The sequence below is a fragment of the Cyanistes caeruleus genome, chromosome 3 (genome assembly GCF_971803275.1).
Source record: "Cyanistes caeruleus chromosome 3, bCyaCae1.hap1.1, whole genome shotgun sequence".
Classification (NCBI taxonomy): domain Eukaryota; kingdom Metazoa; phylum Chordata; class Aves; order Passeriformes; family Paridae; genus Cyanistes; species Cyanistes caeruleus.
The window spans coordinates 64,706,047-64,778,135 of record NC_141703.1 but is presented as its reverse complement, the minus strand read 5'-3'; the positions used below and the strand labels follow the sequence as shown (position 1 = coordinate 64,778,135).

General features: G+C 37.7%; 1 long non-coding RNA gene across 1 annotated transcript; it reads left to right on the top strand.

The window, feature by feature from the left end:
- Positions 1 to 41,990: 41,990 nt before the first annotated feature.
- On the top strand, positions 41,991 to 69,724 carry LOC147654201 (uncharacterized). Its single transcript, XR_015284688.1, has 4 exons — positions 41,991 to 42,318; positions 51,584 to 51,660; positions 53,749 to 53,956; positions 67,309 to 69,724. It is a non-coding gene; the product is annotated as an uncharacterized LOC147654201 (long non-coding RNA).
- The last annotated feature ends 2,365 nt before the right edge of the window (positions 69,725 to 72,089 follow it).

The window sequence follows — 72,089 nt, the reverse complement described above, 5'->3', positions numbered from 1 at the left end:
GATGTCAGCAGCCATGGTTCAGCCCAGCCTGTGCCCCACAGCCTCCATCCCTGCCTGGGAGCCGCTGGAGTCCAGCCCGGCCTCCCCCAGGCCACACAGGCCGTGAGGGAGCAGGGCCAGCCCCACCAGAGCTCTGGTACCTTCTGAGGCTGGAAGCCAAGGCTTGTGGTTTTTAAAATCTGGATCTCACAGAGGCAGATCTAATTTCTAAATGGTTCAAAACGTTGTCAGCTTTCAGAACTAGCCAGCTATTGGCCTTTCCCAGGAACAGAGGAAGCTCCCAGCAGCTTCTCTCAGAGAAATCACTTCTGTGGGTGGTTTCTTAGTTCTTCCCCAAATGCCAATCAATGTAAAACCAGCGCAGATGGTTAGAAATTAGGGTATTCAATTTTTCATAAAATGGATTCTTTCTAGTGACAGAAGACAGAGAAGCCAATGAATTAAGATTCACTTGCAACAAAAATCATCTCCAAATGTGCTCATCTGAGTTTCTGAAGGAAAAGTAGGGTCATGTTCAAGGGAAAAAAGACAGCTCCCACATGCAGCATCAAAATAATGCAATAACTGGAATTCCACCCTCCTCTTTCCAGCACTAATAATACCAATGGAAAACATATATGAACTGGTGGAAATTGTTTCTCATCCAAGGTCTTGAGAACTTCAGTAGTCATTAATAGAGTTGTGTGACAGTCAAGTGGCTTCTTGAACTTCATGTAAGATTTTTCTTTTGCTCCTCAGACTCACTCTGGGAGTTTTTGCCTTCATCAAACTCTTTACACTCAAAGGAGAACATAGGGTAATATTTTATGTTCCCATGTAAAACTACAGAGCTTTGTAAGGTTTGCAGCGGAAACTACAATACCTCCCTGGCATATCCTCCCATGGTATCAGCAGGTGTCATGTTTTGTGGATTATTTAAATCGCATTGGAAGGTTATAGTTAGGAGCCAGCATGAGCACAGAGAAAAGGAACAAAAGAGTTTCAATAACTTATCAAAACTGTTATTTCAACTTATACACAGAAAAGAAAGAAAAAAAAATAAACCACCTCCTGAAGTCTCTCAATAACTATTGGCAAGTCAATGCACTTTAATAGAGATCAACAAAGCACACCTTGTTATATCCTGTCACTTACTGACAGAGAAGTTCTTACTATGCTGGTAATAATTATTATGACTTCATCTTACTGACTGTGGTGGATAACATTAAATATTCTATTCCTAAATTTGCAGTCAAACGAGAGGAACGGATACTTGAATTGGTGATAAAAGAATATCACAATATCACAGATAATGACTTAGAAATCTAATTCTTTCCTAAGAGTCATTATTGAAAAAAAACCCTACAAAACAAAACAATCACTCAGGACTTCTCTGTCATTCAGTCTTGATTTTATTTGGTCTGTGCAAGGCTGAAGTGGCAGATTTTTCCCTGCTCCTATGTTCCCATCTGCTGTTGACAAAACAGCAGGGGAGGAAAAGACTAATGAAAGAAGAAATTCTAAATCATTGCAATCGTTATTTTATTTCATATTATGAAATTAGGTGTGGTCCTCATTTCATTCTGAGTACTGTGAATAAAGAATACAAATGTTCCCCAAATCTCCAAGATGAATGTTTACCTGCTAGGAGACAGACAGAATAAATAATCATAATACTGAGAAGTGTCTATATTTTGCATTTAATTAGTATCAAACACAAGTCAAAATTATGTTCTTTTCCTTGCCCATGTTATGGCTTATGAGGAGCAACACCAGTTATCTAGCTGATTACATTAGCATGAATCACTGTAAGTAATTTGACATTTAGGTCATTGTTTTGTAGCTGGGAAAAATAGTTTGATGTTGACTATAGCAATAAAAATGGAGGACTAGGGATGTCTGTAAGAGGCACTGCAATTCATTTTAGATTGTAAGAGAGAATTAAGTATATACTACCATGATGTTCTTCAAAATATTTGCTTAATTAGTTCTTGAAAACACAGTTTTATTTGAATTTGCTGACTTTGTGATGAAGTTTGCTTAAGTGCTTTAGCTAGCCTCAAATCAGAGAGATTTTTTACTCATTTTACTAATATTTCTTCTAAATCAGATTTTCTGCAAAGTAAGTTGGTACAGCTCATCCCGACCATAAGGAACACAACAGATGGAATAACCCATCATCATTTTCTCTTCAAAGACATGTTCATGTCTTCTGGTTGTTTTTCCAAGTCACACAAAATTACAACCCATCCATGCTTTGTTCAGGTATCTTGCTTTCCTAGCTATTATACATTTCTCTTTCTGTCTCTTGTTTACCTCCCTTACCAAAAGACCTATGCCTTTCCCAATGTATTTTTGTTCACCTTTTAATTTTATATGATTCTTTGTATACTTCATTATGTATTTATTTTTCCCTCGATTTTCTCACAACAGGCTTTTCTGTGCAGCCTTAGGACTCTTTCAGTAGACTGACACCAAACTTGACAAAACTGGTAGTACATCAACAAAGAGTGGGGATGCTGCTGGTGTGTGACCCTGAATAGATTTAGTCAAACCACCCTGGGATTCATTGGGCTGTTTAGTGGGGTCCCCATAACAGGGCACTGGTTGAGTGAAATGGTCTTGACTTCCCTGGGGGCACCAATAGATTGATCAAATATAAAGAGTTCAAGGAAACTCCTGCCTTTCACATGACACTTCTCTTCAAAATCTGCTTACTCACCTGAACCATGTTGTCCTTTGGAACACCATCTCAGGAGCTCTCACATATTTCTTGAGCTTTTGGAAAATTGCTATTAGGTTGTTTCTTTCTCTTTGTTTACAATCACAAACAGTTCTGTTGGAACTTCTTTCATACAAATTGCTTTACATCTTCATATTCTTAATCACTTCCTCAGAATTAGATCTAAACCAGCAAAAGCCTGATCCATTTTTCCAGTTTCTGTGTGAAGTGTCTTGTCCAACCCTTTCAATAAGGTTTTGGCTCATTCTGTTGCAAGCGTTGATGGTCATAAGTATTTCAGCCCCCCTCATGTTCGGATACAATCAAATACAATCCTATCCTAAAATAAAAATAATGTATTTTCAAAAATGCTGAGTACAAGAGTTTCATTAAAAGAATCTTTTTTTTTTTTTTTTTTCTATTACTTTAGTGCTAGGAAAACCTACAATACCATACCTTCTGTAGAGTCTGATATAAAGACCACAGGGAATAACAGACTTTTTTACTGGCACAAATGTTCTTGAAGTATATCCAGGACTACACCACAGAATAGCTTTTGCACTATCCTGTAAAAATGCTTATATTTTACTAACTAATAAAAAACCCCAATGCATTAACAGTCAGAGGAATAAGCAACAGTGGTAAGAGCAGAAAAGCAGGAGAATAATACTTTTTGTGAACTCATCACTTGAATAAGTGTGAATTCCATAATACTGGCTTATAACTAGCAATCTGATATTTCCAAATTAATGAAAAAAACAGTGTGAAAATATGTTTCTAATTGTTTCCTTAAATCAATACAACAATGAAAATCTTACCGAGTCTAAAAATTCCTTAAATTGATTCAAAGTTCATTTTATAATGTGGTTTTTTTTGTTGTTGTTCTTAGGGGTTTTTTTGTTTGTTTCGTTTCTCTTTTTGTGGAAGTAGAAAGCATTGATATGGAATATCTCTTGCAGGTCTTTTGAAATAAGTCTTGAGTTTTTTTAAATTCTGATTTCTTTAAAGTTATGACCATAACTTTAACATAAAAAAACTGCAAGGTCCTATCTCTCTTAGGACAGTGAAGAAGCTAAAGAAGAGATTTCATGCCCTGTAGAATTTGTAGAAGCACAGCTGAGGATGTCAAATGTATTTGAGATAAGTTGCCATGGAAAGGGGGTTCAGGTAAGTGTGAAAAGGAGTGGTTTATGCTTGTTCTGCCTGTGCAAAATTATTCTGTAGAGTTCCGCAGATTTCAAAGCAATTCTGCCCCGTTTTCTCTTTGAATTCTACATCTACATTTTGTAGCTGAGAAACAAACCTGAACAACCAAACCCAACATCTTCCTAGTGGAAACTAAGTTTTGATTAAGTATATTATTTTTAAAACCAGACACTATTCCATGAAAAGCTTTAATTAAAAAAACTGGAGTTATACACATAGGAATCTCATCTAGACTCACTGAAAATGTGTATTTCCATTTAGAAATGCTTCTGCCCTAGAAGTTAGGGTGTGATTTCCTGCTATCACTACTTTCTCCTTCTGGTTGCATTCCCCAGTCAGATTCAGTCTTCAATGATTCACTAAAGATAGAAGTCCCAGGATCAGGAGGCAATAGTGCATTACAGAAAAATGTATTCTAGCCAGGGAATCTGTCATATGGAGGATGGAAGTAACAGAAAGTATTTGAACTGCTTTTACTATCAGTCTGGGGTAAAAGCTGTCACAGTCTTTCTGTATAAAAAAGTCTGTTTTCAAATTTTTAAGTATTTTCATGACTTGATTTTCCAATTAAATGTAAACAGTTGTTATGAGGGGGAACAACAGCTGTTATCAATATCTGCTGAAACAAAATATCTGTGTTTGAATGTTTTATCCATGCAGAAATGAATGAAGCCCAAATATACAGCAGCTATGGTAAGCTAGCTCTAATTATACCTTTTAGAAGGCATGAGAATAATTTTTAGATAGCACGTCATTGTCATCTAAGTTGAAATCCAGGCAGTACAAAGTAGAATGTAGAAGTAGACATTTCTGTAGGTAGCTGAGAGGTGATTTTTCCATTTGAATTAGTTCTTCATATTGATAGCCATGAGATTTAGAAGTCAGGAGGAGAAGTGTAATTTACTTTTGAAACTGTGTAACAGCTCCTATAAACCAAAATTAGAGCCAAAGAGCCAATGCCAAGAGCTTTTTAATGACCCTATGAAGCCAGTATGTTTTCCTATTTATAATAACACTGTGAAATGCACACCTCAAATGTGTCTGATTAAATTGGGTTGAAAACACAGTAAAATTTCATTAGAGCATATCTGTGAACATACTCTAACTGAGGAGCTTTGTCTAAGCCTGATTTTAGAAACCATTTTGTTTCTTTATAAAGAACAGGCCATAGCAAAATTATTGGTAGAAAATGATTTGTGGAAAAGGATAGCCAAGATAGAAAGTTCTCACTGGACTTAGAATGTGAAATAGGAGTGTCATGGTCTGGATTTCCTTACTTTGATGGGGAATACCCTATGTTTCTAGTACATTAAGTATCACTTTAGCACTCCAGTTAGAAACCAAATATCTGTTTTATTTGTCAGCCTCTACAAAATAGAGTAATAATGGTGAAGAACATCTCCCAACAAATAAAGAGCCTTATAGTTTAAAACTAGTGGCACAGGATAATTAACTACATGTCTGCAAAGCATAAGCAGCAAGGAAGCAGAAAAATGACAGATATGTCTATATCTGCATTGCTTTTTTTAGGTCTGCAAACTGTGCAATTTGCATGCTGTCTGGGCCATTGTTAGAACAGCAGTAAAACAAATAATGTGTTTTATTTCCAATACTGCTTAAACAGATGCCATTCCAGAAACTTCCCTGTCAGAGACAACTACAGGGGTTTCTGAAACTGCTGTCAGGAGACTAAATAAAAGCCTAATAAAATGAAAAGCTGTGTTGATAATTTCCCTCCAGTCTGACAGCACTATCCTGCTGACCTTGGAGTGTATTTTATATTATATTGTTACCTTTCTTGATTACTTGTTAGGTTGTGGTTTGAAATTTTAAACATCTTCATGTACTTCTTAGTAGTAGCAGTGACACTTGTAGTGGTATTGTGATTCCTGGAGGTCAAAACTAGATTCTCTGCTGATGTCTAAGGAATTGATTACCTCTGTCTTGAAGACTGACTCAAAGTGGCGTGAAACACACAATTATGATTCATTTGTTCCTAACAATGTGCACCTCAATACAACTAGCCCTCAAAACAATGGCAACAAAGATGTTCACTACTGATTTCAGCATGCACTAGCAGTTTAGGCATGTATCCAGGATTATTACTATGCTTCTAGAGATTTCACTGATATCTGTGCCATCATGCCTATATTAAAGTCAACTGAAGTATGGCTTCCTGAACACAGGTAGATAAATCAAATTAATATGGAGAATATGAGAATGAATAAACATTAACTCATCAGCATGATGAAAGGGATTTTTAGAAGATCTGTTAACTAGATTTTCTCATTTTGGCAGACATACTGGCAGAGAGTATTTCAGGGAGGGATCTAGCATGGATAATAAAGCAATGTGATTGCATGCAGCTGGATTTGTTATTCATCTGTCTTTTTTTGGACTGTGACGCTCTGTAGGAGCCCTGTATACAACAATACGTAACAAAAAAACCCAAAACTATAGAAAAGCTTAAATAATTGAGTATGGAAAAATCTTTAACAGTGATGTTTTAAACTACATCTAAAGCTAAATATGGGGTTTTTGCCTGTTATTGACACAAGGAGTTGGTCCCCTGGGTGAGACATTCACTCATGCAAGGAGAAAGCCAGGAAAACATACACAATGCTTTAAAATCTTCTTCTGGGTATACAATAGAAGTAAATGTACATTTCATTGGCAGAAGACAAATGTAATGATTCATTATCCCTTGCAGTTTCTGAGAAGTACAGATAAAAATCTGATCTCATCAGCTATGTCTCTGAATCAAACATATTGCTATAGCCTCTATATGATTTTTCTTTCTCTGCAGTTTCTTCTAAAGCAGATTTATGCTCTTTATTTCAACAATTCAATCAGGCTATATAGAAAGAAATCGCTCCTCAAAATGTTTACAAATTTAGACTGACCTTCAACAATAACCCATTGAACGAATTACTCTTTCCGTATCATGACACTGTGTTCTCCTAATATTGTTGCTTATCTGTGTTTTCCCCTTAAAACTGTTAAGCAGCCTATGGGAGATTTATCACATCTCCCATATGCAGTGAAAAATAAATTTGGTGCATGAAGTTGAGCCTCTCTTTTATTTGTAGCAGGTGTTGGCTCACTAGCACTTTTAAATTTAGTCCCTCCTGACTATGAGAACAAAATGTTTCAAACTGGCCTGGTTCTGACTTTAAAATCTCTGTTTACATCTGAGCTGGGAGATAAAACCAAAGGGGTTTACAACTTTAAAATTAAAGGAATGGCCTTAAAAAGATCCAGGAAGATATCTTCTAAGGCAATACTCATATGTCACTGGACCTGTGTTGGGCAAATTATTGAAAACAGACAGTTGCATTTCTCAGCCCATTAAAACTTTCAAGACTTCAAAAACATTCCCATTTCTCACCCAGTATAAATAAATAAATAAAATAAATTATGTCAAAGTTTTCCACAAAGAAGCAGATACAAACTGAGTCCTAAGCGGTCAAACCTCTGTGGTTGTGGAATTCTGCATTCCACGTAATTGCCTTTACCCTTAGATTTATTGGTCTTCAAGGCTTGGTTTTCCTACCTTCCTTTCTTCTGTCTCTTCTTCCCTTACAGCTTTAAGCTGTCACATGAAACCTGGTGGATACAACTTTTGTTCAATCACCGTTTTATTACCAGAAATCTCAGAACAGAAAACAGTGCAAGAAATTCCTGAGTTTATGTTCATCATAAAGCAAGCAGGGCCGGAGTGTGGGTTTGCAGATTGTCTATAGGTCACCTTACCAGAGCAGGAGTCAGCCTTCTCCCTGTTTTGACAACATCCCATACCAGCTGGCACTGTCTCAGTCTCAACTAATTTTTCCTGACAACCCTGGACAACAAAGATTTAGTCAGGGCAGTCTCCTGCTGACAGGGTTCACATAGGATCTAGCCATCAGTAAAGCTGAAAGATTTAGCAGAACAGGTTGAGGGAAATGTTGTAAGGAAATGTCATGTAAAAGCAGGACAGCTGCTCCACATGGATGCACTTGAACATTGACAGAGATTAGGTTAGGTCACACAGCCTGTCATAATATTTTCACAACATACAGGCTCATCTTTATCAGTGTCAACCCAGTTAAAAAGGTAACCAACCATGTCCCATTGCATTTAGTTCAGTTTCCTGGTTGCCTACCTATCTGTTAGCAGATGGGGAAGGAAGGGGAAGATTCAGTGATGCACTTACTCAGCACATGTGTATTGGCACCCACCTGTTTCAAGGAGAAGCCTTCGAAGAGAAACTCCTCTCAGAGAAGGGGGCTGAGAGCTTAGTAGTAAAGTGATGTCTCATTTCACCCTCTGGTTGGAAAACTTCCTAAGAAAGTTGACTAAATTAAGAAAATCTATTGAAAGAAGCAATTGGAGGATGAAATGGGTGCAGTACTAAGTACAACTACCACTAATAGTTAAAAGGAACGGGTTGAATTTGGGCCTTCCTCTCTCTGACTCTGCACATCCCCACTTCTTATCCACCAGCCACCATCTGGTAACGAAGGGCAGCCACTCTCCTACAAATGAGGAGAAATGTTTTACATAGATCTCAGAAGGGCAAAAGCTCAACAGCTGCTGTGTAGGCTGGAATGGTGCTTGTAAGAGACAAGCTGAGATGTGGGCAAAACACTCCTAGTCTTTTCTTCATTCTTTAGACCTTTTTTCAGAGCTTTAAAAAAATATATAGCTTTGTTGAGATCTATTCTCCAAACAGTGTGCTGTGCTGTCACAGTGCAATATACTATTACTATAATGCTGTTCTATACTGTGAACTACAGTATATAGCATGATAGCTCTGTATTCAGTAGTCCTAATTCTGAATTTCACTGATTCATATGCTTTCTTACCTGTGGGAAGGTGGTATCATCTAGATCCAATGCTGAATTTGTCATGAAAGCTGGTTTTATGTTAGAACATGAAGTTCTGCCACAAGGCAAAGGAGTATTTCCTGCTAGCCACATAGATTGCTCTTGTGCTTACTGACTGATGGATATGGCAACATACCCTGGAATTGTGGTCTGTGACAACAGTAAATAATGGGATGGCTCCACCTTGGAGACTGAGATATGAGATGTTATCAAAGCATAAACATCAAAACTAGGAAAGCCTTTCACTTCTATTGTACAGCCATGATTTAAAAATCCCCAGTATTAGCAATCTCTTGCATAGCTTGAACATAGCTTCTATCTGGATTTATCTGAATTTCCATTTGCACTTAATTTACTTTTCAGATAGATATAATGCTCTCGTTTTAAATGTTAATGCAAGTCATTGAAATGATGAATAAAAATATAATAAAGGGTACAAAATTTCAAAACCAAATATATGGATGGGAAAATGCATTGTTTCCATGTTAAAGAGCAATACAGACAAATACAAAATTAGATAATAATGTTCTGCAAAAATGTAAACTAATGTTTTCAGCCAGGCTGAAAGGTTCAGTCTTGGAAGAGTCCCTTATAATAAGTAGATTAACATTAGGAAGGTTAGAAGAATGGAACCCTTAATCAAATTAGACAACTAGACATAATAATGTTTAAAAAACCTTCTGAACACATGTGCTTTCTTCTCCTTTATAGACATTTGAAGGAACGCAGTATTTTAACACTATACATATAACTATATATATATATATATAGTTACACAGCGTGTAACTATTTTGTTTCCAAATGTAATTATTAACCCCTCAAGCTCATTTTCATGCATCCATAATATCATGCAATCTGATTTCAGAGACTGACTTATTTTTGTACCACAGTTAAGTTTAGTTAAAACATGATGATTTCTCACATTTTGCAATGCAGTTGCTTTAGAAATACTTTTTGTCTCAAAATGAGTCTTTTCAATAATTTTCTAGTGCTAAATTTTAATGAAAATCTCTTATGTTCAGGAATAAAAATGATCCATGTTTGTAAAAGGAATATAAATATTTCCTTTTCACTGTGCAAATAAATCAATTTCTCTAAGTTTAATAGTTTTCCAAACATTCAAATAATTTAAATTATTCATGGTTAGATCAGATTTATTTTCTCACTTCCTGGCAGAACACACAAAGCAGCAGAATATTTATTTATCATTGTGAATAAATTTAACATCAGAAGATTATTTATCAGATTTTTTGATCTTCAATTATAGATGAAGGATTAAAAAAAACCTGATTCAGAATACAGTTTATTCTTAAACAGTAAAAGTATAAAAATCAAAGATTGTAGTTTAGACATACGGAAGATTGTCCTCATGTTTGAAAATGAGTAATATGGGACAATTATTTTCTGGAAAATGATAATTCATATCAGATTCAGCTATTAATTAACATTTTTAATGCATTGCAGCTCTGAATATTTAAAGTTAGAGGTAAAAAATGGTGAATAGTACAATATCAGCTTAGCTCAGCCAATGTATTGATTATTTATTGAGTTGCATAAATGTAGTTTTGATGCATGTACCAGTAACCTTCAGTATTTATATCCACCAAATCTTTTGCAGAAGAGAATTTTTATTTATTAGACTAACCAATGCAGTGAGAAAAAAACCAACAAAATTTATTCGCACAAAGTTCTGCCTTAAAGTTTGAAATGAAGAAAACCAAAATCATAAAAAACAGAACAAATAAATGACAACAGCAACAAAAAAAGAAAAAAAACAGGAAACCAAGCCAAAAAAAGAACTAACTAAAAGAAACCATGCCAAACTCCTTAAATCAATGTAATTTTGTCTCTTCTTCAGAAAGAAGACATTGAGAAAGCCTTCATGTCTGTCACAGCTTCCTACTACATACAAAGTCTTTGAAGTTAGGCAAGGTGTTCTGTGAACTTTATTCACAGGGTAATGTTCACAATGGTACGTGATTTTCTACCATATTTATCAAAACCAAAAACATTTCTATCAATATGATACTACTCTTCTTTAGTATACAGCTGAAGATATATATATATATATAGCTTTTCTATATAATATTAATCCTGAAAAAGAAAAGGGGAAAACCAGAGGTTATTTACTTTCACCATAAAAAAACATCTTTCCTGATGCAGGAAAATGCATTTAATCTTTGATTTTCATCTCCTTCCAAAAATTTCATCTAGATGACAGAATAGATTTGTAGCAAAGCTAATCCATTATATTTAGGAATAGAAATCCTTTTCAGATTAAAAAGAAATCCTTTCTCACCTTTTAGTGAATTTATTTGGCTCCTGGAGAGTGAAGAAGAAGTATGATGCAATGAAAAGAAGATGACCACCTCCTATAAAATATGCCAAATTAGAGCTATAATAGGTCTTGAAATAGTCATGCATGCTAATGGCCATACATTCATCAGCTTAGCCAAACTGTGAGCAAAAGAATATGGAACAGCTTTTTTCAGTAGACCTGAAAAAGCAGGTTAGCTATTTAAGCAAAACACAATCTTCTTTAAAATTTTAAAGGCTCAGATGTTGAGGTTTATTTTGAGAATTATCAGTTGTAACATTCTCCTCAGTGCAAAAAAAGATGGCAGTTTCTTTCCAGCACCAGCCTTCAAGTGGACAGCCCTTCGTGTTTGCTTTCGGAAAGCTTTTCTTCCCTGAACTTAAGGAACAACAGGAAACAGAACAAATTATTACCTTTGCTTACATGTCCTCACATGTATTCTGACAAATAGGTTGCCAAAATGCCTAATCTTTCCCCTGCTTTTACTGAAGTAAGACCTACTTGAAAATCAAAGACTTAATCATTGGTTTTTACCTTTTTGTGAGAAAAGTTGCAATTACTCATAGGAACTTGTAGAATTTATGAGTATGGATTTGAATCCAGTGTGAAAATTGTATCTTCTGAGATTGGGTTTGTTTTTTCCTCATTGGAAGTGTGTCTGTCCTTTATACCTGTAAGATTTAGGTTTAACCAGAGGCAGAATAGCCAAAAAGAAATGGAGGTAAGAAAATTAAGCTTGTAAGGAACATCTTAAAAGGGGGAGCATAGTGAGGATCACTTGATCACTTCTGCAGCAGGAATTTTCAGTGCCACAATGGCATCGAAAGTTAAGGGTCCTGCAGTAAACCAGACCGAAAACACAAAGACTCAGAGAATCAGCAAATATAACTCATTTAGGGACAAGTTGTCCCTAATTTCTGGCGGTGTCTTATAGATCAAACAAATAAATGCTGCACACCAATTTTGACATCCACTGGTGTGCTATGTCCCTTGCAGACCTCCATTAACATTATGTAGCCTTTTTGTTTCTCCTTTGATAGTGACCAAAGAAAGAAACATTGACTTTTTTCCTTTTTTACTACTGTTTGCTGCTTAGGGCAGTATGATCACTTTTACACGGGAAATGCCAGTTTTTTTCTGCCATTAAAAACTGCAATTTGCCATTGGCTATAGTAGATGATGACTCTAAGGGGTAATGGATTATAGCCTGTAAACTTATTTTTTTTATATATATTTAACCATTTTATTTGAGTCTACACATATTCAAGAAACACTAGCATTTTAAATTATAGCCTTGTGGTTAACTTTAAGCCCTGAAAATTTTAAGAGTAGCGAAACTCATAATATAGAATATAGGTTCTGAAACTCTTCTCCATGAAAACAAATAACATTTAATCCAGGTAGGCATGGAAATCCAGGAATGAGCTGAATCCACTGTTCATATCTTGCAGATCTTTAAGCTAAGAGAGATCCTTTGATTTTTAGTGTCACCTGAGACTGTTTCAGCAGAAGGCAAAACAGCAGACAGCTTCATGCACAGCTCTATATAACCATATATTTTGCTCATTTTTTCTAGTTCTATCATTTTGCAGCAGGCAATATTCAAGAACAAAGTAAAAGTAAAATTTTTAGGGGTTCATGTAGTGGCCTGCCCCAGTATGAATATTACAAACAGTATTTGTTATTCTGACAAGCACCATGTCTTTTTGTTACAATGATATAATTTACTGGTATCATTAGCAAAAACATAGTAAGTACTTATTATTAATAGGTTAGTGGAATGAAGCTGGGTCAGTGGAGGTTTGGGTTGGGTGTCTGGAAAAGGTTCACCCAGAGGGTGTTTGGGCACTGAAACAGGCTCCCCAGGGAACTGGTCACAGCACCAAGCCTGAAATAATTCAGTTAGCATTGGACAATGCTCTCGGGCACATGATGTGACTCTTGGAGTATCCTGTACAGGGCTAGGAGTTGGACTCAATGCTTCTGATGGTTCCTTTCCAAGTCAGCATAATCTGTGATTCTGTGATTCTTCTTTTGTCACTTTATTGTTGTATAGACCCAGAATTACATGTTTGGTTTTTGGTTGCTTGTTTGTTTTTTGTTTTGTTTTGTTTTTTTTTTGTAAGAGGAAATACACCTTAAGTCAAAAGCTAATTGTTAGTATTTTAAAAATTATTACATTTTATTACAGTCAAATTCAAGAATAGTTGCTAATCCAGGAGTAATTGTTGCATAAATGAAAAGAATACACCTATGCAGAAAAAGTGCCAGTAACTATAATAATTCAGTTAAAGTCATTATGAAAATTATTTTCTTATTTTCTATGCCTTTTTCTAATTTTCTGCTCACTCTTCACCTGCTCCCCAGGGTTGTAAGCTTGCTGGTCTCATCCTAGTGTTGGCAGGGAAGATGTTGCAGGAAATTTTCAGCATCTAGAGTCCTTGATAGGAAGAAGAGGATGCCCATGTTGACACTTTCTACTTCCTCACTCTAGGATCCATACAGGGTCGTTTTTGTATGTTTGGTGATACACTTTTACACCATGAGTTTTCTTGTGTGGTCTGCAGCTCTGTCTCAACCTGAATTTATTAGTGACTACTTTGTTTTCTGTGTTCTCCCTTTGCTTGAAATCCAGTCCTATGTTTCTGTAAGTGACCACTGATGGGGTATTTATAGCCATAAGGCCTCCAGTGCTAGCCATGGCCCCATCTCTTACCATCCCATTCCATATTTCCCTGACACATCCTGCATCTCCAGTTCCCAAGTCCTCTGCTGTGGTATTGGGCCTGTATTTTTCTACACTGCAGGATAAAATTCCTGGGAAAACCCCAGATATTAATCACTACTGAAGCACTGCCAAGTTGCAACTTCACCATCAAATACCCACCTTGGAACAACACTGATGCAGTGCTCACCTGTGGTGACAAGAGACAGTGGCACTAGGTCCCCACAACTTTTGTATCCCCAGATGTTTCTTCTGTTAAAGGGAGGAGACGGGGAGGAGGGAGACTGTCATCAGAAATCAGAATTACAGGCAGCAACTGGGGCCACAAGTCAGGTGATGACCATGTTGGCAGAGCATGGAGCTGAGAACTGATCATCTGGGAGGAAGATGGCACAGAAACAGCAGGCTGCATTGGACTGAAATGTTGATGTTTCCATACCGTGGAATTCAGCAGAAATTACTCCTTGAAGATTAAAGAATAGGCAGGCATCCTAAAGGCTCTCAGTTTTGTGTGCCTTTATACCTTGGAGAGGACAGAAGAGATAAAGAAGCCATTATGGAGTGCTGAGAAATCAAAAAGCAAAAAGCCTCTTTTTCTGGAAGATTTTAGAGAGCCAGTTATTGTGTACAGAGGACACAATATGCTGTCAGCTACTGACAATCTTGTGATTTTTATCATGAAGCACTTATATTTCAAAGAATAAAAACCAGAGCACAGCAAGCAAGAACACAAATATCCAGAGTACTTCAGTGAAGAAACACTTTGCTAAGATTTATTACAGGCAGTTATGTAGGGGTGACAGATTACTAGGAAAACATCAGATTCATTTTGAGGGTATTTAGGAGGTTCATATAAATTGAGAATTTGAAAACACGTTTTTTCTTCATATTAGGTCATTCTGTAGAGGGTAAAGCAGCTTTGAGATGGGTGAACAACTCTGGTTCGTTCCACCAGGTATAGCAGCAAAAATAAATACTGTGTAATCTTCTGTAAAGAGTTGCTGGAAATTTCTGTTTATTGTCTGTCATTCCCTTTTGATCTTCTTTTCTCTGTCTTCTTTCTATCCTTTTTACCAAAAGATTTTCCTTCTCTGGCAGCAATTTGAAGAAGGCAACAATAACCTTGAATCACTGGATGGTGGGAGCTGAGCATTATGAAAGATTCAGAGTAGCGGTGTTTTTTAAAAAATTAATTTGAAGTGAGAAAGTTTAAAAAGGAATGGGGGAGGGGGAAGGGGAAGAGGGAGGGAATGCTATCATCCCAAAGTAGCAACTTTTATTTTTTCTATCAGAATTCTGTTTCGTAAAGCATGATGTTTTCTTTGCTCGTGTTCTAGTGTAAAGAAGGTAAAAAATAAAACCAACTGATCATTTCCCATGAGCCAGAAATACAGTTCTCTCCCACTTCTTCCTTAAGTTTAAATTATACTGGTCTAAAAACCAGCAAATCATCACCCTGAAAGAAGTAGCATTTTTCATTCAAGAGATCTTTTTAATTTTCAAGACACCTACAAATACGGTAGTTATTGTGCTTCTGACATTCTCATTCCTTTTGGATCCTTATTTGTATTGTATTGTGCTTCTGAGGAGTTTTTTTAGCTAATTAAATTTCTAGAACCATCTGAGCAAAACCAAAAAGATTGTATTGCAGCCTAACATTTTTTTTTTTGACTCCAGAGGAATGCTCTTTAAAAATATAATTTTATTTGAAATTCTATTATAAATGCTTCCATGATTCCTAAGCATTCTCAAACTTGTTGCTTTTCAAAGTTTGCTCTCTTCAATTTAAAACTGGTATCTTAGAAGTTACAATCCAGGCTGCTTCTACAGACTACAGGAGAGCTCTGCACAAAATATGTACTTTATTTTCAGAAATTCAAAATCCTCTCCTTTTCTCTATTTAGGTTGTCTGGTGGTGGAGAAATTCTAATGACAGTATATTTTTCATTATAATCTAGATGAATTCTCTATACTAAAACAACATAAAATTTGGGGAGAGGGTTTGAATATTATCTAAAAACAAATTTCAAATTTTAATGGCATTAAATCCATAAATATGTTTTACTTTTCAAATTTTTTTAGGAAGAATAATTTTCACTTTTTATAGTCACAGAATTTCAAATTCATATTTCAAAATGAGACATTATTTTAGAAAATTACTTTCATGCAGCTAGAAAATGCAAGGGAAAAGATCCTAAACCACATTTAGATGTTGAAAGTTCAAGGTTTGTTATTTTTCCACTGGAAAAAGCACTGTTTTGGTGAGGGATAAGGAAATCACGGCCAGTTGGTGTGTGTCTGTGCTTTCCACTCTGCTGATGGACAGAATACATAAGGTTTGCCTCCTTTGGCAGCATCTGCAGCTGTTCCAGTATGAAAAGCCTTGAAAACCTGCCTCCAAATTTGATCGTCACTCTGTGCATATTACCCTGCCCAGAGGGTCACTCTTCATTAGCTTGACAAATGTTGAAGCAAAATTCAACCATCATCCAGTGCACCAGGAACAGCAGGGTTCAAACTTAAAAGTCCTCCGAAACTCAGTTTTAAACAGTCAGAATTTATAAACTCTTTGTTAACTGGAATTTTAATTATAAATCAATGTTTCTTAAAGGACATACAATATCAAGACCAGAAAATGGTACTTTCTGTTTAGCAATAATTTAAGAAGAATTGAAGTCCCGAGCAAGTACCAATCTGGGGATGCACACATCAGAATAAAGTGTTTTCTATATTACTTATCTTCATTTTTCCTGATATTCCAGTCAATGTGACCTGTTGTCATGAAAGTCAGGGATAAGATCAGTGTACTAATGCATGTAAAAAAGTAACTAGGAAAAGAAAAACTTGCAGATATTGAGCCTAGGTTTTAGGATGTAATGTGGATACATTACCTGCTAAACTTTTCCAAATGTTCGAATTCGTAACACCTACTGTCCTGCTGGAAAATTCTTTTATACTCTCAGGCACAAAAACATTACAATTTTCTTTTTCAAGAAATGACTTATTTTGTACATGAGAACGATATGGAAAATATGCAAGTTTACTTTGATAATTTTAGCCTGTTCTGAGACATGAATGTATAAATTTTTGGCTTTTAAAAAATCTAGAGATTCCACTTTTCTAAGTTCATTTCTTAAACTTGTATTTTCACAGGGAATTGCATTAACCATTTAGGCAGTGTCAGGTGGGCTAGTTAAAAACTGTAACTAATAAATCTCTGCTGGATATACATTTCCAGACCAAATAGAAGAGCTGAAGAGCTGACATAAAAATGGTCACTGAGACATAGAAGGATGTAAGTCAGTGGAAAGGAAATCACCGCCAGGCAGAGCCTTTGTCATCTTAAAATAAAAAGAAAATCCAGGTCCTGATTGCATTACATTGCAATGGGTGATTGTACTGAAGCAAACGGCACTTTCAGAGTACTGTGAAAATAACCTGGGAATTAAAAATCTGCTCTGAGTACTGTAGTTGTTAAAATAATCTGGGAATAAAAACCTGGTCTTTAACAATGTAAAGACTGAGAAGAGATCCAGTGAGAATACGGAATCTAAATATGCCGGCAGAGAAGTGCAGTGCCCACCTGTGCTAAGACCACTCCAGGTCTGGCTTTTGAAGAGAGAGGGGCTGATGACAGTGGAGCAGCCAAACAGATTTGCTCCTCAGGTCCCCTTGCTGCCTTAACTATTGTTGGGGGTTAGGTTTCTTTTCTTTGGTTCCTTTTTATCTATAGATTTTTTCCCCATAAATTGCAAAGCAACCAACTACTGGGCACTTAAGAAAAACAAAATATGTGGCCAAGGTCAGGAGAGGAGTATAGCATCTGGCTACACTTCTTTCTTCTCTGGTAGTTTCTCTCTGGCGAAAGAGGTACCATGGATTTGGGCAGGTACAGGATGGGGCTGGGGCAGCTGTGGGCTCTCTTGTTCTCGCTTTCAGAGGAGGATGGTTCAAACTGCTGCTTAGGGAAAGGAATTCGCTGCCACTGGCCTGACCCAGCCCGGAACTGCTTCTTCTGCTGTGGGGGCGAGCCTCTGCTTGCAATAACAGCCACTGAACTGAGACCTTATTAACACCTACCTCACTGAAAGAGTGATCTATCACCATTTTCTTGGGTGCCTGAGATCCTGAGCCCAGCTCTCCCTGCCCTGCTGGCAGCTGAGCTCCCACTGCCCCAGCCCCACTGCTTTTTCAGCACTGCTCTGGTATTCTTTACGCTGTAGCCCCACACCCCCTGCCCTGTCAGCATGTCCCGCAGTTCCAGATACTGCTGAAGAGCTTCTCATCCACCACCCCAGGATTTTTGCTCATTCCTGTGGGCCCAGCTTGCTGTTTCCATAAGTCCTGAAGGGGCACTGGGACTGGCTGTCCCAGGGGGGTTTGTGAAGCAAATCCTTTCTCCCATTCCCTCCTGTCCCAGCCGAGCTGCCATTACGGTGTGTGGCCTCAGCCCACGCCACAGCGCCCCCTGCCGGTGTGGAGGAATCCCCGCCCCTGCCCTGTCCAGCCGGGAGCCACCAGCGCCCCCTGCCGGCCGTGCCAGGAACTGCAGCGAGGGGAGAGCACCCTCTGCCAGGAGGGGTCACTGGGGCTGATCTGTTTGGTGTGAGTGCCACAGCTGCTGTTGTCTGCTTTATTGTACACACCAGTAAAGAACTGACATTCCTACTCTCATATCTTTTCCTGAGAGCCCCTTTAATTTCAAAATTGTAATAATTCGGAGGGAGGGGGTTTATATTTTCCATTCAAAGGGAGGCTTTTGCCTTCCTTAGCAGACACCTGTCTTCCAAACTGAGACACCTATGCATATTGACCCTTGTGAAATGCCTCTTTAAATGCCACAGTGTGGAGGGGGTAGTTCAAAATTCATGCCGTTTCACTTTAAAAACGTACTGTAAAATTCCATGTCAGAGGAACAGTTTCAGTAACAATTTCTCTGTCTTCACTGGGGTGGCAGAAAGGTCGGGTTACAAACCTGGAGGAGGTCATCATTGCTGCTGTTTCAGAACTATTCACATGTATCTTATGAGTTAGGGACTTGTCATTTTGCATTGCTATTTTTATACACAGCACATGATATGGCTGACTCTCTTCTAATCTTCTGCAAGCACATTCAGGGCTTTAGATCATGTACAGTATACAGTAACATGAAAAATTGTGTTCATTAGGAGATCTGGCACACAGAGAGGCTGCTTTGAAGTCTGGTTCTGTAACAAATCTTGTATAAGCTCTGTTGTTCAGATGTTGAATATTTACTAGAGATCCTTTTGCTGTAATAGAGATCCATATTATTCCAGTTTGGATAATGTGTTACCCTAAGGAAGATATTTAAACCATAAATACTGTTAGCTGCATGTCACAGACTTCTCAGATGTAGCAGAAAAAAAACAAAACCAAACCAAACTTAAACAAAACAAAACAAAAAAAAAAAATCCCCACAACATTGCAAGGGAAACAGATGCAACTGACAAAAATACAAGGATCAAGGATTTTAAAAACTGCTAGAGCTTTATTGCCTCAGCTTTTCAAATCTCATTCCAAATATCTAGTTACAAGTTATATATTGTCCACCAAAACAGATATCCCAAGAAATTGATTGCCTTAGCTGACATAGCGGTGTTGTGAATTTATTCAATGTTTATGACTTAAAATTTTAGAGAGTAGGAAAAAAAGAATAAATCTGTTTTGACAGAAAATTCTAGGCCTTTGAGCCTGAAATGTTTACTTTCAAGCATGTCAATTTGGAAGTATTTTTATCTGGATCCTTAATGAACTGCCCTACAAAAAAACTTTGTGTTTTCAGTGTTTCTAGACTCTGTTAAGCAATTTGGCACATTTCCTTTGGAAATGAAACTAATTGCTTTAAAACTGTGGAATCAATATGTTCTTGAACCTATAATAGTCTGACAGACAGAGTTTTTACACTGGGATAACTACAAATTATTCCAGGCCTGGCAGTCTTAAAATACTGAAGCATGAAGTAAAAAATATCTGAGTGAGGGGCTAAGCCCCACCCCACCTAACATTGGAGTCTCCAAGTGCAAGAGATCCTGGAACTGCTTCAAACTTTGTTTCCCAGAGAAAATAACACTTTTTTTTTTTTTTTTTTTTTTCCCTAATGCTGTCAGTGCTGCTGTTCTCAGCTTTTAAAGGTGTACAGTGGATGTGGGCCCTGCAAGTAGCTGTGTGTTAGGACTGGATGCAAAGGTGCACACATTATACAATCATTCCATTATCCTATTTCTTATCTGGGAAAAGAAGACAATACTAAACCCCATCCCTGCCCCCCTTCCCCAAAACATCTTCCATGATAGCAATATTCAATCTCCTTCCCCAGTGCTACTTGTCAAGATAGAAATGTCTGTGAAAGGACAAATCAGCTACTATTTCACATAGCATGCTGTGCTTCCAAAGATAAAGAGGTCCTCTTGGGAAAACGAGGGGCTGTCACACTCTTGGGGTAATACAACTCACAGAATGTTAAAGGTGATGGTTCTGGATGCAAAGTCGCAGCCCCTGGTTGAACTGAAGTATTTTTGGAACATTTGAAAGCGTTACTTCGAATAATACACTTGAGAAGAAACATCATTGACAAGCAACATGGACTGATAGAAACTCTGTTGTGGGATGTTCACAATCAGTCTCCAGCACTGCAAACAATGGCCCCAGATCCCAAAGAGTTTTATATCTCTGTAATGCTTTTGCAATGTAATAGCTTAGATTGAAGATAAAATAAATGAGGCCAGTAGGTTTTGATTATGCTGTGCCAGATTGAAATACCAAAAAACAAGCCCTAAATTATGAAAGCCCTCCTGACCACAATAAAATATTTCTCAGTGGATTTGGTCTGGGATAGAGAAAAATAAGGACTTTTTTTTTTTTTTTTTTTTTTTTTTTTGCATATAACCCATCCTAATGATCCACATTTGTTTTGCAGTCTGGCTAACACAAGGATTCTCATGTCCCCAGCTTTCTTGTTAGGTAGCCTGTGGATGAATGGTTCTGGTTTGAACCCACTTTCATGGGGAAGGAAACACTCACACTAGCAAATATTTGGGATATTTTGAGGTAATGTTTTAAAGTGCTGAGCAATTACGTTTGTACCACATGAAGAAAGACACTGAGTAACCCTTTCTTGCTAAGTTACTACATACCTAACAGATTTCAGCCACCTACACCTTTGCCAGTACACCAGATGAGCATTTTATATATGCCTGAGAAACATGTTGCTGCCCTACTCTTCTCTTTTACCACTCTCTTTTCTTTCTTAACTGCCACTTGTTAGGAAGTTAGGAAACCCTCAACCCTGAACACCTAGAATAGATGACTTAAGTTTTCTTTCAAGTTTTCATTCAGGTTAAATTAGGAATAATGGTTCATTTTTAAACAAATGAAGAGTAAAGCTGAGGTAAAAAAAAAGTGCCAGAAAGATTCCGTGAAATGGATGATTGGGTCTAGGCAAATAGATAATTAGGGTGTATGAGACCTTATTTTTTGAGCATCTGAAGTGTAGGTGGACTTGAGGAAACAAAACATTAAAGCTCAATTTTACATTTATTGTCTTTGCACACTTGTCTCAGTTCCTGTGGTGCCAGCCATCTGTCCAAGCCCATATGTGTGATAGGGCATGTCATGGTATGCCACAAGGACCTTGGGTACCATCCTGTTTAGTCCAGATCTCAAACTCTAGGTTCTACATGCAATTCTCCTTTATTTTATATTTGTCATATGCCTGGGTGTGAGTCCAAGTCAAATATAAAACAAGAAGGCATGCTGTCCTTCGAGGAATGACAATCCCATATATTTAAAATAAAGAGATAGAGCCAAAAACATAGCTAAAAAAAATAAAAATAAACAAAGTATATGCAAAAGATAAAGAGTGCTACTTTGGGCCTGGCTTCATGGGCCATTTTGGAGACTGAGGTGTTGGCTGTTACTATGGCAGGGGAATTTTTGCATAACAAAATTTAAGTAGACTCTGTACTGCACAGAATAGGATAGCCTGCATGGCAAAATGTCTTAGCAAGTCTATAACAAAAATAAGAGCCATAAAGCATGCAAACTAAAGGTTTCAAAGTTAGGTGTAACTAATTACTTTTAAAGTAGTAACTTCCACAACTCCATCTCAATTGAATTAACCATATCATACGTAGCACCCAATGTAGATTGAAGCTTGTTTTATCAACTAAAAAGTGATTTGAGAATAAATCAGAAACAAAAACTTTTTAAAATTGCATTTGTATTTCTGTTGCTTATTTTCAAAATACATAATTTTCAGAATGGGGACACTGCTGAATTAGAATGATCCCCAAGTTGTGAGAAAAAGAGTATATTGAGAGCACTGCAGATCACAAGTTAGTCTCTGAATCCTCTTCACACATTCTGTATGACCTTGGGTAGGTGACTGAACTTTGGATGCTAAGATTTTAAAACATTTTTGAGAATAAATGTATCTGCATCCACTGTCCAACTTCATTGATTCCCTGCTGTTTTAAAAACTAAATTAAGAGTTTCTAGAATAAAAAACTGGCTTTGTATAACATTATCTGGGACATTTCACAAAATTTTTAGTTGACTTTCACTTTCAAAAATGAGTATCACATTCTAGTTTCAAGTGTTCGGTGAAGCTATTGTAAATTCTCCTCAGTGAGTAACTAGGCTGACAGCTACACCTTTATTTCATCCTTCATTTTTCTAATCCAGTTTTCAGTATGGTTTGGATGTAACTTTGGCATTGAAGTACCCATTATCCATACTTTACTCTCAGTATAGGTGTTTAAGGGAAGTCTTTATCACTCTAGGGTTTTTGATGTTCTAAATAGCTTCATCTTCCAGGATGTCATTACAAGGCATGACTTATGATTTCTCAGTTTCCAGATTGTCATACAGACCTCATTGATTGTGACCAGTATATATGGTATGATGACAGTCACAGCTCTGTCAGTACAAAGGAAATGTAGCCACAAAAATCCTGCTTGGTACTGTATATTGGTCTTACAGATATCCTGTAAGAGGTTCAACTGTTGCTCCTTCATCTCTCCAGAGCCCTCTCAAGGGACAATATTTCTCTTCACTGCCGACCAGCAGTTCTCCTATTCTCCCAATAACATCTATTTTCCAGATATTTGACTTCCACTGATGGAATAAAAAAACTTGTTTTCTGCTTTCACTCGTAAGATGAAGCAATCCAATCTTTTTATTGGGAACTTATCCTCTCCTTCATACTTTTTTTTTTCAAAAATATCTGCCATCAGCATACTTTATCAGTTTTCTTTAAGGATCAACTCCTGTGGATCCTTGTGGTCCCTAAGAAACGCACTGGCTGATCCTCATTAGTTTTGAGATATGCTACGTCTATTTTTAATACAATCTTGGTGCCTCTTATTAATACTATATCATTTTAGTTCTTAATCAAAATGTCAGCAATGTTGAGTCATGATCATTAAAGAAATGACGGTTTGTTGCACCACAATCCATTACCTTTATTAACCAAACTGGGATCATTAAGAGAACAAACTACTTGGAAAAGATCTAACGGGTTTTCCTGAAGCATTAATCATTTTCTTAATTGTTCATTAGCAGAGTGTCAGCGATTCCTGTATTTACTGATGCTGGTCAGATTAGTCTGTTTTTAATTGCTTTGTTTGAACAACACTGTGAGGGCACAATTTTCCCTTTTGTCCCCTCTCCACTTAAATAAGTGAACACCACGGTCTCTGATGGACTGATTGGCCAGCGTCAGGTCTGTCTGTGGACATGAAGGAAGTTTCTGGTAGCTTCTCCCAGAAGCCACCCATATGAAACCCCACATTACCAAAATCATGTCAGGCAAACCCAGTACTAACATGAATGAAATTATGAAATTGGAGTGCTACAAAGAATTGAGTCACATTGAGACACAGACTGGGGTTCTCATAGCATAACTTCAGTTATATGAAATTTAAACATATATCCTAAAATAGCCATTTATGCCCTGTTTATTATTACTCACATGAGATGATTGAAGTACAATTTATCCCACAGATGCTGAACAATTGAGGCTGGCTCAGCTGTCTTTTGTGGGTGCCCATCGGTCTCGAAGCAATCCAAGGAAATTACATTAAACTAGATGACTAACACTTACCAGGCTAAAGACAGTTGAAATAGACTCCATGCAACATGGCTGATCCAAGGAAGCCTACAGAACAAAATTAATTTTTCAACATTCCTCACATCCGTTGGAAAAATGCAATCATTACTCAATTATTTTCAATTGAGATCAGAGTTTTCTGAAATAGAATAAAAGTGTCAGTTTAAATATAACCTTCATTCCACATTTAGGTCTTTTTAATTGGCTTTTCATAGAAAGCAGCCCTTAGAGAAATGCCAATTATTGTACAGTGCTTCTCTCTAATAAGAACAAATATTTCCTCCTAAATAATATCAGTATATATTTATAATCAAGTATATATCTATAATCATTGTATGCTTATTTGATTGTATGAGTGTGTGTCAAAGCTTTTATTAAAAGGAAGGTAGTATGCATTTGAAATTATGAACTGAACATATTATTTTACATGTAAGTCTGTATGTGCTTAGTCAGAGATTGTCCCTCAGGAAAAAGGCCCCCCATACCTCAAAAGTAGTCTTGACTCTGGTTCTCCTTATTCTGTGAAAATGCAGTCCTGCTTCCCAAAAGAAAGCAAGTTCCCTTAGTTGTTTTAACTCCTCTCTCCCATCAAGCCAAGCACACTGTCCAGCACTCTGAGAGGGATCAAAACAGACTCTCAGAAAACTGAGACTGATCCCAATTCACTCCCAGTAAGGAGGAGAAGGGAGCTGACATACTTGATTAGTCATTGCCATCTCCCTGCTGCTATCAACACAATGCAGCACCTGTGGCAAGGAGCCAAGTACCCCTTTATGCTTCTCACTTGATGCACACATTCATTGCATTCACACATTCAGAATGTGATCTTTGATGATTAAGGAGTTATGTTCAGTAATGAGACATGTCCAGTAATGAGGAGTGAATTTTTCCTTAGCAAAATGTTATCTGCTTTAAAAAAAAAAAACAAAAAACCAAAAAAGCTTTCTGGCAGAGAAAAAATTGTAGATTTTTAAATATTCCAATGCTATTAAAAATCTTAGACCTTAGAAAATGATTGACAATATTTCAACAACAGGGAAGTGGTGACTGGGAACTTGTCTGTGAAAACAGATGGTGCTTGACACTTCTCTGGAAGAACCTGTCAGCCTTTTAGAACACCAGGTCATCTAGACTGAAGTATAAAAAGAGAATATTCTTGTCCTAAAATGCTTACTATGTAACTTTAAAAAAGCATTTGTGTATTAATTACCATGGGAAGACTCCAGACTTACAGAAGGGACGAGTGGTGCAGCTGTCTGGAGAGAGCCTTGCTCTGGACTCAGCTGGCACTTTTCTGTGTGTGTGCATATTTGTGTGCATGTCTACACAGGGAAACGTGTCAGCATAGGTACTACCCTGACTTGTCCTATAGTCATTTGGTGCTGGTTGGGATGTCCTCTTTGATTTAAGACACCTTGAAAATGCCAGGTACTTAAAAGCAGCTTGCAACTTTCTTCAGCTTCAGGTGGAAGTTGTCAGGCTCCCCTCACAGTGCTTAAATGACCATAGACACGTTTGTGTGCCTGAATCCTGCCCCACATACTATAGTGTGGAACATAAACTGTTATCTTCTGCTTTATGTATGCACCTTGTGGCATATGTCATGATGACCACAGATCAGAAAATCCAAGGGTTTATCTGCTCGGAACAGTTCCACTTCATTACTGAGATGGGTTTCTGTCTCATTAATTTCATCTGGTCAAAGTGTGGTTCAGTTTGCTGCTTTCACTAATGAGTCACCCTGTTTATACTGTGGCTTGCTCACTCACTGAAGTGTGGGAAGAGATGTGCTACATGCAATAAATTCAGCTGGCTTCATACACCAGCTTTGGTGTCCAAGACTGTGAATGAAGGAACTTCAAGTTTGTTTTTGCTTTTGCTTTGCACTTTTGCAAAGGGACGTGGTTGAAAATGGGAAGTGACTAACAAGTTCTTAATTAAAAACCACTGTAAAACCAGACATGACACCCCTAAGAGAAAGAAACCCTTAATCTATATAGAAAATATGTACACCTAACTAAAGAAACTCAAACTAACTGCCCAGTGACTGATTTTCTCCAACAATTCACTCTAAAGAGTCCTTGTAAGCAGGTTCTTTATCCATTGAAAACAAGATATTTTTATATTTGGGTCCATGTTATCACTTTGATTTGCAGAGGTGAGTATGCATTCTGTCCCTATGCATTTTTCTATTTTTATTTCATTTTTGGGGGGAAGGTGGGTGTTCTTTTTTTTTCCTTTTTTTTTTTGCCCCTCTATAATAGCACTGTTGACAAATTTGCCATGGGATTTTTTTTATAGGATCATATTATTAGTCTACATTTCCAGGAGTGACACTCTGTTTAGGAGTAACCCTGCCAGCCTACAGCTAAGCAATGAAAGAGTGGAGCACAGGAATGTTCCTAGAGTTCAGGGACAGGATTGATCCTTTCTGTGGCTTAAAATTTGGGATGAGAACCAGGTCTGTACTGTATGTTTTTTATGCCTGTTTTTCTGTAAGTTCTCAATTCTCACCATTTTTTTTGAAATTTATTTTGACCCACTTCAACAGCAGATTGAACTTTTGTCTTGATTGTACCTTGAGAGAAGCATTTCCACATTTATCCCTGTCAGAGTTCAATACTCTCTGACCAGAAGGAGGGTCCAGTCTTTATTTTCAAATCACCTCATTTGGTGTGTTTGTCATTTTGATTTAACAGAGTGCTGCAGCAATGTACTGGAATCATAAGAGAAAAATAATACAGCACTTGCATACTGGTTGAATCAGTGGCTGAACAAACCTGTTTCTCATTACCAGTCTCTGTGTGCTCACTGTCAGGATGCTGAGCATCTCCAGTCCCTAGGAAAGCATGCATGGATTAAAGCCAAATCGAGCTGTCTTCCAATTTTGTTCTAGTAGTTGACCAGATTTTATACTTTGTGTTGGGCTGAGGCATGTGCATGTCCTCACAGCCCTGGCACACTGGTCTGGTTAGCTCAGGAAGACATAATTGTTTGTTAATTATCTCAGGGAACCTGATGATTCAACGGTGCAGCTGTCTTATCTAAAAACATTACCCTTCATTCTCCTCATGCTGAGATAAGCTTAGCTTTCTTTATGATGCTTTTTTTGCCTGGGTTCATTGGGGTTTTTGCCTCATCTCTGAACATTTGTCCACTGTGGAGGTGTGCTGGTCAGTCACAGACATGCAACAGCTGCTTTCTCCCATGTTTAAATTTGAAATATATTTTCCAAAAAAAAGCATTGCATACAGTATAAGTATTACACCTCAGATTTTTCTTCCGAAATAACACCTTGCAAACTGCAGAAAACAGCAACTACTTTTACCTGCTGACCCCTTTTAATTATGACTATAGCGAATTGTTAGTCTTCTGCAAAATCTTTTGACAAGTTTGGGGTTGTTTTTTGGTGAGGGGAATATATTCTGATTTAAAGCAGAAAAATCTAATTATTGTGAAAAGGTAGGTACTTGAGAATCTATCATTAGCACTGGAGGAAGACAGGGAGTCAATACAGATAGTTGGCTTGGAAATCTCCTGCTGGAACTGATGCTTTTCTATAGCTGAGTCATATAGTACAGAAAATCATACAGAGAGGTCATTGCTCATGTGAATCAAGTGACTAAGAAATGAAAATTACAACTCCACCTCTCAGATAAGAATTTTTTCTCTTTCTTTTTCTTAAGCAGTGGGTGCAGTGTATATTGAAAGTGTTATTTTTCTAGTCCTTTTCTTCTTTAAAAAAATCCTTTCTGAAGAAAACATGCAGTAAGATGTTTTACATTTTTCAGGTTAGAACAGCATTGTTCTAAATTGGCCACTTTTTTTGTAAGCTATTCACATAATAATATATAGGTTGTAAAATGATTTATGAATTTATTTCAGTGATCACTATATTTTTCCAAAGTATACGTCCAGGCTTGCCTTTATGTAAAGGCACATGTATCAGGCAGCATCTCTGCAGTTTCTGAGTAAGACATTGACATCCAAAAAAAATGAAGTACAAAGAATGAAGGGACTCACCTAGATACAGCCAAAGGTTATTTCCACAGGAGTAAATGAAATATGCTTGAGAATATTTCAGTGCAAACCAGTATTTATTAAAGTTGATTCAGTCACAGATGGACAGTAGAGTTAGATGAATAACAGAGTTTTCTGTAGATGTTGGGTCTTATTCTGAAACTGTACATCATATTGCTAAGCCTCTGTTTTGACTCTAGGTGTAAACATGTTGACTGTCCACCTTCTCCAGCTCTTGGAATGACTTTACAAAAGTTTCCTCATGTATGAGTAAGGTGGTATCTTGCAAGTTTCTATCCTCCCTAATCTCTTTCCAAACACTTCTACAGGCCATTTTCAGGCAGTTCAGAGGAAATTAAGGATCATTTTATGGGATCAGAATCTGAACCATAAAACCATCCTCCACCTGCTCATTGTCTGCTGAATGACTGCTAGTGATGCTTAGCTTGGTTCTGGGTCATTACTGGTGAATCTTTTAAAACCATGAAACTGACCTTCTGTTGCCATCAGAAAGGCAAACAGAACTGGACTGATAAGAGTAATGAAGAACATTTTGTGAAGACTTTCCTTTTCTTAGCTGAAGAAATAGGGTTATTCATCACACTAGTTTAATTTATTCAAAATTCATGTTTCTATATTCATTTTCTTAATTTGCAGCCCAAAAAGGAGGCAGTGTTATGCTTGTATGTGAGAAATGACAATGATTGATACATCTTGGAAGGAGCTGTAATTTTTCAGTGATTCTCTGGTCTTTCCTTAATTTCCATAATTTACAAAACTGTAAGGAAAATCAGGTTTATTCTAGTTAGCTGGTCTCATTATGGTTTATTTTCTTCTTTTAATTTAGAGAATATGTTGAACTATTTCTTTGGTTAGATAACCTAAGTTTTTTGCCTCTCCTTTAATTTTAGATAACTAAAATCCCTTAAATTTATTTTTCAACAAGTCAAACTAGGGAGGTAGAGTCTTCTATGTATCTGATGGTTGATATAGAGATGTCTTCAGATAGTATTTTAGAGGTATATTTTATGGAACATGTCAACTTGGATTGTTTGGCTTCAGAGAAATACCTATAAATCCTATATCAGGCTGTGAGTATGATATACAATGTGTCAAACTGTGTTCTATTTCTCCTATTTTAATTGCAGAGTTCAACAAATGGGCCAATTCTCTCATCAATATCCCATACGTGAGATAATGGGCACTCCTTAGAAGTGATTCACCTGGCCTGTTTCAAATGCCAGCTTTAGGAAGAGGTTAATAATGCCCTGCTAGGGGTTACTTCTCTCTACTGCCAACATGACTGTATTACTTCAAAGACAGACCCCTGCATGGTAAAGATCATTATATCAGGCTTCTATTTCATTATTTCTTATCTGGAACTGTAGCATCCATAAGCGCTGTACAAGTCTGAGGCACCATTTGTCTCCAAATTTGTGCTGGGCTTGGGGATTTGTGCCCACGGCTTTGCACTGTGGCTGTGCCAGCAAAGAAGAGCAAGAATATGAGCAACTGAAAATAGTCCCAATTCCCAGATTGCATAGAGGCCTAGAGACTGCCTTGTGTCTATTTTGCAGCCTTTTGCCTTTGTTGCTACAGGCTCTCTTAAATACACTCTAAACTTGAATGTTTCTTAACTCCATATCCTCAGCTTCAAAGGGTCTAATTTATGAGCCTGGTGAGCTTTTGTGCAAAAAGAATGAGTTTACAAAGTGGGAATAGATATTCTTCAAGACAGCTAAAAGTTTTATTTGTAGTTTTTTTATTCAGAAACTATACCTCAAACGCGGGATAGCACAAGTTGCAGATCTGTTGCATTACGCAACACTTTATTTACAGATTTTTCTGACCGATGAATAAACAGTCTGAGACTGACTCTTTTTTAATGAACGGTTTGTTGCATTCTCATGTGCTGTGAGCTGAAGGCTGCATTATATTATCTTGGCTAAGTGTATATCATTAATGCCATAGTTATCTACACTATTTTTTAATCCAGATATTTATTTATTTTAAGATACAATCAAGACAGTGTAAATAAGAATTACAATAAGACAGAATTCCCTCTTTCTCTCAACTGCCCCAAAAATTGAAAGCTTTTTGCTATTAAAAGCTATAGATCAGGAGTTTAATACTTAAAACCAATTTCTTCGTGTCAGGATTTTCTAAATATGGATTTGATGAAGCAAACAACATAGCAGTTGTCTTTTTTAGAAATAAAAGAAGACAGAAAAACAAAATCAAGTTCAGTGTTCAATGAACAGTCACTTGAAAGTTCTGGATTAATGGTTGGGCTGGATGTTTTTAAATGTTTTTTTCCAGCCTAAAGGATTCTACGATGCTATAATATTTAATGTTCAATGCAACACCTTCATTTGTTTTTCTTTTCTTTTCCTTTCTTTTCTTTTTTTTTTTAAATGATCATTTCTGCTCCAAACCTTCTTTATTCCAAAGTCTTCTAATTATTCTCACTCACAGTTTTAGCAAAATTAGCTTCTATCAAAAATAGTAAGATTAAATACTTTATGAGAGAAGATCCTTTGAACCATGGTATTTTTCTTAGTGTCCAAATTATTTGAGTTTATGCAATATATTTTTATTCTGAGGAAAAGCAAGATATTTTTTGTGTTGAAAATAATAGTATGAGAGGTCAGAGTCATGGGAGAGGGCTATACCATAAACTTACACTCTTTGAACGGTAAATGTGGTCATCCTTAGAAAATTAGAGAGATGCATGAACATGTCTTATGAACCAAAAGGAAAACTTATAATTATATATAGCTTTCAGCATCATCTTTTTTAATATGATGGATTAGTGAAGAAGGAATAAACAGCATCCTGACACATCAAATGCATCATGGAAGAAATTTCTTCCTCTCCAGTACTACATGAAATGTATACCTGGAAATTTCATTTTCTTTTTGTTAAGAACCATTCAAGTTTCCACATGTATTTAAACAGTGAAGATGACTGGATGATGGACAGCAACCTCTTTCTTTTGTACATCAGGCTCCCTTGTGAGCACTGATAGGATGTGGGTGCTGAAATTTAATTAAAATGCCTATTAAAAAGAAATCTCTAGAAATATCTTGTCTTCAATAGGTAGATATTTAATTTATTTTTAAAATGTTGGTTTAGCTGTGCAAAGCAGAGCTTTCTTCTTTAGAAAGATGAATATGAATGAAATCCTCTTCTTTTGTTTTCTAGTGAAAGCATACTGCTGATAACCCCTTTCACTCAGATTTTATCATTAGCCTATTGCCATCATCAGATAAAAAGCACAGAAATTTCACAGCAACTTTTGAGTCAACAAGGTCAACCCTGTGTCACAGACAAACTGAACAGACTCCTATAAATGTATGATTTTCTGTTTAAAACAAGCTGCATTAATGTTTGCATTGCATTTGCAATGCTTTGCAATGCTTTGCATTACACTTGAGGAAAAGAAGGTTTAGAGCCTCACTTTTGGACTCCTAAAAAACTCCTTTTTCTAAATTCATATGTAAACTTACTAATGGTCCCCAGACAAGTTGCATATTTTAAAGCTACTCCTTACCTTGATTTACCTTGCCCCTGGATGTGCAGCAAGCACTGCTGAGACTGAATTGCACTTACGTGGCGAAGTTTTGGTGGGTGGTGCTGCAGGGGCGGCTCCTGTGAGAAGACACCAGAGGTTCCAGGAGGGACCAGCTGCTGGCCAGGGCCGAGTCTGTCAACGATGCTGGCACAGCCTTGCATGTGTATTTAAGAAGGGATGAAAAATTCTGGAAGAGAGGAGTTAGAAAAGGAGAAAAAACCAGCTCCACAGAAGGAGGACATGCATCAGGTGCCAGTGCAGAGACTCCCCTGCAGACCATAGTGAAGAACATGGTGAGGCAGCTGTGCCTCTGCAGTCTATGGAATATCTCTTACCAGTGCACGTAGATCTGTCCTAAAAGAAACTACAGCTTGTGAGAGCCTGCACTAGAGAAGGCTCCTGGCAGGACCTGTTGGCCAGTGGAGAAGGGGAGGCTATGATGAAGCAGCAGGACTGCACCCTATGGAAGGGACCCATGCTGGACCAGTTCATGAACTGGTGGGAAGCATCCTGTGGGAAGGACTCACACTAGATGAGTTCATAGGATTGTCTCCCATGAAATGAGGGGAAGAGTGGGAGGAGGAAAAAGAGAAGTCACAAGGCCTTATAAACTGACCACAATCCCCATTCTCTGTCCCCATGCACTTCTGCCATGGAGAGGGTAGAAGAGTTGGGAATGATGTTGAACCTGGGACAAAGCCAGAGGATGAGGGAAGATGTTTTACAATTATTCTTGCTTCTCATTATCCTGTTCTGTTTGATTTGCAATCAACTAAATTGATTTCTCTAAGCTGAGTCTGTTTTGCCCATGATGGTAATTACTGAGTGACCTCCCTGTCCCTATCCTGACCCATGAGTTTTTGGGTCTTATTTTCTCCACTTCCTTTTGATGGAAGGGGAGTGACAGATCAGCTTGTTGAGCTCTTGCGAAGGTCAACCCACCACAGCTCTTTGTGTTGCACAATAGGGAATTCTTTGGAATTGAATATAATAGTAATTGTGAAAGGTAATGGGCATAACATGGACTGAATGATGCAAGAGGGCAAAATCATTGCTAGGAATTTTATTTGCAGCTGTAGTGAAGGGATTAGGGGTAGAGTGTGTGTGAATTGTTTGTATTTGTCAGTGTTGAAATGGTGCTTTATTTTTTTTTTTTTAATTTTTAAGAAACTATGGTCTTTAAAGACTGTATGATTTCATCTAAATTTAATTAATTGTTAGCAGTGAACAGCCAGCAGGCAACAAGAGATGCAATACCTTTGCCAATCCATGAAGAAAGTTAAGCACTTCCAAAGTGCCCTTCTATTTTAGGCCATTTTTAAGCACCAGCCTTGTGTAATTTTTTTTGCAGGTCATTTGTTCCAATCCTTTTAGGCTTTTATTTACCTTTATGGCTCTTTTTGAGATACTGCCTTCTACAGGATCTGGGCTGCAACATATATATGTATTTTCCCTTTAAGTTCACAGGAGTCACTGTCTGCTGGAAGCAGCATAATAGAAGCTATATTGTTGTATGCAAGTTATCCCTTTGTTATAAATAAAAACTTGATTTTATACTTTAAAAAACATAATTTCTAGATCCACAGGTAACCACAGTGTTGATATTTATTATTGAATATCTATGGTTCTTTTTCTTGAGCCAGTTTTGGGGTTTTGACTGTGAAAAGAGATTTATTTTTTGACTAAATCTAATTTATTTAAATGTAAGAATTTAATTCCATCAGCTTCTGGTCAGCCCTAATAAATCATCACTTCAAATTGTAGCTCAAAGTGTAGGCCCAAAATTTAATTTAAAATGTAGTGTCCTCTTTGAAAAATCTTTTTCTTTTCTAAGATGTACCTGCATCCTGTTTTTATTTTAATCACTATTGTAAATGACTAGATTTATCAGCACCATAGTTTAACACTGTAAATATTTTTTCTTCAGCAAAAGCTGAAAGTTTGCACTACTAACTGCACTTGAAAGTATATTTGTAATTTCTCCAGCCCATCCTTCTCCATCCTATAGATTAGTGTTTAATTGAAGAGATAATTGGAAAACAGAGTACAATAAGAAAATTTGACCTGTAGTTCCTAATATACTAAAGTTCAAGACATGTTCTCTGCAATAGTGCATACATATTGCAGAACAATAAAATACTTCAAAAGCCCACAAAATATTTTCCCATGATCAAGTTAAAAGTGATTTTGGTTTTGTTATTTTCTTTAAAACAACAACAACAAAAAAATACTAGAGTTAGGCCATAACAAAAGTCCTGCTGGAACCATTTTTTCACAGGTACCTTTAGTGGGGTCTTTTTTGGTTTTTTAAAAAAAAATCCTTATTGGTAATAGCTTTCTATAATCTCTTTTCATCTCTCACTGTCATTTTGCTTTTACTCTCAGCTTTGTCCCAACACTCCCAATGCACCTGCAGTGCTAGTACTTTATTGTCATGCAGAATTACAGCTGAATTCCTGGAGTTCTGCATTGAAGCAAAGACCCATTTTTATGAAGCCCTCTCAGGTCTCCCAGAGAATATCTGGATATAGCCAAGAGTTAGAGTGGATGAGGAACATTTTCTAAGAAGCAGTTAAGTATATTTTTTAGTACTGGAACCCATTTTGACTATGTTTAATTTGTTGTGTACACATATTCTTAATATCTCATGGCATGGTTTCCACTTGTGAATTACCTGAAAGTCAAGTGCTGCACTGGAATCTGTAGTAATCCAGGGGCTTCATGAATGGTGTGACACAAATGCCATTGTTGCATTAGCACTGGGCAAGGGTGTGGGTGGGATTTCTGCTGACTGGGGGCTGCTGTCTTGTCTTGGCTGCTTGCTGTCTGCAATGTATTACCACTGATAGCTGCAGGTGACTTATCTTACAGAAACATTCACATCACAGCACTCGAGATACACAGGACAGAAATAGTTCAGCGCTTCTGGACCAGCAAGGTCCTTAGGTACTGAGATAAGCGGAGAGGAGGTGTTGTCTTCCTATTGCATAAGCAGCAGCAACAATAAAGAAAGCCTTCTTTTTCTCACAAACGTGTGAACCCAGTAAAGCAAAAAACCTTTCACATTACAGTACCTGAAGTAAAATCTTCATATTTATCCATGCTCCAGGTCATGTTCACCATCCTTGCTTTCTATTCCGTGTGTCTCCTAACAGCATCAGCTAGCGTTTAATTACCTCCTGCTGTCACTCGTTCCTGATCCCTCTTCTAGCTCTCCTGAGCAGAGGACCTCCCAACAGCCATCCTCTGCCTTGATTTCCCTGTAACATGATGTGGTAACTTCATCAGAATGCAAAATACGGCTTGTTTCTGTTGCCACTGGCCACAAAATAGGTTACATGAACACAGCTCGAGCTGTGCTGAAAGGAAGAGAGAACTTTAGTTCTTCTTTCAGCATTTATAGGTTTCTGACCACGTCCAGGGATTGGATGGTCAGGATAACACCTTCCCAACCACACTGGCCGTGAGAGATGTCCATCAAAAGATGTGTGTCAGAAAGAATGTACACATATCTATGTTTACAGTTACTGTCCTGGGAAAGTCTTTAGAAAACTATGTCAGCAAGCTCAGAAAACTGAGTTTTCAGGGGGACATGTTTCAACCAGCCTGTAGAGACCACCTTAGATGATGAAAAAGAACATCAGGAAGCTGTAAAAATCTTTATGAGGTTGTGACATATATGTAAAATGAGGCGAACAGGAATGAGAATAGAACCCCAAAGGAAAGGCAGTACTCTAGCTAACTGCATTGTATTTACAAAAACATTTTACTCACTGTGAGTGCAGAAAAGGTAAAAGGCTTTCCTTCTTAATATATTTAGAGAAATTACATTGTGATGATGATGATGAAAATCTAAACAAAGATAAATACAAATGTTTTATATCTACTTCCATTTCAGTGGTAATACTAGCCTGGCTATTACTGAATTTTTCAGCTGAAAGCTGAGGACACTGATTTTTTTAGCATACTGTGTTTTAGTGGATATCTGGCATTAGAAATAGAAAGGAAAATCTGTAAAAACATTTTCAGGGTCTAGTTGCAACTATTAGGAACATTACTTAGTTCTGTAACTATGATTTTACAGGTGAGATGTACTGCTTCTGTCTATTCACTTCCAACATAAATGCTGAGAGACTGTATAAGCAGGTGCCTGTCATTTCTCTGACAAGTTTATTCTTCATGGAAAGTGTCTTCCTAAATTTTGTGTAAATATGAACTGACACTAAAAGAAGAAAAACAAATTTCAGAAATGATTTTAAACAAAGACTTCAAAACAAAACTACTCAACTAAATATTACATTTTGAGTGAGGTTATTGTGTAAAATCTTGTTTTATTCATAACAAGACAATATCATCTTATTTTCATCATTTGACTTTAAAAAGTAGTGAGGTTCTAAATGCTGGGAATTGTGTTTTTAAGCACCTAAAGCAACTCATTAATTTTTAGGTTTTGCAGTCCTGAATGCACAAATGCATTCAGGAAGTTTTTAGAAAGAAGAAATGTTAAAAAAGAAATGAAGCTTGACATGCCCATCTTCTATTTCCATACTTGTAAGGTGTTGGTGGCAATGCTGTGGTAGCAGGTGGGGCAAATGCACATGCAAGGAATGGCCAGGGACTGCCACTTGATGGATTTGGCCAAGAGCAGGTGTCTTCTAAAAAGACCCCTCTTCAGGACACAGATGAACCTGTCAGCTAAGCTGGTGTTTCTGAAAAACTGTACTTTAGAAAGAGCAAAATGCCAGACAGCATTTATTTTGTAACAACGCTTCTGTTTCATTTTATGTCATGTATTGTCCTACCTAGCAGATTACTGATGCTGATATTGCAATGCAAATCTTTTTAAAAGGCTATAAAGCATCCAAAAAAGATTATGTTACATCCTAGGAGTGCTTTGGAAAGTGGTAGTATGAACTGGGGACACAGATGTCTTCCTTGCAATCTTCCCTTCCTTCAGAGACAGTAGCAGTTCCTTATTTAAACACTCCATTCAAGGGTGTGGAGAAAGGTCAGACTAAACCACACCGTTGTCACAGGCTGCCACTGTCCCAGAGATGAAAAAGCCTTTGAAGTAAACTGAGGTGTATATTTCACAGGTGTCACTTGTCTCACATTTGCAAGTGGTGCTGTGAGACTCACATCCAAAGTAACCCAGTTTCATAAAAGATTGTTGTGCAGAGATGAGCTTTTCTGCCTGTGTGACCCCTGATTCTGGGCTTGCACAACTCTTCCACAGCGGGACACCAGCAGAAACTGCCTTCTTTCGCTAGCCTGTTGCCACAAGACTGATATTCTTGGGAACATTTTCTGTTATTCTTGGTTGAAATATATTTCTCATTACTTTAAATTTAGATAGCCTTTGATTATAAAGGATCGATCTTCTTTCTGGAATAAAGGAGAATGTGAAACTTTGAATCATAGAATCCTCATCACAGAGAAAACCAGCTAGCTTTATAGCCACTGGAACTAACAGAGCTGGGGCTCTGGCAGATTTGTAACTCTGAGTTAAAATACCTTGTATCTGCTAAGGTGTGAACTAGATTAAAGCCTTCCCTGCAGCTGGAGTCATCATGACTTTTCTGTTTAAAGAATAACATTGAGGTTTTCACCCTGCTGCTCTTACAGTCCCACAGATAATATGTAAGAGAAAAAAATAAACTCTTCCTTCTGGTTCTAAGTCTTTCAAATTGAAGGTTTTTTTTATTTATTTCATAATGTAATGTCACTTGCCAATCTTCCATCACCTGCCTCCTTATCCAAACTGGATGATAAACAGGCAGAATTCTCACATTGTGACAGGCACGGGTTTTGATTGTCCTCTGTCAGCCAAGATTCTCATATCAAGTATATCATTTTTCATTGCTGAAACTGAGAACACTTCAAAAATATGGATGATGCAAGCAGTTCATGAAAAGATGCTGGACAAGTTCCTGAAATTATATGTAACCATCTAAAAGAATTTCATAAAGGTATTAATAAAATAACTATGTGTGCTAGATATGCTGTACAGTAGTAGAAGCAGAAGCTTCCAGTAGGATGCTTTTGACCCTGTGTGCACTCTCATGTTTTTGAAAATGGGGTGAGAAGGGAGGGATTAAGTCAGGTGACATGAAGAATGAACCTACCTTTAATAGCAGAGTGACTCTCACAGAGAATTTGGCTTATGTGGCAAGGTTTTGTTAGCTGGGGCTGTGCAGGGGTGGCCCCCTGTGGGAATAGACCAGGGCCCCTGTTGGTCACAGGCAGTGCCAGCCCACTCCATCTGACCCACCACAGGACACGGCTGAGCCCATCACTGAGGCTGGTGGCACTGCTGCAAGAACATATTTAAAGGGTAAAAACATATTTAAAAGAAGAGTAAAAACCCCACACAGCAGCAGTGAGAGAGAAGTGAGAAAAATATGAGAGAACCTTGCAGATGCCAAGGTCAGAGAAGAAGAAGGAGGAGGTGCTCCAGTCACCAAAGCAGAGATTATCTGGCAGCCTTTGGGGGAGGTAATCTCCACACTCCAGTCCATGGAGGGCCCTATGCTGTAGCAGGTGGATATGCCCTGGAAAATGGTGCATCCCATGAAGGGAGCATGCACAGGCATAGAGAGGAGCCCACAAATAAACACATTTTCTGTCATGATCTGTGGCCAATGGGGAACCCACAGTAGAGCTATTTGTGGTCCTCTCCAGTGGAAGGACCTCACATTGCAGCAAGGGAACAGTATGAGAAGAAAAAAACAGCAGGGAGGAGATGCTGGGACCACAACTCCCCTTCCTCATCCCACTGTGCCAGCCTGCATAGTGCATGGCAGAGTTAAGGGACAAAGGAGTGAATTTGAGCCTGGGAAAAAGTGGAAATTATGGGGAAGATTTTGAGTTTTGTATTTGCTTTTCACTATCCTACACTGCTTTTAATTGGCAATAAATTAGATTAATCTTGCTGAAACTGAGTCTGTTTCGGCCATGATGGCAATTATAAAGTGATCTCTGTCTCTATCTCAACCCACAATATTTTTTAATTATATTTTCTCCCTCCATCCTGTTGAGCGGGAAGAGGGATATAGTAACTGGATGAGTGTCTGGCAACAAGTCAAGGCCAAGCCCAGTACACAGAGACAATCATGAGTTAGTGAAACAAATAAGTTTTGATCACATCCTCCTCTCCAGGAAACATTGCCATAATTTGGTTGTCATCATCTCATTGTTCAGACGTGCATCTACAGAGACAGAGTGCAGCACACTTAGGAAATGCTGAGAGTTTCCAAAGAGAGAGGAAGTTTCCCAGCACTGTGATTCCCTTGAAATTAGGTGTCTAAACTGTGACCTCTCTCAGGGATGCTTGGATTGCTACTTAAGGACAACTTATAGTGATAGAGAAAATAGGGTAGCTGCAAAGTCATTATATCTGAATTGGTGGTTATATGCCAGTGGGAGGGAAGTCAAATCCTCCAAGTAAAACCAGCTGGGTGCTGTTTTGAAATGTGTTCTCAAACAGAAGTGCTGACATAAGGCAAATTTCACAAGTAGAACTAACTGTAGGACTAACTCTCACTCATGGCGGACGAAATCTCAAAGTAAAAAACTTAAAGAAATAGATACAAATGGAGATAAAATTCAAGACAACATATTGTCTTTTATTCTGTACCTCTTATCGTTATTCTCTTATCGTTATTATCCTTGAAGAGATGTGAGAAACCTTATATCTTACATGTGCAAACACTGATACACTTTCAGGAATCTTGACAGGAAGATATGTCTGCTCTTTTCTAAACATAACCAAAGCTGGTATTCTTAGCTTTTTCCTTCTTATCACCTAATTCCCAGCTGGTTTTTTCTACTGTCTGCTCTGACTGCTGAAATCCTTGCAGTTTCAGCACAAGAGTCTTACTTCCCTCTGCTTCATAAGCGTGGACAAAAGCTTGTCAACAGGCCATAAAAACTAAATAAAAATTAATCACAATTTTAAACTAACATTTCCACAGATTTTGTACACATTTAAGTGTTTCCAAAAGCAAAAATATTTGAGAATGAAAAAATCTGACTGAATATGCCTTGCTTAGGTTTTCTGTTGGTTTGCAGTGAAAATGAGTCCTTGCAGGAGAAAGGACATAATTGTTTTGATTCAAGGGTCTGCAAGTATCCCCAGGTCCTTCTCTGCAAAGCTGCTACTCTTCAGATGGACACCAGTCTACTTTGTTGCATGGAGTTATTACAAAAGGTACTTGAGCAGCAAAGCTTTGTCTTTTATTTTTTTATTGTGAGGTTGATCAAACGCTGGCACAGCTTACCCAGAGGTGTTTTGGAGTCTTCCCCTTGGAGATATTTAGAAACCATCTAGACATGGTCCTGTGTCAAGTGGCTCTGTTTGATCAGGTGGCTTGGACCAGATGACTTCCAGAGCCTTGTTCCAGCCTCATCCATTGCAAGATTTTGTGAACTGCTGAGATTTGATCTGCTGGATAGGAACTATTTCTGTATCGGTAGTGTGTGATTACTGAAAAAAAAAAATGCAAGCAACCTCATATTTGTGTAGCAAGATTATTCTTTGATAAGAGAGGGATCCTTGATCACTGGACTCTGAGATATGTGCTTCTATCTGTAACTTTGACTATGTAATGTGTGTTTCATCTACACCTTCAGGGCATTTTTCAAGATAAGTAAATTGATTTTTGTATAAAACCATGTGAATACTATTTAGCTCCCTGAAAATTCAAGTATTAAATTAATTGAAAATCTTGTGAAGAAAATCATCATGAGCTAGTCAAACATTTTTCTCATTCTTGTTTCCATTTCAACCACAGCAACATCTCTTTCTTTCCCAGTCAGAACTGCAGTTTGGCTTTGTCAGAGAAAAACTCTTCCCCATTGCCATTTACAGGATCTGTTTTTACTGCTTGCTAATCATGTTCTACCATAAACTGTGCATAACTAATCGTAATTTTAGATAACTATCATTTACCTTTAACCAGGGGAGTTCTGAAACACCTGTTTTAATATTCCCAAATTGTAATTTTGTTTTTCTCTACAGCTGTTGAAGCAACACATCCTAATTTTATAGTGGAAATGGAGCTTTATTTTGGATGTATGCAGGAAAACTAAAAAATCAGTTTTTGTAGATGAGAAGAATGTCCATTTCTGCTAATTCATGGAAACAAGAAATTTTGGGATAAACCACTAAAGAAACACAGGGAAATATATCCATGTGGTAGAAACCATTGTATCATAGAAAAAAGAGCATTTAATTTTCATTATTTATAAATTCCAGCCAGATTCCAAACCTATGAATTTTAAACTGTGGGAAACTGCATATTTGGGACCTCTCAGGTCACCAGGGGTTAGAAAGAATGGCACTGCTATGATTTCACAGTGCTGACTAATTAGAAATCAATGACTAACTGAATAAAAGTCTCCCCCATCAGACTCAGACTGACCCAGCAAGTAATTTTTGAAGGCAGAGATGACAGTAGCTTTCCCAGGAGTCTTCCTGGCCTTTATGGTAGGTGTATGGCCCCTTGTCGTGGTTTTAAACCAGTAACTAAAAAAAAGATTACTTATTTTTTTTTGCTGTGAGATATGGATTAGAACAAGAGCAAAACAGGCACAAAACTTAAAAGGAATAAAGGAAATTTATTAACAAAACTACAATAATAAGAACACCAGAATAAACTTCCAGAAAACCTCTTTTTATCCCCTACTACTCACCATTCCTTTGTTCACATGACAACAGAGACAAAAACTTTAGAACTTTGATGGTTAAAACAGTCCCAATTCCTACTACAGTCTTTTTACCAGTCTTTGTAGAGAAACAGAAGTCTCTTTCTGTTAACTTATGGAGTTTTTCACAAGAAAACTACTTCTGTTATAGTTTTTTTATTGCCCTGATGTCAGCTGCCCAGAACTGCTGTTATCAGAGCTCACTCCTCCCATTTCACATCACTCTGAGGTGTGTATGGGCCATGAGTCTAGGGATGGCATTTTAAGGATGAGTTATTCAAAAGCAAAAGTCTTCTTCATCTGTTTCTGTAAGCTTCACTAGAAAACAGTTTTCTCATTGTCTCTCAAGGCTTTAAATCTTCCAGCACTTCACTGTATCACAATTATCTATTTTTTACTCAAAATTTACCTTTGAACACTCCATTCCTCCCTATATACTGTATCATGAATTAAAGGAGTTCTTTTCAGGACTTCATTGTCCATCTCTATAGTTTTAACAGAAAGATATTTCAGCTTAATTAAAGCATCTCCTTATTCTGTACCTTTTCTGAAGCTTCTTTTCTTTCCTGCCACTGGTAGTTTATAAAGTCTCTTTTCATGTTGATCACTCTCTTTTTCTCTCTCTGGATAAAAAGATTAATCCGCAAGTCTCATCTGGGTAATGAAAGAGTTAAAATCTTGCCCAGGCTTTTGTAGGTGGTTCGGTGATCTCTGCCGAACAGGAGCTGGAGCCGTCTGCGATGGAAGGTTCCTCATGGCTGCTCTGGAGAGTGTGGTCGCTGTCTCTGCTTGCTGCAGGTCCAGAGCCTCTCTCCTTCTTCACTCGGCAGTTTCTAGTGACTTTAGTTACAGCAAAAACCTGCAGCAGAGCCAGAAATCGGCTGGGCCCGGCCAGAGCCCGGGGCAAGCCCCGCAGGCCCCATCTCCCGGCCGGGAGCCGCTGGGCCCAGCCCAGCCCCTGCCCCACGGGGCCGCATGGCCTGGGCAGGGAACGGGAGGCCAGCCGAAGCTCTGTTACCTTCCACAGCCAGGAAAACAAAGAGAACAAGAGAGCTCTGGTTTTACATCTTAAGGTAGGGTTCACAAGTTGATCCCACCTCTCAATGGCCAAAACTGCTGTCAATTCTCAGCAATGACCGATAATTGGTCAGGAGAAAAGACTCTAGTCAGTCCCCAACAATTTCAACTTCTTTAAAGGTAAAGTAACCCCATGACACCCGTGTACCTGGCTGACAAGTGCTTGCTGTGCTGTCATTTCCCCACAGGCCTGCTCTAAGGTCACTGGTCATATATGATATCTTTTTCTGGAAGAAGAGGGATCTTTTTACAGACAGAGTGGCATTTAACACTGAAGTCAGTGGGGGAGGTTTGAAATAGTGGGAAAGCAACAACAGAAAGTATTTAAGCAGAGCTGTGTATCTTTTTGATTACACTTTATCCAGGTATTTAACCTTTGGTCACTCTGATAAGTCTAACTTGGTCCCAGTATACATCATACTGTCAGACAGAAAACACCACCAGGAGCATAACGATGGTCTGAGCGCCATCCCAAATCTCAGTATTTCCTGTCTTCATATTGTTCTAGTCACATGCTTCATTATTTAGTATTTCACATCTAACTCTATGGACTGATAGTTATATTTGATTTAAAGGGAAGTAGTAATGGAAATACAGGGGGAAACCACAGGTATTTCAGCTCTTATTTGAACTGCGTCTAGCCCCTTCTTCTCCTAAAGGTAACATCTCACTGCCATGCAATATGGGTCAGGATTCTCTGCTTACAAATGTCCCAAAAACCAAGCTTTGCTTTCAACAAACCTATTTTTTTCTTAGAAATTTTGGATTGATTTCTGTGACATGTTTTTGGTGGACTGTTATGGCTCCTGCTGAAGTCTTATCGTGAGAACTTTAGAGTTTAGGGTGGTACAACAGAAAATTGAGTGAGATCCTGCCCTGTGGTTAGCACATGTGTGCAGGTCATGGAACCTCAAAACTTCTGCTGGGCAGGCAGGGAGATGTTAAACATGTAGATGAAATTAATTATTATAATTGTTCATGATGTGGTCAGTATTTTGGTATCTGGAAATGTACTAAAAAATAACAACATTCTACTATTCCAACCTTAACTACATTTTTTATAAAAAAGGTAAAAGTTGGTCTTTCAGTTAATTTCCTGCTGCTGCTTCCTATTTTGTTGTCAATGTAATCTCTAAGCCCATAAAGCTCTTCATATGAATCATTAATTTATGTATCTGCTTTTTATTTGGCCAGATCCACAAGATGTGGAGCATGGTGTCTTGTGTACCTGTCAGCATTTTTACTGAGGGTCTCAAAGACTGAGGCAGAGGGAGCTACAACAGTGTATACACCCAGAGTTCATATATTACAAATAATGTACAGGAATGGCTTAAGGATCTGTGTACTTATTATATTCAATGTGTGTACTGAACACATTGGATTGACTTACAAAATTTTGTCTATGTCACATAGGAAATGTCTTCTTGTCTCCTGTGTTTGATTTATTTCTAATAAATAATTCATTTGAGCAATTAGTATTGAATCTTTTCCCTCTTGGTATGAGAACTTTGACTAAGTTACAAAGTGAACAATTTCTGTGGAGTGTAAGCTGAAATGAGTAAGAGAAATACCAGTATAGTAAAGTCTGAATGCTGTGAGGAACTGAAAGGATTGCTATCTCAAAACATTTTGGGGGTCTGTGTGGGGAAAAGGGGCAGGTCAGGCTTTGCCTTTGGTGTATCCCAGCCCTGCCATGACCACCACTCTGGGACACTGGAAGCAATGCCTTACATCTGCCTCTGGAATCCTAATCTAGTTCCAGAATGGCTGGAAGTCCTGCCTGGGAAGGGCCCAGGAAAGCCAAAGGGTATTGATCACCCAGGACATGTGATGAGCACATCTTAACCCTACCTCCTCTTGGGATTTCTATCAGCTGAACACTGCTGGAACCAGACTTACTCTTTTCTATATATTTTCAGTCTTTCTCTCTCAGAGTTTTGACTAACTTAGAATTGGACAGCCTTGAAGTCTACTAATTTGAATAGGCGAAGTTTTGAGAAATGTTTTATGTGTTTTAAGCCTTTGCCAAAGTTGCCTGATTTTCTGAAGTTTCCAGTAAAGTTTTTTGTTGTTTTGACCTCTTCGGAATATCTTGTTGATATTTCTCCCTTGCATTTCACTCAGAGTACATGAACAGCCCCAAGTCCTTTTTAAGAGTGTCATTGAGCAAGTTTTCTGGGGCCTGACGAATGCACCCATGCATATCTGATGAGAAACCCATGAAGGTCAAATAATGAACAGATAAGTGTCAGCCCTTGTGGGAGACTGCAAATGTCATCAGATTAGTTATGTGATTTTGCATATATAAGCTCAGCTCAAAATAGATGCATTTGAAATATCACTGGGACTCTTGGGAATTATTCTAATATCCTTCCAGCATGTGGTTTTTAACAATACATATAATTTTCACAGTTCTTAGGAAGTTTTTGTATACTAGCTAGGCAGATGTGCAAAAACCTTTTTTTCAGTGTCATCATTTGCATTTCCAAACAGATCATATCTCTTTATGTGTCCTTCATATGTATCTCTTCAGAATACCTGAGCCTGAGAGTGAGGGAATTGGATATGGCAATTAAAGGAGTTATTTGCTTTGTGCGCTAATGATTACGGGTACAGGCAGGCAGCAGTGCTAACAGAGTACAGGAGATTACTCTCAATGTAATGATTTTTCAAAATCCATCTCAGAAACTAAATGTTTAGGACCTTCATGATAGCAAACCAAATGAAAAACAGCAATTCTGATTTCTCCATAGTCACTTCACCCATGTGGATCTCAGCCCTCCAAGTGCGCACCTGCACTCAGGAGCTCTGCACAGAGGTCTACAGGCATCAGCAGGCGTTTCCTTAGCAACAGGAGCCATGTGTAGGCTATCCAAACTGCTTTTCCTGCATCAGGTTTCCTTGGCAGCAAGGATAATGCTTAGAAAGGAAAAAAAAGGGACAGAACAATTCCAATACATGAGTCAATTTCAGCAGTTTGCCTGTGCTGCAAATAGAAATGTAGAAATGTTGTGCTTATTGAAATATTTTTTTCTAAACATCTATATGGACCTGAGATTTTTCTCTGCTAAGACTGACAGAGAAGGTGCAGGGATGGCAGTATGTGCCTGGCCCAGAAGAGGGTCACACTGTCACAGCTGTCTGTGTGCCACTACATGGTTCCCAGAGATTTGCATACCTGTAAATGCAGGGTCTTCCCCTGCAGGTCCAGTGGATACGGTGGCCCTGGGGAAGCAGCTTGCATGAGCTTGTTTACTGCCAGTAAGATCAGGAGGGGTCCAGCAATTTATGAAGGGTAGTGCTTAAATCAGTGAAGTTTCTCTGAGGAGCAGAGATTGACCTTCACTACCAGCATCACAAACAATTTAGTCACAAACCAACCTGTGCTCACCACTGCTTTAAGATTAGGGAGGGAATATTACAGGGCTGCTGTTTCTGTCACTGGTTATAACCTTACCCATAGTGCAGGTTTCTGGGGTAAATCCATCCATCACATAAATAAAAAGGTATGTCCAGCTCCTTGACAAAGAAGATTAACCCATGGTTAATTGTTGTATGGTACAGAGAATCAGGAATAAATGTACCAAGCCAACTAGCCTAAAACATGTGGATATTTAACCAGAAGACTCCATTTGAACTGTTAACTGTTTCAGAGGTATTTGAATGTAATTAAAATCTAAAATACACACATTGCTTCATCTATCTATCTATCTATCTATCTATCTATCTATCTATCTATCTACCTATCATCTATCAGATAATGAGATTTCATAATTTATTTTTCAAGTAAAACATAAAATAGGAAATGTATCCATTGTATTATTTGTATATTTGTATTTGACTTAGGATAGAAATACTGTCTAAAATGTCAAGTAATGAGACATCCTAGAAGAAAGAATAATGGAAGAAAGCTTTGTGACTAAGGATACAAAGGAGTTTTCTGGAAGCAGTTTCTTGCATTTGTACAGAGGCTCAATGGCTTAAGGGGCAGATGAATGAAAGAAAATGGATTAGATATATAATATATATATTTATTTTAATAATATCTATATAATATATGATATATGATATATGATATATTATATATGATATATGATATATGATATATGATATATGATATGATATATGATATAAAATATAAAATATAAAATATAAAATATAAAATATAAAATATAGAATATAAAATATATATATTTACATATATATAACCACAAAATGCTCAAATTATCATTTATATTAGAAACACAGTATTAACTTAAAAACAAAGCAAGATCAGAAAACAATGTAAAACAATTAATATATTCCAAAAAAGATGAGATCATTCTTACTGGTTTTTTTTAGTTTTTTTAGAAATTACAAAAGTTTAGTAGGAGGTCTTACCAATGTTTTATTTATGACCTTGGATCTGCTCCTGCTGAATTCACTGGACATAAATGAGAAAATTAATATCTTCAGAAGTACACAAAGACTTCTTTGATACCCATTCTAGTTTTCCATTTGCCCCTTAATAATTAATTTCTGTCCCAGACTATTACTACCCTCTTCTTAATTACTAAAGCTTTCTCAAATCTTCAGGAATACTTCCAGTGTTTGATCAGGTGCCTAAACCATGCAGCTGCTGAGCCACATTGCTAACCAGAGATGACAGCATGAATCTGCTACAACTGAGGTCCTAGCTCAGTCAATCAGTACAGCTGCCTGAACAAGATGGGCACCACAGTCCCAAAAAAATTCATGGTCTTCATTATATCCACTCAATAATTTACTCTTCAAAACATTATCTTATAAGTGCATCTCTTGAAATGTCTATCTTTTGAAATACACCTTTTTGTCTCCATTTTTGTTGATCTGAATGGTCGAGTATTAATAATGGCTTCTGTATGCATCTGTGGGGGTTGATGCATTTTGGTTCCTGTCAAAATCCTGGTTTTATCAGACAGCTATATTGGGATACCTATTCAAAGCAGAGCTTTTAGAATCCTTTCAGAGTCTCTCATAAAAATGTACTAAGGTGAAAAACAAATGCATTTACTTACGATACTATATGTCTCCTGCTTAGATGTCTCTAGCATTACTTATTTTAATGTTTTGTCTTTTTGAAAACTAATATGAAGGCAGAATAAGGGAATTGCGTAGCTATTTGTCTTCAGGGTTCTATGATCCCAAGAATGTATTTTATATGCACCCTGATGTATAAGGATTATTTAAATCAACAGGAGAACTAATGAGTAGGTCTTCGAATGACCTGTCACTCAGCCTAAACTTTAAAATTCAAAATTACTGATATAATTTTTGTGGCACATAAGAATGGTAGAAGGAAACTAAAGGCTAGGATTTTTTTTTACTTCTAACTGCAGTAGAGTAATGATCTCTGAAAACATCACTTTAGTCCAGATCATCCTTGATTACCATGTAGAGTCAGCTATTTACCTCTTTTGGGCTCTTTTACAGTACTGCAAAAACTATTTGTACAGCCTTAGACTAATTTTGGAAGAGGTATGTGATAATGCCTAAGCCCACAAAGTGTAATTTTTAAATATATGTTAATGTTCCAAAGTGTGAAAATGGCATTATGGAGATAAGTATGAATAAAGAATAAAATCTTTTAGGCATATCCTATTGTTAAAATAGGCATTCAGACAGATGCACTCAGCAGTCAAAATATAACCATATTTTGAATGTAAAAATTTGATTGTAGTGCTGTACTTTGTTATTTGTTTGTTTTAATTCACAAGGTTTTGGGTGAAAACAAGAGTACCACCACAAGGAACAGCTGGCAGACATGCCCAGTCACACTCCTTTGGAACCCAAATGTTACAGAACTGATTCTGATCACTGACAATGCATCTTTCCTGGACATTAAATTAATGATTGTGGTGTTTCTTTATCTACCAGCTGAAGCTTATTGAACAAGCTTCATTTCCTATTGTGGTAAGGTTTCCCCAGGAAACCTCAAACTTTTAATGATGACTTTGTTGAAATTTTCCATTCTCTCTATTATAATATTACACGCTGGTTAGCAGCTTTGCAATGTGGTTTTATTCCAGACAGCAACAGTAAAATAAACAAAGATTTACTGAAGAACTGAGGTAATAATCTATGGTACTTCAATTTAAGATTGATCACTATTCCTGTAGTCCTGCTTAAATGCTCTGCTTGGGAATTTTGGCCGGTACACTGCTACACAAACAGAATCACAATACTGCTCTGAGTACTGTGCTTCTGAACAGCCTTCTTGAGGTTTTCTTGTGTGAAGAACACCCCACTCACAGGACAGGATTTTAGAGACAATGTTTTCTCTCTGAACTTTTCACTGGAAGCAATATACAAAGCACCAGGAAACATAGTGCATATTTTCTCTTTCTGTATCTGTCTGCTGCAGCAGTGGAAAATCGATTTGATTTACTAGAAGCCAGGGATCTCTGACTACCTTTGCTACACACAGACACTCAGGAGTTTTTTATTAATTTATCTGTTCTTAACATTGGCTATCCTGCAATTCTCAATACTGGATGCAGGCCCTATACATATAAATAAGGCACATGCTGTGGCACACTTAGAAGCCTCCTGAGATGCTTCATCAAATTCAAGCTGGGCAGGCACATTCTTAATCAAGCAGAGAACAGCTATTGGCCTCTGCCCTTCTGTGCAGATCAGGATGAGTCTCCCTGGCAGAAACCAGCCACTCTCAAAATTGCTGCTTCCCTTTTCTATCAGCTCAATTGCTTGTTCTTCACTATTATGGTAATAGGTTTTTCCCAAAATCACAGAATGACTAGGTTGGAAGAGACCTCCAAGATCATTGAGTCCAACCCATGCCCTAACACCACAACTAAACCAAGTGCCCCATCCAGTCTTCTTTAAGCACATCCAGGTATGGTGACTCCACCACCTCCCTGAGCAGACCATTCCAGCATTTTATCACTCTTTCCATAAAAAACTTTTTCCTAACATTCAACCTATAGTTCCCTTGGCACAGCTTGAGACTGTGTCCTCTGATTCTATCAATTGTTGTCTGGAGAAAGAGACCGACCCCCACTTAACTACAGCCACCTTTCAAGAAGTTGTAGAGAGTGATAAGGTCACCTGTGAGTCTCCTTTTCTCCAGGCTAAACAACCCCAGCTCCCTCAGCTGTTCCTCACAGGGTTTGTGTTCCAAGCCCCTCACCAGCCTCGTTGCCTCCTCTGGACACGCTCAAGTGTCTCAGCGTCCTTCCCAAACCGAGGGCCCAGAACTGGACACAGCACTCCAGGTGTGGCCTCACCAGTGCTGAGTACAGGGGGAGAATGACCTCCCTGCTCCTGCTGGCCACACTACTCCTGATCCAGGCCAGGGGGCCATTTGCCTTCTTGGCCACCAGGGCACACTGCTGGTAGATGCTGTTGCTGAAGGTTATCAATGAGACAGCAAAGGTAGCTTTAAGTAAGCCAGGGTGGGTCATAACAAGGGTGTTTGGTTACTAGAACAGGCTACCCATGGAAGTAGACAACTCACCAAGCCTGACAGAGTACACGATATTTTTAGAGAATGCTCTTAGGTTCATGGTGTGATTTTTGGGGCTGTCCTATGCAGGGCCAAGAGTTGGACTTTGATGATCCTTGTGGGGCCCATCAAACCCAGAATATTCAATAATTTTATTTCAAGTGTGTCAAAGTCTCAGAAACATAAAAGGTTGTAATCATTTATGGGCATAAGGGAATAAAAAGCAGTCTTTATTGCCTGAACTACACCTAACAATAACAGTTCCAGCTGTCCTAAAATATCTTATTGCTAGCTCACAGTCTGGCAGATTTGTGGGACTTGAGTATTCTGTAAAAAAGTCATCCTAATGGGGGTGGGAAGACATAGAAAGCATTTTAGTGGATGCATGGTATGTTGCTGTTGGATTGCTATTTGTTTTCAAGCAAACAGATGACTGACAGGAAAAATACAAACTTATCCCTCTGCTCATTTCTGGTAGCTCTGTTGCTACATTTTAGCTTGATTCAGGTTGTCTCCAGGGAGGCTACTGCCATCTTTAGTGTGTCCCCGTGGTGAAGTACTGGGTTCTGCTGCACAAGGTGGGCAGAACAGAGTGTTCCTGCAAGAGGCTGTAGCTCTGACCCTTGGCTAATAATGCTGGTGTGGGTCAGGCAGCAGAGGAGGGCTCTGCAGAGGGCAGCCCTCATCAACAGCCTCTGCCGTGTCCAGAGCAATGCTGTATGATCTAAAAGCAACAAAAACATGATGGACATTCCATGGCACAGCTCCAGAATAGGGACCTTTCTGGGGCAGTAAAGAAGGGATGTTTTAGGAAGACTGAAATGAATCCCAGTGTCTATTGTCTGCTTCAAAGGGAATAATTAGTATATAGATATCTGCTTTTCAGGGCTCACAACAGCACAAATACAGAGAGAGGGGGTGAAACACAGAATGAGCTGAAGGATCTTCTGAAAGTTTTGTATTAATTTCATACAGGTCCTGCACAGACCCACAAGAAAGAATGTGTAACAACAGAGTTTATTATCTCTTGTGCTGACTAAATCAAAGCCCTAGATAAAAAAAGCAGAAAACTTGGTTTTCAGTACTCAAAGTCTTTCTAGGTGGTGAAGTAGAATGACAGGAGAGTGACAGGAGAGCAACAAAGACTTCAGGAGAAGTAGAGAATATTTGTATTTAAAATATTTGTTCTAATTATAGCATGAAATAAGGAATGTGGGAGGCATTCAGAGCTCCTGGTAGAAGCAGGTGGGCAGAGAAGGAGGATTTTTTCATTTTCATATGTCTGTGAAATGGTGACTTAAAACAGGAACTGAGGTGGGCAAGAACTGCTGGAGATTGAAGAAAAGAGCAGTTTATTGAAGGGCAGCTTTAAAATATGATCACCATCTTCAAGGTATGCTGGAGTAGGGAACTCATCAAAAGAGAACAAATTACTTAAACTTCCTGTTTTATTTTAAATGCAAAATTCATTTTAAGGTAAAGTAACTGGTTAGTGAAGCTGCCTCACACTCCTGAGCACTCCCTATTAATTTTGCTAATTGAGTACACTCACAATTATGTGATAAAGTAGACATTAGAGAGAAGGAGTCTTTTGCTAAAGTTCCTTGAGAATTACCATAGAATTTTATCTTACAGAAACAGATTCCTTGAGGCTTATGGTAGGCACAGGGGCTACCAAGAAAATGCTAACAGATAACATTTACAAAATATCTTCCTGAATAATTTTGCTGCTTTTTTATGTGTTTAGTTTGATATTGAGGGGTGTTTGTCTCTTCCAGATTCTCCATCTATTGATTTTGGTAAGAACCCTCACACAATGACAGCATACTTGGATATACTAACATGGAACTCAGCGGTATGAGTATTTTCAAAAGAGCAGGTTTCTCATAGAAACCTTAAGAAAAAGGTTTTTGGTTAGTTAAATAAGGATCTCTCTCAGAGTGAGCCTTTCACTGCATTGTCTCTCAGTAAGTGGTGTCTTGCAAGTGCATGGAAGGAAGGATTGAAGTATTCGAGGCAGAGCTTTGAAGGAAGAATCAGGGAAAAGAGCCAGTCAGCAAATGCTGCTGACAGTTGTTATGATTCTCTCTGTAGTGCTCTTAATCAGCTTTCTTCATAAAAGATGTGCTCAGATTTTTAGACTTTAGTCTTTCGGTACTTCATGAAAGTCAGTATGTGGTATAACCAAAGAAACCCAGTGTGGGAAAACAAAGTACTTCACGTGTTTCAAAAAAATGGTGACATCAGGGAAGACAGGTATGATACAAAGACTCATTAATTCTGATATAATGGATTTCTGTGTGGCTAATTAGCTGGCTTTGACTCAAAATTAATACAGTTTTTATGTCGTTTCTCCTGCAGCGTGATCAGGCTTAAAATTGAAATGTTTTTGCATTCCACCTCAGATGTCTAGGAATCTTTTTTCTCTGGTATAAGGTTAGTTCTAAGAAGAAAAGCAGTGCATAAAATTCCACATACGAAATGTTAATGAACAGAATCTGCCCAAAGAAATATACATTTCCTCCCCAGCAGAATGTTTCTCTTCAGAGAACAGTCAGTAGTTTTATAACATACCGTCAATACCTTTTTGTGAAAGTTTAGATTTGACAGGCCCCCTGACAAAATATTGATTTGCCTCTGCTGAAGCATATATTCACTATGGATGATGATACAATCCTAGGAAAATGCCTCATCTAATTTGTTTAATCAGTAGGCTTAATACAGTGCAGTTTACATATGCTGATATGATACTTATGCTGATATTGAGCTTGTTCATTTGCATACATTTTGTGTTTCCTTTTGTTCTGGTTCTATATGTTAAAATAAAGAGAAGTTTTATTCACCTTGATGGTTTTCATTTTACTTTTCTTTTTTTGTGTGCTTCAGCAGATCCATTAAGAAATTACATGTTGTAAAAGGAAATTTTTCAGAGATGGTGAAAATTTTCTCAGGTCTGAATCCTTGGTAGTACTTAGATCTGTCAGAACTCAGCATGAGTTTTGTACTTATTGCCTTAGTTTGGGTCTCAGCCCTTTCTGTGATAAAATTTTCCAGTGCTGTAGCAAACAGTAATACTCACAAAGAAATTGATGATGGCAGAACAGAGAGAAAAGTAAACTAGCCAGTAGGCAGGCATTGGTCTTAGCTGCAATGGTAGGCACTTTCATGTGTTTTCATGCATATTTAATATAGCCAGTTGTGTGTGCTTGCTTTTCATCTATTTTAACAAAGGCATAAATGAAAATATTGTGGAGACAAGTTTTTCTAGACCACTTTCATTCCTATGTTTTGAAGTATTGGCATAACACTTATATATTTCAGAGAAATTTCAGTTTCTCCTCCAGACAGTATCTTTCAGAAGAACAAATTCCAGGAATTGAAAACCTGGAACATCCATCTGGAAGATGCATATATATTTTTGTCAGGTGTACAAACAAAGAAATGTTCAGCTTGGCAAATTCTGTGAAATTAAATTTATCTTCCCTGAATGCTCAAGAAATATCTCATAATTTTGTGAAATTGTAATGTTGAAAAGCTTTTCATATCTGGAGTTAATTAAAGACACCTAGCTATGAAGTTACAGAAGTCAATACCCTACTAATATTTTTTATAATATTTTCAATTATACCCCATTTATGCCATGATTTCAGTTTGTCATGAATATGAAAACTAAGTAAAAATGGTTAAGAAAACAAACTAAGAACTTGCATGCAATGCATTTTTGGATGTATACAGTTGAAACATTCTATTAAATGTGTGTACCTGTAATGCCCTTATGTAAAGCTTATATTGTCTCTTTGTCCTTTCCTCTCAGTGTTTGAATGTCCCAAGCACCCTTTTTTCAGATATATCATCATCATCATCATCATCATCATCATCATCATCATCATCATCATCATCATCACTTAAATTAATGACAATTAACAAATATGTTTTGATCTAGCTTTGATTGGATGTCTCCTGCTGCGTGGAAATTAGCAGATGTAACACACATCTACAAAAAGGGTAAGAAGGATGACTAGGGGAAATACAGACCTGTCAGCCCGACCTCAGTACCTGGGAAAGGCCATGGAGCAGATCATCCTAAGTGCCAACACATGGCATGTGCAGGACAACCAGGGGATCAGGCCCAGTCAGCACAGGAGTGAAAGGCAAGTCTTGCTTGACCAACATGATCTCCTTCTATGACAGGATGACCCATTTAGTGCATGAAGGACAGGCTGTAGACGTCTACCTAGACATCAGGAAAGGTTTTGACACAGACTCACACAGCATTCTCCTGGAGAAGCTGGTAACCTATGGCAGGTACACTAGGTAAAGCCAGTCTGGAAGGCCAGGCCCAAAGGGTGGTGGTGGTAGAGTTACATCCAGTTGGCAGCTGGTGACCCCAGAGCTCAGTACTGGGGCCAATTCAGTTTAATAACTTTATTGATGATTTGGATGAGGGGATGGAATTCACCCTCAGTCATTTTGTAGAGGACATCAAATCGGTTGGGAGAGTTAATCTCCTGGAAGGCAGGCTCTACCAAGAGATCTTGACAGACTGCATCACTGGGCTGAGGCCAGTTGTATGAGGTTCAACATGGCCAAGTGCCTGGTCCTGCACTTGGGTCACAACAACCCCAGGCAGGGATACAGGCTGGGGGAAAAGGGGCTGGAAAGCTGCTCAGTGGAAAATTACCTGGGAGTGCTGGTTAACAACAGCTGAACATGAGCCAGCAGTGTGCCCAGGCAGGCAAGAAGGCAAATGGCATCCTGGCCTGTGTCAGCAATAGTGTGACCAGCAGGAGCAGGGCAGGGATTGTCCCCCATGCTCAGCACTGGTGAGGCCACACCTCAAATCCTGTGTCTAGTTCAGGGTTCCTCACTACAAGGACACTGCGCTGCTGGAGAATGTCCAGAGAAGCATCTGGAGCACAAGCCCTGTGAAGCTCATTCCCTGAATGAGCTGGGAATGTTTAGCCTGAAGAAAAGAAGACTCAGGAGGGATTTTATTGCTCTTTACCTGAAAGGAAGTAAATATCAATATATTAACAAGGTTAGATTAACAGTAAAAACAAGTGAAATAACTTCCAGACATTGGCAGTTCTTTGTTCTCCCAAATTTTGTACAGGTTCCTCATTCCCTCTAACACAGAAGTCAAGCATTGAGAGCTGCTGACCTCAAACTCTCATTAAAGTGGTTTAAGCATCTGACTGTTATGCATATTCACTAAAGTTACTGTCATGGAGCCTGAAATCTTATAGAGTTAGGACAAGTCCCATAGACTCCCTGTGATTTTATTTTTTTTCATGAAATGTAATGAGAATAGCTCAAGAGCAAGACAATATTCTCTACTGTGTGGTGTCTATTTACATTTAACAACTAGAGTTGGACTGCTTGACCAAGTCTCTACTACCCCAAGTTATTCAAAACTTTGCTCTCTGAAAATCATTTCTCTTCACTCCATTCAAAAAGGAACTGGGGTTTGTGGGACGGTACATAACCTATACCAAATTTCAGAGAGATTATTTAAAAGCTTATTCTTTCACTGCAGATTTTAGGGGCTATAACATCTCTTTTCCCTGTGCAGACTCATAGTACTTCAAAGCTGAAGTACTTGAAACTCCTGCAGAGGGCTTACCAAAGTATAAATAGGATGAAGAAAAATCTTTCTGAGGGCACATTTTCAGTATGGTAGTAGAGGTAATAATTCTGATCCTATTAACATCTAACAGGATTGTTTATAAAACCATTCCCCTATCTACTACTTGCTTTAAAAGTGCCTAGAGGACTGCCCTTAAATATTGAGACTTAATCCTGCTTCCAGACAAAAGAAGCAGGATCTTAGCCACAGTTTGCAAGCAGAACTGATTGTAGCTCATGAAGGTGAGGTAACTGCAGGCATGGAAAAATATTTTTCTGCATTTCAAAAATAAATCTAAATGTGTAAATCTTTAATATTCCTATCACCTGAACTCACATTGTGAACTTTGTACCTGATAAGGAGAATCAGCCAATGAGTTTTCATCAAGACTAAACTTAGAAATTGATTCTATATTAAGATTAGCAAATACATTAGTTTTTACCATGTCTGTGTATTAAGGGTAGGATATAGCCACCAAGCTAGGGTGTCACAGTTGAGTGCCCTTCATAGCATTCATTTCAGAGCTTACTGAACAGTGCCCTCATATAAATCTTCTTCAATTTCTGCTAATTTTTTTTCCTTTGGTTTTTCAAATTGTTTTGCACATTTACACACAATAGCTCAAGTTAAAATTTCAGCCAAATTGTCTTGCTCCTCAGGGGATGACTCCCCACACTCTTCCCCTGCTCTAGGGTATGGCTCTTTCTATGGGAAACAGTCCTCCATTAACTCCTCCAATATGAGTCCTTCCCATGGGCTGCCGTTTATTGTGAACTGCTCCAGCTTGAATTCCCAATGGAGTCACAATTCCTGCTGTCAAACCAGCTCCAGAATGAGTTTCCCATGGGGTCACAGCCTCCTTCAGGCATCCACGCTCCCATGTGGGGTCCCACCATAGGCTGCAGGTAGATACCTGCTCTACCATGGACCTCCAAGGTGGTAACCATGTCTTCACTGCTTCTGACTACAGCTACCCTCCTAATTATACAACATTTTGAAAAAGTGCACAGTTTCTCTGACGTTCATTCTGCAACTGTTCCTTGAATGCATCACATGAGGTTTTGTCATTCTTGACTCCCTACTGTTAGCATTGACAGCTGCTAGGCACCTTCAAAGCTGATCTAGTATAAATTTGTCTTCTTTTGATAAGCTCAAGGATTTTGCAAGCTCCTTGGTTTGTATAGGGGGACCTTTTTCCAATTTGTCACTCAAGGCTGTATGACATGAGGAAAGATTCTGTAATCCTTACGCTGAATTTTAGTGATTTATATGCAACGACTCTTGTGAGTAGTCCCAAATAGTTTGACAGATGTATGTTTGAGTAAATGGTGTAAGGATTAAATAGTCTAGGTGAAAATATCTCTTCTTACATACATATGTTTGAAAGATATTTAGTAATATCATATTCTCTGAAAAGTTTATATTCAACTTTTATTCCCTATTTTAAAATTCAACTCTGAAAGTTTACAGAGTATTTTTCATTTCACTCTGAGATTAGCTGGTTGCCTTTTAAAAATGACCTAAGTATTTCCTCCATATCTCAAGATCATGTCCCCACTGACTGTACTGTGATGGAAGCTGCTTAGGCATGAGAGCAACTTCTTCCTCCAGCCCTAGCCAGAGGTTTGAGTTCAGGCTGCTCAGCACTACTCAGAATTGAGACCACACATAAGTTAAATTACTAATTCTTTTGGTTCAGTGGCAAACACCTTCTTCAAGACATTTTAAAAATAAGGTGATGAAAACAACAAAATCTGTTGCTCACAAATTTAGATCACTTGGAGTGTTCACAACTACCCAGAATCCCGTTCAAAGCCTCAAGACACCTTTTCCTTTCTAATACACAAAGTCCTTAAGAAATACTGACATCTGCTGTCAATATGGGACTGGAATCGGCCTGGTAGGAGGTTTTGTCTAACTTACTACATTCTGCACCTCAGATGACCCCAAGTTTCTCTGTGCTTCAGAGTATATTATTTCTCCAAAAACAAAACATGCCAGCTGTTAGTAGAAATGAGTATAACTTGGGGAGTAATTTGAAAACAATTTGGAACAGTTTCCTTTGTTGTCCTAGGACTACCTGAGAACTGGTAATGATGAGATGGAGTTTTGTGTTAATTTCTAGTTAATGGCTCATATAAGGAGCCATTTGGATTTTGCAGTCTCTTTTTAGAGTGAAGTCTCTTTTTGCAGTTTCTTTTTAGAAGTAAGTTTTCACCAAATCACATCAATAACAGGAAGTCATCAGGAATAAACAAGAAGAGAATCAACATGCAGATTTTTCTAATATAAGTTTTCTATAAGTTAAAATAAAGGAATGGAGTGGATAAACAAAAGAAATAAAGACAATAAGTAAAACAAAAGTTCAGGATATTTTAAATTTAAATGACTTACATATAAATAAGAACCTTCTTGTGTAGTGTCACCATTCTTATTTGCTCACTAAGCTTTGTGTGGGGTTCAGCTTTGGGAAGTTTGGTTAAGCATCTAGCCAAAGGTCATCATGGATTTCCTGACAGTGGAGAAGATAGACTGCTTCCACAAGATATCTACAAAAGAGTTGAGAATCTTTTGCTGGATATGCTCAGGGTTTTCTAATTTTCTCTCTGCTGTAATGCCCATAACTAAGTGAAATGAGTTTAGAATGAAAACTGTCATTGTGGCTGGGCAGTCTGAACATGTAACACTATCCAGAGGAACAGCCTTGCTTTTTACGTCTTGGTGTCTGAGTGTGTCATAAAGTGAAATAATCATGTTTGGAAACTGCTTATCATTAAGATATTATCTATTGCTTTTATTAAAAAAATATTAATTAAAAGGTTTCTTTTTATAAATGACTAATATTTCCAAGACATTTGTCAACTGTTCATTTAATCCTTATCACATGCCTTGACACATGTCCTAAGTAAAACAAATTTCATTCTAGAGGACAATCATGTAAGACCCGATTTGGGTGCACTGGCAGTAAGAAGGCAAATAATTCCTCTTATATTATAAATACTTGAAATAATTTTGCTATGGTCATAGAAATGCAGCACAGATTTCAAATACATTTGCAATAGTTGTTTGGTTTTTTAAGGATCATAAAATTATGAACATCTGTTTGATTTGCCTTCACATCTCCTACTGTTTAAAGTATTCCATACCTTATAATTTTTTCATGGCTTTCAGTTATAAGAAGTCCAGATTCATCCTACGTTAAAAAAAAAATAGCACAAGCTTTGAAGGAGCAGAATAAAAATATGCAGTCACTGAGTTTTATTAATTCCTCATTTCATTTCTCAATCAATAATTACAATAAATATTATTTTAAATTTTATTTAGATTGTAGTTTATATTATATTGTTTTTATTGACAGAAGGACTAACTATATTGAAAAATAAGTAAATCAATAAATCATAAGTGACTGAAGCATTTTTCATATTTAGAGTGGAATGAAAAAAAAGTCACACATTCATTTTTATTTTTAAAAGCCAGCTTGTGATCAACCTTTATTATTCTTGAAATATCACAAAATATTCCCCCTCAAATGAAATCTTGATTGGTGTTGGCAATGGAAAATCTCCTCTCTGTGATGTTCTGTGTCTCCTATTCTTTGCTTATTGCATGCCTCTGTGTGCAAAGTTCAGTTCTGTCCCATTAGGTTCCACCTGAAGACAAAGTTGCCATGTGTGCTTGAGCCCAGGAGTTCAAACACATCCTGGGCTGCATCCCAAGCAGCACAGGCAGCAGGTCAAGGGAGGGGATTCTTCCCCTCTGCCCCGCTCTGGTCACACCACGCCTGCATCCTCATATGGGTTTCCCAAAACATGGTGGACACAGGAAAGACCTGTTGGAGTGGGCCCAGAGGAGGGACACAAAAGTATTCAGAAGGCTGGAACACTTCTCCTAGGAGGAAAAGTTGGGAGAGTTGAGGTTGTTAAACCTGAAGAAGTGAAGGCTATAGGGATACCGTATTGCAGCCTTCCAGTACCTGAAGGGGGCCTATATGAAAGGTAGGGACAAACCTTTTTAGCAGACCTGCAATTGACAGGACAAAGGGCAATGGTTGTAAAGTGGAAGAGGCTAGGTCTAGAATGCAAGAAAGGCATTTTTACATGATTTTTACAGTGAGGATAGTGCAACACAGGTTGCCTGGAGAAGCTGTGGATGCCCCATGCCTGAAAGTGTTAAAAGTTTTAAAAGTAAGGTTGGGTGGGGCTTTGGTGCAACCTGGTCTAGTGAAAGATGTCTGTATCCATGGCAGGAACTTGGGCTAGGTCATATAAAACCCAAATCATTTCATGGTTCTGTGAATATCTTAGTATGAAAATGTAGGAAAAATAGACTGGGGAGATAATTTTGTTAAACTGAAAAGAGGCACAACCATGTTACCTGGAGTGGTGGACAGAACTCTACACAGCTGTAGAATGTCTGGCATGACCTTAGTGAGGAAAGGGGATAATGGTCCATAAGAGACTTGTTTCCTTGTCTGAGAAAGATGTTTTCCATCAGATTTTTCTCCATTCCTTGTGAAGTCTTTATCTTCTGTGATGCAGACAAAGTAATTCTATAACACATATTCATTTTCTGAATTATGCATCTCAGATGCTGAGCACTGCGATGAAGAAATGGCCAGCAATGTCAAAGACAAGTATTGCAAGTGTGAAAATGGAAGAACCATCTCTTCTTTGTAGGCTGAGGAAAAATATGATAGAAGTGAGGGAAAAGATCATACATGTGTGGGAGTACAGTAACAGTTGCATATGGCTGAAAAGAGTGGACTGACAAGAAAGTGAAGAAACAGAATTATACTAAGAGCACTGAAGGAAAAAAAAATAGTATTAGGGAGTAGAAGAGTGAAAGCATTGAGCATTTGTGGAAGAACTGGAAGAAGATTGATGTTTATATGGAAAAGTTGAGGATAAAAGAGGAAAATACAGATTGCAAAAGGGTGGTTGTCACAGTTAGGTAATCCACAGGTCTTCTGTGGTTGCACCTCTAGTAATAAATCAAACAGCATCTAGAAACTTTCCTGGGTGGTAGTGATGCTACTATATACATTAGAATTATTTAAATGGTCCTTGAAATGGTTTTAATGCACTTCCTAGTCCAGTAGCTTACCATACACCAAGCACCCTTCTCAGTAGTCTTCATCATGCACACATCCTGTTTTGGAGATAAAATTATTTCATCAAACCTTTATGAAATTGTTTGTTCCAGATTGCAGTCCTAAGCACATTTCTTTTACCACTATAGATATAACCATTCCATGGTGTTCTGAAGAGTAGCAGTGGCTACTTCAAGAGTCATTGTTTTTCTTCAAAAATCCTGAAAGATTTGGACTTAGCCACAGGTAGACAAATAGGAAAGGGTCCAAGAGATAAGTTCCCTGAGAAAAACCCTGAGAATAGTCATGGCATATACACAGCAATCTGCTTTGCCAAATGGCATTAAAAAGAGTTGCAGCTTCCCAAATGTCAGAGGGAAATGATGCAACTGCTCTGGTGTAAAGACTGTGCTGCTGTTTATGCAGTTGGACTAGATGATTGCTTTAGGTCCCTTCCAAATGAACCATTCTATTGTAATGGACACTGAAGTGGTAGCCCTACAGTCATACAAAGATTTTCTTCCACCCTAAGCAAATAAAATGTGGTTCTTTTCCCTCCTTATTATTCCAGAACTTAATTTCTTTCAAACCCTTCAATTTTGTCACTGTGGGAAGTCTCACATGCTGTGTGTACACTTACAAGGACCCTAGGAATAGGGGAATGTGCATGAAACCACTTTTTGCTTTATTCTTTTCTACATAACTTCACCTGCAGTTTTCAGCAGTTCTTTCATGTAGGCATAAAGGAAGGCTGCGTCAAAGAATTAAATGCATTTTATTCTTCACAGCATGTAAAACATGTGATTAGAAAGAAAAGGGCCTATTTGAGGTCACAGATTGCAGAGGAAAGCAGCATTTACTCTCAGCCCACAAAAGGTCTTGATTTTGATTGACTTAATTTGAACCCCTAAGGTTCTGGGGGAGAAGGAGAGTTCAGTTTCCTTTGTTTTGGTTTGGGGGTTTTTAAAGAGCTAGTTTCCACAGAGTCATTTTGAATACTACAGAGAAAAAATTAAAAAGCCTTTTTCCATGACTCTATTTGCTCCATAATGAAAATATTTGAGCATTCAAAGCTCAATTAGCTCTACACTTTAAAAGCATTTTCTAAAAGGACTCTTCACAAGACCTAAAGAACTACTCTTTTCCTCTTTTTACACCAGGATTATCCTATTCACTTCAAGGAATTTATGGACACGGTACGTAGAAAAATATTTGAGAGGAGAATTTTAATTTAGCTGTTTATCCTAGATTAAAAAATCCTGTGTTGCACAGTCTCCTAGATCTCCCCCTTTCTGTAAGACAGGACAAGTAGACACATCCTTAAGATGTTGAGATAGTGCTCAGAAAAAGTTAGATAGACAAGGATCCCCATATACTTACAATCATAAAAACATTCAGGTTGCAAAAGACCCCCTTGATCAACAAAGGCAACTGTTAACCTGGCACTGCCAAATCCAGCACTAAACCATGTCCCTCAGTGCCACATCTACATGTCTTTTAAATACCTCCAGGGATGGTGATTTGAACACTTCCCTGGGGAGCCTTTTCCAATGCTTGATAACCATGAAGAAACTTTTCCTGATGAAGTCTAAACCATCCCTGTTGAAGTTTGAGGCCATTTCTGCATGTCCTATTACTTGATACTTGGGAGAAGAGACAAGAACCCACTTTGCTACAACCTCCTTTCAAGCAGTTGTAGAAAGCGATTACGTCTTCTCTGCAATTCCTTTTCTCCAGACTAAACAATCCCAGCTCACTCAGACGCTCTTCATAAGATTTGTGCTCAAGACCCTTCACCATCTCTGTTGCCCTCCTCTGGACTTGCTCCAGTACTCAATGTCCTTCTTGTAGTGAAGATCTTATGAGGGATTCAAGGTGTGGCCTCACCAGTGTTGAGTACAAGGGGAAAATCCCTGCCCTGCTCCTGCTGGCCACAATATTGCTGACACAGGCCAGGATGCCATTGGTTTTCTTGGCCACCTGGGCACTGCTGGCTCATGTTCAGCTGCTGTTGATGCACAGCTCTGAGTCCTTTTCTGCTGGGCAGACTTCCAGTGCCTCTTCCCCCAGCCTGTAGCTGTGTCTGGGGTTGTTGTGGCCAATATACTTGTTACCTTGTATGTGCAGAATTAAATGCATCAACTCATAGCATTTTGCATCATAAATATTGGACATGGCTGATGGGGAACAAGTGAATAAAAACCAGCTTTGCTTACAAAACTCAAGATTTTTCAGTCATCTTCTCCCTAAGCGTCATATTTCCCATCATTCAGCAACATAGGCTCTTAGGATACCTATTCCGTTTATCAGTTAAATTAACTTTAGGCAACACTATGATCAGTAAATAGTGGAAGTTTACAAATCAGATTAAATTATGCTCTGGAGTGTAGCCTACCCCCAGGATCTCACTCCCTTTTAATACACAATCACCCTGCACTAACAGCACCACACTGACTTCCAAAGTTTTGTTGGTTTATTCCTCTAACCACTGAAACCTCTGTGTAGTCTTAATGGTTCCTTTACAAATTTGGCTTACATGATCAGATTGTGCATCTTTCCTCTTCTCCTCTCAAGATGTCCCTAACCAGCCTGGGTTCTGCTGGGTTCAGGTGTAAATCCCACAAGGTGAGACATATGTCATGGCAAAAACTTCTATTTAATCTGTGAGATTCATGCTAAGCTCTGTACTGAAATGCGTTTTACTATTCATTTATTATAGCCCTAAAATATATTAAATTTTGTAATGAAAAAGATGAAGAAAGATGACTTGAAAACAATTTTAGAAAAGATGCAAAAGAAAAAAAAAGAGCCTAGGAGATTGATCTTTTTTAGTATGCCATTGGAAGTTTTCTCTATAAAATAAATTCCATTTATCTGAATCTGAGGAATAGACATTTTAGGTAGATTTGTCTTGTTTTAAAGTATTGCATTAATGGAAATCATATTCTGTTGTTCATACTTCCAGCTCCTGGAACAGCTAAGGACATATTGTAATAAAAGATTTCATGCCACACACCTCTCAACAGGTGTCAGTGGGGCAGTTTACAAAGTATGGAAAGCATAAACAGGGCAAAGGCATTTATGCCATACCTAAATGATTTTTTAGACAAAGTGTTTTAAAAGCATGAGGGCAGCTAAGTGCTGAGTAAATTTGCATTTGAAAATGTACCCATTTATTCTCTTCCTTCAGTTCTTCAGATACAATGAGTCAGGCCAAATGCTGACGTAAATGAAATCCAGGCTACTCAATTCAGAACATCCCACATGTGAAGGCTGTGCTAAGCCAGAAGTGCTGGGAAGTTAATTAGAAGCTGGATCCAGCAAATACTTAGTCATAATTTCTCCAGGAAAATCGTGGATTGAAGGGCTCAAAATAGCATGGACAGATGCTGCCCTCTGGATCAAGCAGTGTGATTTTGGCCTATTTCAGCTGCTCCTTATTTATCTATCTATCACCTTTTGGACATTGTCTGTTCTGTAGTGCTTTTCTGATCTCAAGGTCTGCATGAAAGCATCTTTTAATGTGCACCAGGCATGCCAAAAACCGGAAAGGGAACATTGAAATGGCACTGAAGCCAACGGTTTGTTTTTCCTCCCTAGGTCTGCCAGGTAACTTCATACATTTTTTTAAAGGAATGTATGTATTTTTTTATATAGTGAATGGTTTTAAATTGTGCAAGGGAACAAAATGATGAGGGCACTCTTGAGGTAGTCTGGCATCATGATCTTAGAAACACAACTTTCTCATACTTGTGTTCTCATTTGAAAAGTATTGAGAAAGCATTAAGAAAAAAACCCACCCATTAAATGAGTATCTCAACATGATTATTATCATTGACAGGACAAGCTGTTTGACACAGAACACACCAAAATGATGACTTATTTTCATTTTAAAATCTTTCTTTTGGGAAAGAAATGAAAAAAAAATTCACTTAATTGACTTGAAAGAAATTTCTTTTTTCTAAAAAAATTTAAATCACAAAAGTGTAATCATAACTCTACATCCTGAAAACAAAAATTGTGATTTAGAGCAGCTTCTTTTTCACTGGAAATGCACTATCACTTATATGTAAAGTTGATTATTAAAAAAGATTCTTTTGAAGAGGCTGGAGCTCAGAAGATTGTTTAGTGATGCCCTACAGTCAGAAAATTGCTAATAAATATTACTGAAAATCAATTTTCACTATATTGTTTCCATATTGCTTTAAAATGCAGACATTAGTCTTGGTGTAAAACAGTAAGGAAATTGTAGTGATACAGTCTTGTTATCTCTTAGAAAGAAAGAGTACTCTTATTTGCAGTGCAAAATACCCAGTTTAGTAGACACTGTCTATTGAGATAGTTGGAATACTTCAGTGAGAGAGAAATATTAAATTTCTTTAGAAAAGGAATCACCTTTGTACACCATTTTTTGTATAAATATAATATTCCTATATCTTTTGGGGTAGAAGGAGGAGAAAGAAATGAAAGATCACATTTCTAAGAGGGTTTTAAAGCATAAAACTTTTAGGATATCTACTAATGATCTGATTAATAGGAAACAATATTTGTCATAATAACTTGCCCACAATTAACAAATAGTCATAGAATAATTATTTCAGTTTTAGATCAAGACTTGAAAGAGTATTTAGGATTTAAACTAACACTTCACTTACAGGAAAAGACTGTTTTTTTCAACTTACACTACTCAAAACTAAATTCAGGACTCATACAATCACTGACCTAAGCAGTAATTGCAGCTAACATTTACATGAATTGCCAATACCTCAGTGAAAGGGCGTGAGCAACCCCTTCACTGAGCATCCTGTGCTAGGCATTGGCAACTCCTACAGTAGGGAAGACTTCCATTAACTTCACAGCTTTGGAAGCTGGGGGAAAAAACCCACCTAAATCCTTGTTTCCTGATGGTCTAATGCAGAAGCTAGAAGGAAACAGATTGGAAGAAGCTAGGAGGAAACAAATATTTTCTACATGCTTGGGATAGAATGTCTTAGTTTTGTTGCCATATGTATAAGGAAAGACTTTCTGAAATTTATACATGGCCTAATGTTTTGAAAGATGATTCTGCATACAAGTTAGATGTTGTAGTTATTAGCAAGATTCACCAGGTAATCTGAATGGAAACACACAATAAATTGAGACAAAGCATCATAAGTTCTTCTCAGTAAACAGAACTTTTCTGTCAGTACACATGCCAAAAATTTGGTGTTACAATAATGAACATTACTTAACACTGGAGCATATTTAAATGATTCAAACTCTGCTAATTTAGTTTTAAATACTCAGCATTTCCACAAAAAGGGTTGGGCAATACTCATACCAGTTTCCTTAGTTTTTGCCAACTTTTTCACTATTCAGTAACATCTGAGGAGTTAAAAGGCAGCATTAATAAGATATGTACCTTAGTCAATGCTTCCAAAACTGCATGTGTGCAACAGAACTCTCAATATTCCACCACTTCACTAGAGATGACTTACTTATAGAAATGTGGAGTGATATGTTACTACTAATTAAATGAAAAGTACTTATTTGGTTATTACAGATTGGTAGTGAAATTTGTGTCAATTTTGAACAAGGGATGAACTTATTTTAAGAGATGCTCAGCATCTGATGTTCTTTGGTGCTTACAAGAACTGCATTAATGATAGCTGCCTACTCAAACAAATGTTGGAGGACTGAACCATTACTTATATTTAGGTTTTAACTTTTAGCAGAAATATGTGGGTGATACAAGGGAAAAGATATTCTAAAGATATCACAGAACAAGTATAGATCTTCTGATGAGCTTGGAGAGTCTAGATCAATTTGTTTTAGATGTATTTCTTTCAGAAATATTTTAGGTATTTCCTGATGGAAATACCTGTGGTACTTGAATTCCCTGCTGCTTTATCATTCAACAGGTGAAAATAAACATTTAGGGTTGGGATAAGAGTAGAATTGTCCAGTTTCCTCCTCAAGATCAAAATAAGTACCACAACTAGAATAGTTTTCTAACATCTGATAGTTTATTTGGAAATAACGACATTTCATCCAAGTATACTGAAGGATCTGGTTGATGCTGTTGAGAGACCTCTCTCCTTTATGAATGGTCTTGGGAATATGCAGAGGTTCCAGATGACTGGAAGTCAGCAAATGTTATTAGAATCCTCAAAAGGGCAAGCAAGACGACCTTGGTAATTAAAAGCCTGTCAGTCTCACTTCAGTGCCTGGTATTATTGGGGGTATTATTGAAAATCACTTGAAAGATAATGCAGTCATCACTCAACATTAGCATAGGTTCATAAAGGTAATATTATGCTTCTAAATTATTTTCCCTTTTTGACAGCATCACCTGACTAAACCAGATAGTTTTTGTGAGGTTTTTTTTTGGGGGGGTTTTCTGAGGTTTTGGGGGGGATGTAGAGGAGGGGGGTTTTTTTGTTTGTTTTTTGGGGTTTTTTTTAAAGGCTTTTATACTCACTCCTATGGTATCCTTCTATAAAAATTGTCTAGCACACACCCAGTCATGTATATGATACAATGTGTGACCAACTGACTGAAGAGTTGGACCCAAAAAGTGTTGGGAGGCATGGGTTAAAAAGCAGAGGTTGGTGAGGAGATTGGAAATTGCTCAAGTGACTTTGCAATTGGGAATAACTCTTGGTTAGCCTATGTGAACAGCAGGCCAGGGATCTTCTAGCATGGACTCTGTTTAACAGCGCCTATGTCTCTGCTTGTGAGCCTCTGCCCAGGTATTGTTTTACCTGATTGACAAGATAATGAAAATAAATTTACTCTATCTATTCTAGACACAGATTTGTGGCTGTCCCAACTGCCTGCCTGTGTTGACTCACACAAATGCAGTAAATAGAGCAACTTTTGGTTGGTGGCCAGTCACTAGTGGTGTTCTCCAGGGCTCAATTTTATGGCAAGTTCCCATGAGCATTTTTATCAGACACAGATGCTGGAATTTAATGCACACTGAGCTCGTCAACTAAGCTAAATTAGGAGGACATTGACTTCCTTAAGGATAGAGAGGCCCTTACACAGAGAGACTTTCATGGATTGAAGGGCTGGGCAGTCACCAACCACATGGATTTTAGCAAGTGCAGATGCCAGATCCTGCATGTGGGATGGTGTAATCCTGGATGCAGGTATAAACTACGGGCAAAAGACTGGAGTGAAACCCTGCAGGAAGAGAAGTTCTGTCAAGTTCAGTACGAGTCAACAATGTGCCCAGATGGCAAAAGTGCCAGCTGTATCCTGTGGTACGTTAGGCCCAGTATAGCTAAACAGCTGGAAGAAGCGATTTCCACATTGTAATCAGCATTGTTGCAGCCTCACCTCAAGTGCTGTGTTCGTCTTGATTTCCAAAATGAAGGAAATATACATATAAATATTCTAATATAAAAATATTAGAATGTACCCAAGTACATTTTTAAGTTGCCCCTTGGCAAGTCAATTATCCTTGTGGATTCTTTCAAACACAGTATATTCTACGATTCTGTGAATCCCGGAAACTGGGGTAGGAGAGAAAACATTTTTCAAGGAAACATAATAGAAGAATTAATACTTTTAAATGACAGTATGTACTTCAATTCTGAAACAAATAGCATGGTTTATTGCCTAAATTTTTCACTATGCATTTTTGAAAATTCTAAACCTATGTATGTCCAGAAAAATACATTTATCAAATGCTTAATTGTACTTATTACAATTAAGTAATAAGTACACCCAACTTGGTTTCTATGAATAGTAAGTTAAATATATATCTCTGTCTTAAAATAGATTTCACTTTATTCTTTACTGTTTAGGTTTGTGATTTACTGGTAAATTCATTATTTAGTATTTTGTGCTTTGCAATGTAATGGTATAGAGCTTATATCAAAACATTTATTGTGTTGACTGCACTGTATTTTCCTCAGTATTATGTATTTCAATCTATTTTTAAGAATGCATGAATATATGTAAAACCTTTAGAAATATTCTTTTGTTCTTTCTTATTTGACAAGTGTTTCTTATGAAATATTCCATTTAGGTGATTGAAAGTGATTTTAAGGGAGAAGTGATTTATTTTTACTCATAAAATAACAGCTCACTTTTTTTTTCCTGATTAATTATGTTTTCTAGTTCATTCACTTTGAAGACAAGAAAAAAAGAATTTTGAGCATTATATTTCTTTTTTTTTTCTTGTTTACTTTTGGGTTATCTTACTGAGCTCTGATTATAGTGCAAAAAGTATTTTCTAACCCATGTAAATAAATTATACATCAAACTAAAACATCATCATTGTTTGAAAAAGAGCCTATTATGGGTTGTATGCCTTAATGGGCTAGTCAAGTTTGCAAGCACCATTGTGTTTGCTTTTAACTAAAGATGCAAAATATGGTTTTTAATTAAACTCCATTAGGATAGACTTAGCATTAACAACCTGTTGAGACAGTTACCCTGTGATACATCACAGAACTAAATAAAGATACTACCTTACATAAAAGAAAGATGTTCTAGAGAGCAATGCAGTGGGAAAGCTTAATGATTAATGCTTGCCATGAAGATATACCCATCATCTGCATATAAACCATTTTTCTTACACCTATTCAGCCTACCTGAGCATATTCTCAAATCTATCTGCAACATGAAGATAATGCATTTCCAGACAACAGCAACAGAACAGATTGTCTAGCAGAGATAATTCAACAGCCTTTTTCTTTAGACAAATGAACCATCCTGCCATCTTAGAAATGTTTTATTGCTTTATCTCATTGGCAGAGTTTTCTGTTTCTGCCACAGAGTTCATTCACCCACATACACCTCAGATCTGGCTAGGCCAACCAAAGCTTCAAACCCCTTAGAACATACAAATATTATATCCCAACTGACTTTACAATGAAAAAAAAAAAAATAAAACTAGAAGCATGGATACTAGGATACTCAAGTATCCAAGCATATATTTCTCATCTTATTTCTTGATACCTGGGAGAAGAGACAGACCTCTGCCTTGCTACACCCTCCTTTTAGGTAGTTATAGAGATCAGTAAAGTCTCCCATCTTTTTCTCTAGGCGTGAGAAAAAAGTAATAGGAAACTGCCCAATGAACTCTTTTTCTTTTACTTGAGTTAATTTTTGTTTTATCTGTAAAGGAATCTTCATTCTCTATTTGTGAACTAATACTCTGAATTAATAAATTTCATTTGTGTGAAAAATAAATTATTGCTTTTGACAAAATGCACTATAATTTTGAATTTTTTTTTGCATAAATTTTCATGGCATGCTCATATAAAATATTTATGTTTAGTATTATGAGACATTCTGTAAAGATTTTATTTAATATTGCTTAGATTTGCAGCAAAACTTTATTAGCAGTCAGAAATAAATTTATCTCATTGACTTCCCTGCATACAAGTCCACCACCAGGAAAAGGCAGCTACACTTTAGAGGTAATTGGACTATTAAAATTACATTCTTCTTACTTTTCTGTCATCATCTATTTTCACCTCTACATCTGTAGTACTTTATGAAATGCCCTTTCCCATCCAGATGTTTGCTAGACTGAATGCTTAAATAATGAACAGCATTAAAAATACTTTTGGAACTGATTTATTGCAATATTCACATAAAGTGGCAACAGAGAAGAGGAAAAAAAGGAAATGAAGTGATTAATTATATGCATTTCAGAGGTGAAAGCTCCTATTTTCTCCACCTAATTATTGCTTCCACAAAATTCAAAAAAGGCTCTTAAACTGGATTAACATAAAGACACATTTCTGACTAAATAAAGCTTTTAATGGTCTTTCTGACATTTCAAAACTTTCTGTGAATGCAAGCAGTCCACTGCTCATGAGTGTGCTATGCCCAGGTGGGAATTTGGGCATGTCTCTTTTATGAGTGCAGAACTGTTTTTTAAAATATCTGTGATGAAGATATTGAAATCTCTGGTAGTCTTTCTAAATTTCCTTAATTCCCTGTATGGCAACAGAAGATGCAGTAATTTCATTTCAAATTAAGAGCTTAAAATGGGTCTTCATGACACTGTTTCTATATCAGAAGCATTATGTTGATTAAATTGAGTAACTAGAAGCTGGAGAGAGCTCCATTTAATGCAGAGACACAGAAGAGTAGGAAAAAAACATTTTGAAACCAGGCTGATTTGTTCCTGATATATCTTTTGTTGTGACAAGAGATCATTTTGAAGTTATCTGGCATGCAGTTTTGATTGCCAAGGACCAAAGAACAAAGCTTCAACAGAAATATAATAAAAAGGCTAATTTCTGCATATTTCTGTCTCTGTGTATTTCCTCATGAAATGGTTTAGCCATCCTGTACACAATCACTGATAACCCTGAAGACTGTTAGACACTGGAGGAATTTCCAGCCTGAATAAAAGTCCTCAAAAACAGTATATCAAATTTCTTGGTTTTATTTTTTGATTAAAATCCAACAGAAAGAGAATATTTTTTGAAGTGTCATTGTGACTAAGGGAGAAAAAATGCCATTGAGAAAAATGTTATCATGAAACAGCACCATGCTTTTACAGGTTCTGTCAACCTGAGGTGAGCCAAGACAAAAACTTCGAACTGAAATTGCCATCAGATGGTAGATGAAAATGGAGTAAAAAACTGAAATGCAGATCTTTTCAATGACAAATAAATGAAAGTTTCTAAGCAATAAAGTAGGATCCTGCACCCACATGTGCAATAGGGTGCTCTCTACAGTTAATTAAATCTGACAGCCTTGGAACAGGTGGGCGGGACCCCAATTTTCCGACCCAATATGTGATAGTCAGGACTGTGAGGAAACATTTTATTTACCTATATATTCACCCATGGACTTTTCTTGTGGAGCTTAAAGTGCATTCCTTTCCTTTACAAATGAATCAAAGGTTTCTCTTTTAAAACCTTTTCTGAAATGTTGCTGCCTTTTCAACAGTAGCTTGAGAAGCACCTGGAGAAGATAAGCAGAGCAGCATCAATTCTCTGCTTTCTGAGTTGTTTTTAGGTCACTTTTGTTTCATCCTCAGTGTCTGATCTCCTCACCAGGCTAGCTATCCCAGGAGAATTTTCCTTACCTTCCTCAGAAACTGAGACACTTCTTATAAATATTAGTATGGAAGAGAAGAGATCATGATATAAGGACATGGACCTTCTGGAGTGAGTCCCAAGGAGGGCCACAGGGATGATCAGAGGGATGTAACAGCTCTCCTGTGTAGACAGGCTGAGAGGATTGTGGTTGGTCAGACGAAGGCTCTGGGAAGACCTTATAGCATCCTTTGAGCACTTAAAGGAGACCCTCAAGAAAGCTGTACAGGAACATTTTACATGTAGAACACATAGTGATAGGGCAAGGAGTAACGGCTTTAAACAAACAGAGGGTGGGTTTAGAGTAAATATTAAGAAGAAATGTTTTACTGTGAGGGTGGGGAGACACTGGCAGAGGCTGCACACAGAAGCTCTCTGCCCCATCTCTGGAAGCATTCAAGGCCAGGTTGGATTGGGCTTTGAGTGACCTGGTCAAGTGGAAGGAGTCCCTGGGACACCAGTGGAGGTTGGAATTAGATGAGCTTTAAGATCCCTTCCAAGCCAAACCATTATAG